This window comes from Muscardinus avellanarius (genome assembly GCF_963383645.1).
Source record: "Muscardinus avellanarius genome assembly, chromosome: 10".
Classification (NCBI taxonomy): Eukaryota; Metazoa; Chordata; class Mammalia; order Rodentia; family Gliridae; genus Muscardinus; species Muscardinus avellanarius.
Genome location: NC_137796.1, coordinates 790,084 through 858,566, shown reverse-complemented (window position 1 = coordinate 858,566; position 68,483 = coordinate 790,084). Strand labels below are relative to the sequence as shown.

At 60.8% G+C, this 68,483-nt stretch overlaps 3 protein-coding genes across 3 annotated transcripts; 2 read left to right on the top strand and 1 right to left on the bottom strand.

Moving 5' to 3' along the window:
- Positions 1–9,663: 9,663 nt before the first annotated feature.
- Positions 9,664–33,945, top strand: ACSF3 (acyl-CoA synthetase family member 3; the record flags this gene model as incomplete). The annotated part of the gene is made up of 13 exons (XM_080702856.1): positions 9,664–9,833; positions 9,999–10,084; positions 10,800–10,950; positions 11,624–11,780; positions 12,552–13,253; positions 14,305–14,460; positions 15,373–15,527; positions 17,581–17,726; positions 19,784–19,896; positions 26,338–26,464; positions 32,718–32,852; positions 33,163–33,274; positions 33,828–33,945. The coding sequence occupies 13 exons, from the start codon at positions 9,664–9,666 to the stop codon at positions 33,943–33,945; spliced, it is 2,328 nt and encodes a 775-aa protein (XP_080558982.1).
- Positions 33,946–43,560: 9,615 nt separating this feature from the next.
- On the top strand, positions 43,561–56,736 carry CDH15 (cadherin 15; the record flags this gene model as incomplete). Its single annotated transcript, XM_080702158.1, has 14 exons — positions 43,561–43,602; positions 49,596–49,748; positions 50,092–50,247; positions 51,202–51,346; positions 51,618–51,778; positions 51,856–51,984; positions 52,221–52,406; positions 53,031–53,284; positions 54,292–54,434; positions 54,561–54,800; positions 54,994–55,233; positions 55,543–55,679; positions 55,822–55,989; positions 56,536–56,736. 14 exons carry the CDS (start codon positions 43,561–43,563, stop codon positions 56,734–56,736), a joined length of 2,355 nt encoding a protein of 784 aa, XP_080558284.1.
- Positions 56,737–57,349: 613 nt separating this feature from the next.
- On the bottom strand, positions 57,350–61,502 carry SLC22A31 (solute carrier family 22 member 31; the record flags this gene model as incomplete). Its single annotated transcript, XM_080702855.1, has 9 exons — positions 57,350–57,698; positions 58,041–58,152; positions 58,758–58,972; positions 59,066–59,174; positions 59,265–59,410; positions 59,600–59,768; positions 59,887–60,041; positions 60,133–60,236; positions 61,128–61,502. The coding sequence occupies 9 exons, from the start codon at positions 61,500–61,502 to the stop codon at positions 57,350–57,352; spliced, it is 1,734 nt and encodes a 577-aa protein (XP_080558981.1).
- Positions 61,503–68,483: the final 6,981 nt, after the last annotated feature.

Below are 68,483 nucleotides of genomic sequence, written 5' to 3'. Positions count from 1 at the left end.
GGGTGCTGTTGCTTGGGATTGGCAGAGGCAACACCATGAGCTAGTAGTAACAGGGCACCAGGCACACACACACACACAGCCGTCACCCCATGGCCAGCTGTGTCTGTCACGGGCCTCTACCACGTGTGACCCCCAGGACCTGCACTGCCCAGCCCTTTCTTGGGGACACCAGGCCCTCCTGCCCCCTTGGCCATGGGCGTCCCGAGAGGGCCTGACCTGTGTTGGCCATCTCCCTCTCTTGCCCTCTTTCTGCCTGTTTCAACCTTCACCCTCCTCCCTCTCTGCGCATCTGTGGGGAGGAAGAAGGAGAGAATGAATAGCATGCTATTCCCAGAGCGCCACCCTCGGCCAGGCGGAGCCCAGAGCCTGGCTCCAGACAGCTGCCCCTGGACAGGCCATGCCCAGGGCCTCCTCGGTCCACCTGCAGGGATGGAGGGAGTTTTGAAGGCTGCAAAGAGTTCTTCAAAAGGCTTGACATCTGTGAGCATGTCACAAATGGAAAAGTGCCAGCCAATAGGCGCTGTGAAGGCCGCCTGGCCGGCACCGTGGCTCTTGGGACCCAATAGCCAGCAGCTCCCCATGCAAGTCCAGGTGCCCCTCCATTCACCGGGCTCGCTGGCCCCTAGGATGCTCTTCCTTGGGCTCCGTGGTGGCCCAAACTCCAGTCCCGGCCTCTGGATTCTTGGGGCTTCTGGGTCTCTCTGCAGCGGCGCTGGCTGGCCAAGGTCCTGGATGGTAAGACCGAGGCCAGAGAACCTGGGAACCAGGTGGCAAACAGGACTCAGCCACAGCACTCGCAGGCGGCAGCGCATTTACCCGGGCTTGGCAGGAGCGACAGGAAGATGCAGCGGCTCAGATGGTGCAGATGGTGCCTCCCGGCTGGCGCTGGGCACAGAGGGGGCCGGGACGCGGGGGCTGGGGCTGCTGGCAAAGGCAGAGGAAGGAGGGGCGGGGCAGGAGGAAGCACAGGCGGGAAGCGTATGGAAGACTTGGAATCGAGTCAAATTCCCAGTCAGCAGGAAGTACATCCCCCGCCACAGGTAGAGGAAGAAGGAGAGGGCAGCAGGGCAGGGCCGCCTCCCGCATCTGTGCAGAGCCGATACCAGGAGCCCGGCCCAGCGGCAGCCTGCAAGTCAGCTGCCGCGGCACACACGGCAGGCACTCGGTCCATCATGCCCTTCGCGGCTTCCTGTCCAGGCTCCTGGAGGAAGACAGGCCCGCACGGGGTGTGTTTTGCCCCATCCCTGCGCCTCCCCCTGGGCCCCCGGGGCCACCTCAGGGCCCTCCACAGCACCCTAGTTACACCTTTAGGACGGAGGCCAGCCAGGCATCGCCAAGGCCGTGTGGCCAGGCAGCAGCGTAAACGTTGCTAAGACCGTCTGGGTGCTTGGGACTTCGAAAGCCCGTCCAGAACTGAGCACCCAGACAGGACCCATGCTTCCTAGCCAAATGCCCCAATTCTCTTCCCTTGGCTTGGCCTGTGGGCAGTAGAGGAAGAAGTTGGAGCAGGAGGAAGCGGGAGGTGCTCAGGGAACCCGGTCACCTGCTCCTCGGCACTGAGAGCCGGCTGGCGCGGCGGGACCACAGGAGCCCGGCTTGTTCAGGGCCTGCGGAATCCCAGGTAACACTTCATGCTTATCTGTTCTGCATCTGCTTTTGGTGACTTGTCATAAGTGCGCGCGCACGCAGGCACGCGTGTGTGTGTGTGTGTGTGTGTGTGTGTGTGTGTGTGCGTGTGTGTGTGTGTTGATGGAGATTGAGCCCAGGGGTATTCTATCTTTGAGCTATACCTCCATCCCTTTTTATTTTTTATTTTATTTTATTTTATTTTATTTTATTTGCAGGTCTGGGGATGGAACCCAGGGGCATTTTACCTCTGAGCTACACCTCCAGCCTCCAGCCCTATTTTTTATTCTTTATTTTGAAACAGGGTCTCGCTGAGTTGCAGAGGCTGAGAACTGCAATCTTCCTGTCTCAGCTGCCCAAATGCTGGGATTACAAGCATGTGCCACCATGCCCGGCTTATATATTTTTTATTTAATTACTTATTTTTTATTTGATACTGAGGATTGAACCTGGAGGCATTATACCTCCAAGCTACACCCCAGCCCAATTTTATTTCTTTATTTGGAGCTTTCTGAGAGCCTTGCTAAGTTGCCGAGGCTGGCTTCGAACCTGTGATCCTCCTGTCTCAGCCTCCCAAGTACTGGGATTTTACAAGCATGCACCACCATGCCCGGCCTACTTGAAACAGGGTCTCATTAAGTTGCGGAGGGCCTGGTTAAGTAATTGAGACTGGCCTCAAGTCTGCAATCTTCCTGACTCAGCCTCCCGAGTACTAGGATTACAGATGTGCACCACCACGCTGAGCTGCCTCGTCGTCACTTAAAGGTGGCTATAGAAAGGCACCATCACAGAAAGACTGTGGACAGGAGGGTGGGCAGGAGTGGGCCTGGGCTTTGGTGGCCACAGGTGCTTCCTAGACCGGGGCCATGTGGCTGTGGGCAGAGGCTGTATGGGATAGTGCTGTGGCTGGCTTCGCACTGGGTCCCCGTGGCCCTCCTTGGGGCCAGTTAATTTGTTGGGGTGACTCATCGGACTCAGAGTGATGCAGCTGCTGGCTAAGTGCGTAAGAAGAGGATCGCAGTGAGGACCGGCAGGGTTCCAGCGCCTCGGCTCTGTCCCCGTGGCATTGGGGTAGGCTGCTCTCAGGTGCCCCCCCCGCCCCCCAAACCCTGCCCTTCTGGAGCTTCATTGCACAGGCATAGCTGAAGCATAGGCCACGTGTAGAAATGAGGCTGGACACAGAGGTACCAGCTGTGCTGCCAGCAGGTGGGGGCCCAGCAGGACCAGCCCGTCCAGGGTCAACATGGCCCCTGCAGGGCACGCACCAGGGCCCTCTGCAACCAGGAGCTCCTTGTGACCACCCTGGGACCTAGGTGAACCAGAGCATTTCTTTTATTTTTTGTGGTACTGAGGACCAAACCAAAGGGCATTTTACCTCTGAGCTACACCCCCAGTCCTATTTTATCTTATTTTGAAACAGGGTCTTGCTAAGTTACTGAGGGCTATCCTCAAGCCTGCAGTCCTCCTAGCTCAGCCTCCCAAGTCCTGGGATTACAGGCATGTGCCACCACGCTCCGTCTGGGCTTTAGGATCTCCTGATGGCCAGCTCCAAGACAGGAAGGCGGGAAGAGCGGGGTTTGTGGTCTGCCCCAGGGCAGGAGCATGAGCCGGGCCCCAGGAGAGAAGCCAAAGCACACACCTTGCACTTGCCGGTGGTGCAGGTGGGGTTTAGGAACCCCATAGAAACAAGACGTCCTCAGCTTTCTGTAGCGTGGCGGTGATACACGGCCTGTCGGGACTGGATGGCACATTTTGAACTTTGTTCTTTCCCGGGCTAGCAGCATGTTCCTCTTGGCAGCACTGGTGGCTGCCATCCCCAGGGCCACATCGCCCATTCAGCCGCCAGAGTCCTGGTCAGGAGGCAGGATGGTCCCGGGGCAGGTGGGTCACACGCATTGCTGACACACGGTATTTCCAACCAGAGCCCCATGATTTCTCCTCTCCTGGCACCAACCGGCCTCACCGACCTTGGCCTCCGCTGCACCAGGTCCTTGGTCAGAATTCCCGTCCAGCCTCTGGGGGACCTGGCAGCGCCCGTCCCCCTCGTTTCATGACATTGCATGAGCCCGAGTCCTGCTCTACCACCTGCAATGGTTCCCTGTTGCCTGGAGAAGTGTCCTCAGGGGATTCCACCGGCCACGGACACACAAGAAACAGAAGGACGCTGTGGTGCCGGCTGCAGAGGCGACAGCTGGGCTCTCACATCTGCCTCCACCTGCAGTGTACTGTGATGGGGCTTAGCTTGAGGTGGGTAAAGAAATCCCAGCCTCGTACAGGTGACCAGTGTGGAGGACAGCAGCACCCTTTCTCCCAAGAGAAGCGTTTCCCTGCCTTTCTGGATAAAGGCAGATTTCCTTTGGGCCACACCCGAAACCTGCTAGGTGAGCATCCATCTACCTATTTCCCTTCCTCCCTTCTTCTCTTTCTCTCTTTCCTGGAGATTAAAACCAGGGGCATTCTACCTCCTAGCTGCACCCCCAGCCCCTTTTTAAAAAAAATTTGAAACAGGGTCTCCCAAAGTTTGCTGAGGGTCCCGCTAAGTGGCTGAGGCTGGCCTCGAACCTGCGATCCCCTCTCTGTCCACTGCCGGCCCCTGCTGCTCACAACATTCCTCCTGACTCCCCAGGTGCCAGCCTTGCTGCCCCTTCAAGAGCAACGTGAGCATCTCTTTCCCCACGAGGCCTCCCTGCGCCACGACACAGGACGCGTCTCACTAGCCTCCAGAACGTCACTAGAGTGGCTGGGGAGGTCCATTTGCCAGCACCACCCCGCTCCTAAGCCACAGAGGCCGTGCCTGAGGCTGTCCTCTCTTGTGTTCAAATTACCCCAAAACTTAGGGGCTTAAGACAACACACCGATGGCTCACAGATTCTGGTCGTCAGGAGTCCAAAGCAGCTCTGTGGGCCCTGGCCAGGCGCCCCCGAGAGGGCGACAGGGGCCGCAGCCTCATCTGAAGGATGCTGGGGGCGGCTCCTCTGGCACCCAGGCAGGAGAACCTGGGCCTCGCCCTCCTGGCTGGCCCTTTGCCTGGACCCTGAGAAGCCCCCGGTGCAGACGTCCCTGAGGGCTTCCAGGGCCTTCCGCTCCCAAGGGCCCCTTCCCTGCAGGATGGCAGGTCCCGTTCCCCTGGCTGCGGCGCCTGCAGGGAAGGTTACGCATTCACAGTTTACGTAAGTCCCTTCTGTGAGCAAACTGCTGCCAGCCAATCTGTGTTTGCTTCCATCAAGCAAAAAGGTGAGACCCCAGACGCCTGCAGTTTGGGCCCATTAAGTTGAGGTGCGACCCATGGAGTGCGAGGAGGGGCTGTTTCCTCAACGGCTCCAGCTGGGAGGATTTCCCCGGGGAAGCGGGCGGAGTGTGTGGGGCGTCTGTCAGGGGGCTGTGGGATGTGTGGTATCCCTGAGATGTGCTAGGTGTGTAGGGTGTACCTGAGGTGTCTGGTATATGTAGTGTGGTTGAGTGACATGTCTGAGTGTTGGGGTGTACTGGGTGTATGGAGTGTATGGAGGGGTATCTGGATGTTGGGGTGTGTGAGTGGGATTTGGCATGTGTGGTATTTCAAGAATGACTGTGTTGGGGCGAGCCCTCAGCTCAGGGGCTCGGGATCTGCAGGGTCCTTGGCTAATGTGGCAGAAAAGAATTTCAGCACGTGCCAGTCAGAGACATAGAGGATTATTTGGGGAGGAAATACACATTCACGAGAGGATGCAGGCCCCTCGGGAGGAGGAAGGCCTAATGGGAGTGCAGGGCTCCCCTAGAGGGGACTTCTGTGAGGAGCGGGCTGGATGCGGGCCCCTCGGGAGGAGGAAGGCCTATGGGGGAGTACAGGGCTCCCCTAGAGGGGACTTCTGTGAGGAGCGGGCTGGATGCGGGCCCCTCGGGAGGAGGAAGGCCTATGGGGGGTGCAGGGCTCCCCTAGAGGGGACTTCTGTGAGGAGCGGGCTGGATGCGGGCCCCTCGGGAGGAGGAAGGCCTATGGGGGGTGCAGGGCTCCCCTAGAGGGGACTTCTGTGAGGAGCGGGCTGGATGCGGGCCCCTCGGGAGGAGGAAGGCCTATGGGGGGTGCAGGGCTCCCCTAGAGGGGACTTCTGTGAGGAGCGGGCTGGATGCGGGCCCCTCGGGAGGAGGAAGGCCTATGGGGGGGTGCAGGGCTCCCCTAGAGGGGACTTCTGTGAGGAGCGGGCTGGATGCGGGCCCCTCGGGAGGAGGAAGGCCTATGGGGGTGCAGGGCTCCCCTAGAGGGGACTTCTGTGAGGAGCGGGCTGGAGGAGGTGCGTGAGGGTGCTCCAAGCATGGTGGTCTGGAGCCTGGTCAGCGTCAGCGTGGATGACGTCAGTGCGATGATCCCGAGGCGCTTCCTGGTGGTCCGCCAACCTTAGGGTCCTCATTAGCTGACTGGCAGGTAAGCTGGAGTGTCCTAAATTGTAGGTTTCTCCAAATATCGTATCCGCCTTGTTATCAATGCACAGGGCGATTATAACTCCATTCAGTTAATTCTAGGATCTACGGGTTTCCCAGGAATTTGAGAGTCAGGTCTGGGAAAGAGAACTGGCTTGTGGACTGGAGGCCGAAGCGCTTCAGCTCCAGGCTCTTATGTTGTAAGCCATGTTTCACTTTCCCTTCCTGTCTCCTTTTTACCGACTTATTTCTTCTATCCTGCACCAGTTGGATATATGTGGTATGTGTTGGGTATCTGTGGAGCGTCTGGGAGTTGGGGGTTGTGGGGTGTATTTGGTATATGTGGTGTCCCTGGGATGTGTTAGGTATATGTGGTGTGTGTGTGCTGTACCTGAGGTGTCTGTGTTGGGGTGTGAGTGAGGTGTTTGGGTACTGGGGTGTACTTGGTGTGTGGGGTATGTGTGGGGTATACCTGGGGTGTCAGGGCGTTGGAGTGGCTGTAGGGTGTACTTGGCACGTGTGGTATCCCTGGGGAGTACTGGGTGTGTGATACGTGTGGGGTGGACCTGGGTGCATGAAGTGGGGGCCCTCAGGCCGCCTGAGCTTGCGGAGGGCGCAGAGGCTGCTCCCTGGGCTGCACCATATTCTCATTTTGAGGCCTCGGCCTCCTGAGGGGCAGGTGGGAAAGGTCCACCCTTGCAGAAGCTGCTGACACTGCTGCCTGGCTGCCGGAGGGATCCTCCCGTTTATTGGGCACCTGCCCTCGGTCGCTGTTTGGACGACTGGCGATACTGATGCAGTAGTGATAACAGTGAAAAGCAGTTACAAGCCGGACTGGTGGGCACGCTCGTAATCCCAGCATGCGGGAGGCTGAGACAGGAGGATCGCAGTTTGCGGTCAGCCTCAGCTACTCAGTGAGGGAGGCCCTTTGCAACTCAGTGAGACCCTGTTTCAAAATAAAGAATTTAAAAAAAAAAAAAGGGCTGGAGGTATAACTTGGGGGTAGAATGCCCCTGGGTTCCATCCCCAGTACTGCAAAAAAAATAAAAATAAAAAGCAAATAAAAAATAAATAAAAAATTACCCCGGGTGCTTACCCCGCAGAACTCCAGCTGCAAGCCCTTTCTCCCCATCTGGGGAAGCCCAAGAACTTGCACTCTGACCAGCCCCAGCCACTCCGATTTTGGGAAGCTGTGGCCCAGAGCTGTCCTGTCCATTCTGGTAGCCAGTGGCTGTCAAGCATTAACACTGGTTAAATCCAATAAAATGCAAGTGGTCACAGCAGGATGGATGGGCAGCGGGGTCTGGTAGCAACTGCTGGGCACCTGGGGGCAGCTCACTGTGATACTGAGCCAAGACCTGGACCCAGCCCGGGGTTCAAGTCCTGGGACAGACCGGAACACTCGTGCCCGGAACCCGCCGCCACGGCACCGCGCCTGGGGGACGCGCTAGGGCGTCGGACACGCTGCGCTGGGGGACCCTGTCGGGCGCCGGACTCAGTTCCGGCCTGACCGGACCTCGGCGGCGGGCGCAGAGGTGAGCGCCGGGCAGTCCGGGCGCGCGGGAGGGCGGCGGGCGGGTGTGGACCCCGGGTCGTGCTGGGCTTCCAAAGAGGGTTCCCGATTGCCGCAGAGGGAGGGAAGGGCTGAGCGCGCGGGAGGCGAGCTGGAGCCGTGTGTGCGGCGCGGGGTGTGGCTGTCCGACCTCGGACCGCGCGGGGCGGCGGGGCGGCACGACCCGGGCTCGGGAGGAGACGTCTAGGCTGCTCTCCAAGCCCCGAGGCCCAGCCGGACTGCCCTGCCCCACCCAGCTCTCTCCAGGAGAGCCTGCGCTGTGGGCTTGGGATGGCTGTAGCCAACCCTTCCAGGTAGCATTTTAAAATGATGCTTTGGGCGGCTGTGATGGCGCACCCCTGTAAGCCCAGTACTCGGGAGGCTGAGACAGAAGGGTCGCAGTTTAGAGGCCAGCCCAGCAACTTAGGCTCTCTGCAACTTAGTGAGGCCCTTCTTCAAAATAAATAGAGCAGGGCTGGCGGTGTTGCTCAGAGGTAGAATGCCCATGGGATCAATCCCCAGTACTGCACATCAATAAATAAAATGATGTTTTACTATCCAAAGTGGATATGGGTTTCATGCAGATTTCTCCCTTTTGGTTTTTCTTTTACTATTTGATTGTTCTGCCCATGAGTGCAGTGTGACTGTAATTATTTTGAAAACAACCTCCAAAGCACTAGCATCTTGTTGAGCAGAATACCTCGCACCCAGAAGAGCGATCCACTTCTGCCCCGCTGCCTCAAGGCCACCTGGATAGCGTGGAGGGTGGCGGGTCAGGATAGTGTTGAGTGACCAGGTGTTTTGTTGTAGTAGAAACCAGCCACCCTCGTTTGAATGCAAGAATCAGCCTTAGCGGGTGTTCCTGTGGGCAGACTCTGCGGTGGGGTGGGGTATTTGTCTTCAGCCCAGATTGTGTGGGGGCAGTCGCTTTCCGCAAGGCCTGGGGGCAGACCTGGGTGTCCCACCTCACAGACAGGAGTAAAGGGTTAGGCAAAAAGAAAACCAGGCGGAAGAGCAGCCTTCCAAGGCTGGTCTGTATTAACACTAAACTGCCCTTAACTGCACCTTCCGGACAGAAAAGGTTCGACCTTCATGGGGCTCAAAGTGCCCACCAGAGGGCCGTGTGGTCTGACCGGGAGTTTTGGTATTTAGAGCCTTCTGGAGCAGTTGGAGAGAGCTGTGCCTGTGACTCCGGGTCCTAAGGGCACCGCACCTTGTTCACACTTCATTCTTCACTTCTGACTAAGCGTGGTGACACCGTGGGGTTCTTGGTTTGTGTGGCAGAAGAGACAGAGGCTTATTTAGGAAAGTGAGGGATACCAGTTCAAAGGCAAGAGTCTTTGTGGCTTTTACAGTTCTTTTATAGAACCCCATGAGGGAGTGGGTAGGGTCGCAGAGCAGGTGTGGAGGTCTGGACTTGTCTTAATCTTCTGGTTTGGGGCATGGGTGATGTCTGCTCTTGTCCCTCCATTAGGATCCTGTTTACTAAGACTCTCAGGTGGGGCTAGGGACCTTTGTGATTAAGTGTGTGGGCTCGTGGGGGCTTCAGCCTAAAATTGAACATACCTTGTAGGGTGGAGTTAGAGATTATGAATTCTCCAGATTTTTTTGGGGGGGTGGTACTGGGGGTGGAACCCAGGGGCTTTTCTACCTCCAGGCTATACTCCCAGACCTATTTTATGTTTTATTTGGAAACAGGATCTCTCTAAGTTGCTGAGAGCCTCACTAAGTAGCTGAGGCTGGCTTCGACCCTGCACGATCCTCCTGTCTCAGCCTCCTAAGCGCGGGGATTACAAGCGTGCGCCACCGCGCCTGGCAGATTCTCCAGATTGTAAAACTGTATTTTTGGAGTCCTCTTTATTGGAATTTCTCCTATTTTTAATATAAACTATATGTGTTTTATAAATGTGCAATAAAGGGGTCTCTGTTGGAATTTCGACCCATTTTTAATATAAAACTGTATTTCCCTCCTTCCTAATTTGTCTCATTACTACCTGATATTTGGATTCCTCTGTCCTACCTCAACCCAGGCTGCCCTGAGTGCCGAGGGCAGGTGTGAGGAGGAGAAGTCAGGCGGGTCAGCAGGAATGTCGCCTCAAGCTGGGGCTGGGGCCGAAGGCGGGCGCCCCGGGAGGGAGCTGCTGTCCCAGGCCGAGGAGGTGCGCTGGCAGTGGACGTGGCCTGGCTTGTGCGGGGCGGGCTCTGACCCAGACGGCCTGAAGAGTGGAGCTCTGCACTGGTGCAACTTCTGGCTGCGGTGCAGGGCCAGGGCGCCAGGACTGGTTAGATGGGAGTGGCCTGTTTCCTGTGTGTTTGACTAGGAACAAATGACGCCTCTGGAGGACTCTGGCTGTGCTTATCAGAAGGAAGGCGCCCAGCCGGTGTGCGCTCCACGCCCCTTCCTGCTCCTGCTCACCTTCAGGCCCAGGATGGCCCTTCAGGACCCCTCCTGCCTGGGCGTCTCCTTATGGTGTCTCTGCCTGCTGGGCTCCTGGCACCTGTGTCCTGGTGGCTACCCTGCGTCTCAGCCCCGCCGATTCTGCCCTGGCTGGGCCAAGAGACCCCACGCTTGCTCTTCTGCTCCTGGTTAGCTGTGTTGGTGCCCAGCTGCCACAGGGGACAGAGCAAGAGGGGCCCTGGGGACACAGGGCAGGCGATGGGGACAGGGAGCTGGAGAGGGGGACGCAGGGACACCACCGTCCTGCTCCTTCTGAGGCTCACGGTGCCACCTGTGGAAGGCCGGCTGTTGTGCCCAGGGGAAGTGTTGCCCATGAAGAAACAGATCGTAGGGGAGTGTTGACTAATACCCATGAACTCCAGAGTGACTCGGCAAGGCACTTCACTTCTGTGCAGAAAGGTGCACACACCCCATGAATGGGGGCAGGCACATCGCGGGCAGTTGGGACTCCTTTTTATCCTCTTGACACGCCCCGCGGTGCCACCCCACTGGCTGGGTGAGACCCCACAGTCGAATCCAGGTGTCTAGTTTCCCACTGGGCAAGGTTTTTCTTTAGAACAAAAGAGAAATAGAAAACCTATGCTTCTGATAGTGGGGTGTACAGACACGTGCCAGAAAGTCACAGGATGGATTCCTAGGCTACCGTCAGTCAATTAATACTGGCCAGTTTCTATATGACCTTAGAACTGTACAGAAAAGGTCATATTTTTTTGCTTACACCCAAGCCGGCTGTGGCACAGGTGCCTGTTGCTGGCCTCTCCCCAGGGTCTGGTGTTCAGGGGTCCCGGCTTGGCCTGGCACCCGTGTGGGAGCAGGTAGGAAGCTTCCGGGCCACGTGGCGTCTAGGTCGGGTGGTTCCTTCCCTGCAGACGCAGGTGGTGTCTGTCTCCTCGCATGTGCTGGAGAAGATGCCTGGGTGGGAGCTCCCGTCAGACTGAGGAGCCCAGCAGCTTCGGACATGTGGGTGAAATAGGGCTATGCTTGGTTGCCATGCCCACTGAACCCCGTGATTGAAGGAGGAAAGACGAGACACTGTGATAGATTAAGCGCTATCATCACTATCGAAAAGTTACCAGGCAGCAGTCTCCCAGAAATAAACCCCACAGGGCCGCCATCACTCTTGCTCAGTCTCTGCTTCCAAGGAGGAAGCTTTGGAAGCGGGGATGGTGGAGCGCATGAGGCTCACTTAAGGCAGTGGGGCAGTGTAAAAGGGCAGGGTCGTGTTCATGCTCAAGAGAGATTCAGGAGCCCGGCGTGGTGGTGCACGTCCATAACCTCAGTACTTGGGAGGCTGAGATGGGGGTCACAGGTTCAAGGCCAGCCTCGGCAACTTAGTGAGACCCTGTTTTAAAATTTAAAATAAAGGTTCAATTCCCGGTACCAGAAAACAGTCCTCTAGGACCAACATGGCTGGGGGCGCTGCTCTGACCATGAGCCACCATGATTGCCAGGTGGGGGACAGCAGAGCCAGGGAGCTCCCCAGGAGGGAGAGGGCAGAGTAGCCTCCTGCAGAGGCCAGGAGGAAGGAGCTGCAGAGGAGGGTGCAGAGCGGGGGAGGGGCGCCAGCATTGAGGAGCCTTTGCTTTCAGGTCGTGGGGTGGGGCCCCTCCTCTGTCGTGGGCCGTGCTCCTGCAGAAGCAGGGTGGACCTGTGCTGCCCTCCCATGCCTGCCCTGGAGGGCACAGCTGTGCCGTGGGGCCGCCCTGCCCAGGAGCCTCCTTTGCTGGCGATGTTGCTCATCATCTGGTGACCATGACTGAGGAGAGGGGAGTGTGATCTTCAACCCAGGAAACGCGGGCCCCAGCCAGCCACGTAGGCCTGCCCCACCCAAGCCTGCCGGTCAATGTTCCAAACGCTGGGACGCTGGGCATTCAGAGTCCAGGGATGACGGCGTGGTGGCGCACAGGTTGGAGGGAGGCCCTGGTGTGCACCGCGTGCTGGTCTCCGATGCAGCTCACCGGTGGCAAGGGCGCCTCCTACCCAGCAGTTTTCCAGGCTTGGATTTCCAAAACCCATTTTTCAGGATTTACCTTAAATGAGTTAAACTTTATGAGCTTCTCTTTGGTTTTACCTAGTTTATTTCATGGTTTTAGAATCCTGTATGGTTTTGAAACCCTTGAATCAAGGAGGTTAAATGACAAGCTGAGATATGAGACATTTAATGTCCAAAGATGACTGGCTGTAGCGGTGCACACCTGTGATCCCAGTACTCGGGAGGCTGAGACTGGGATCACAGGTTGGAGGCCAGCCTTAGCAACTTGGCAAGACTGTGTGTGTAGTGTTAGGATTGAACCAAGGGTATTCTACCTTTGAGATATGTCCAGCCTTATTGTACTTTATTGTTTTGAAACAGTCTCAATTGCTGAGGGCCTCGCTAGGCTGCTGAGGCCAGCCTCCAACCTGCAGTCCTCCTGTCCCAGCTTTGCGGGTGCTAGCCACTGGCCCTTTTAAAATTTGAGGTGGCCACGCTGGAGTAGACGTGACCATCACTGACCTGCGTGCACACCCCCTCTTCAGCACAGCCGTGGCTCCGGGAAGATGTCTGTCAGCATCCTGCTGCCTCGCGCGCACCTGCCCTCCCGGCACCTGGTCTGTGCCTGGGCCTCCTGGCGGCTGGCTCCCAGGAGAGGCAGAGGAAGCCACCTCCTGCACACGGCCCCCAGGAGCCCCACAGACAGGACAGCCCCTGTGTTCACCCGAGCCCTGGCCTTTGGAGACAGAACTGCCCTTGTGGACCAGCACGGCCACCACACCTACAGGGACCTTTATCACCACAGCCTCCGCCTGGCCCAGGAGCTCTGGCAGCTCCGTGGCTGCATGGACAGGGACCTCCGTGAGGAGAGGGTGGCCTTCCTGTGCGCCAATGACGTCTCCTACGTGGTGGCCCAGTGGGCTGCGTGGATGAGCGGCGGCATCGCCGTCCCTCTCTACAGGAAGCACCCAGCGGCCCAGCTGGAGTACTTCATCCGGGACTCCCGGAGCTCCGTGGTGCTGGCTGGCCCCGAGTACGTGGAGCTGGTGAGCCCGGTGGTCAGGAGGCTGGGGCTGCCCCTGCTGCCCCTCACGCCTGCCGTCTACCATGGGGCAGCTGAGGAGCCGGCAGAGGGCCAGGTGCCGGAGCGGGAGTGGCGAGACCGGGGCGCCATGATCTTCTACACCAGTGGGACCACAGGCAGCCCCAAGGGCGTGCTGAGCACCCACCGCAACCTCGCAGCCGTGGTGAGTGGCGTGTCCTGTGGCGCGTCCCTCCCCCCCGTCAGTTGCAGCCAGTCTGGGCCAGGTCCTGGGACTTCCCAGGGCTAGCCTGTCCCTTTCCCTGTCTGGAGGGTCGTTCACAGCTGTTACCGCCCTGCAGACTGCATGAAAAACTCACCAGGACGGAGGTGTGGAGCCTGTGGCCTTGGCCTCGCTTGCCAGAGCAGCACAGCAAGCACTGGGTGTGGGGGCTTGGGGCCCGAGGGAAGCCTGCCAGGGCTGTGGAGGACAGCGGGCGCACTGGGTGGTGAGGAGGTGTTTTCAGAGGCCAGCCACACAGCGAGGACATGATTGGGTCTAAGATGGGTTTATTTGCCACCTGCGAGCCGGGACTGCCTCTGTTGCCGCCCAGGGCATCGCTGTGTGTAGCGTGCCCTGCGCCACGGTGGAGCTCCTCCTCCAGGGCCTCCTCCTTGACTCATCCATGTGCACATGGAGTCGCTCAGCAGGAGGAGCAATAAAGCCAGAGCGGGGCTGGGGGGGCAGAGTCGGCCTGTGCCCTCCCCACCACGTGTGCCTCGCGGAGAGCTTCCCTTGGCCGCCAGCCGGGGCGCCAGGGTGAGCACCCTGCTCCGGGAGGGGCGTGTCCTTGCTGTGGCGGGATGGGGCTCCAGGGCCTGCGGCCTCTTGCTTAGAGCTTTGGACACACCCCGAAGCCTGACCTTGCTCCCATAGCCGCGAGCGGAGCGGTGGTGACAGGCGACCCTGCTGAGCTTGGCGGGTGGCGATGCTGGCCTGACCTCTGCCGGGACCTGCACCCCTAGGCATCAGCTGGCTGTGTGCCGACACCACAATACCCACTGGATGTCCGCAAGCCCTCCGCACTAGGCAGCATCGCTGAGCCCCAACTGGCGTCATCCCAGTCACCCGCAGCCTCTGTCACTTCTCCCTCGTAGGAGCTGCTAGCAGGAGGGACGACAGACAGCTGGCCGCCGCCACCTCAGGCACTCTGGGCTCGTCTGCTGGCGCCACGTCCCCAGCCCGCAGCGTTCTCAGGCCCCGCTCTCCTCTGCAGGTGACGGGGCTGGTGCGCACCTGGGCGTGGACAAAGGACGATGTGATCCTCCACGTCCTCCCGCTGCACCACGTCCACGGTGTGGTCAACAAGCTGCTGTGTCCGCTCTGGGTGGGGGCCACCTGCGTGATGCTGCCCGAGTTCAGCGCTCAGCAGGTGAGTCGAGGCAGGCAGGCTCGCAGACCCTGAGCGCCTGAGGCCACGGGCCAGCTGCGCGCCGTGTGTCGGGGGAACCCAAGCCGAGGGGCGCAGGGATCCTGGAGGCTCGGGCTGTCCCCTGCTGCACCTCGTCACCTGGGCTCCCTCACCTGGTGCCGCGCCTGCTTTGTTTTACTTATTTTGTGGTATTGGGGATGAACCCAGGGGGTGGATCTAACTTTGAGCTCTACTCCCAAACTTTTTTTTTTTTTTTTTTTTTGCAGTATTAGGAATGGAACCCAGCCCTATTTTTTGTTCTTTATTTTAAAACAGGGTCTCACTAAATTGCAGAGGGCTTCACTAAGTGGCTAAGGCGGGTGTGAACCTGTGATCCTCCTGTCTCAGCCTCCAAGGACTGGGATTACAAGTGTGTCATGAAGCTATTATACAGTAGAAAGCGAAGTCACAGGAGGCTTTTGGTGAAGCCGAAGACTGACCGTGTGTCGGCGCTGGGCACCGTGCTGACCTCAGGCGCCGGTGGCCCCGCTGCCCAGTCCCCGCCCAGTGCACACTGCCCTTCCTTGGCAGTGGCCGGGAGAGCGCAGCCTGATGCCCCTCTTACTGGCTGTCCCCTCCTGGCCAGGCTCCCGTGAGGCGGCAGCCCCGGGGCCTGCGGCCTGGCTGCCAGGAAGGCTCCGGGAAGGGCTGTGCTCCGGCATGTGCCCAGGAGCTCCCTGCTGAAGGGCCGTGCTCCGGCATGTGCCAGGGAGCTCCCTGCTGAAGGGCTGTGCTCCGGCATGTGCCAGGGAGCTCCCTGCTGAAGGGCCGTGCTCCGGCATGTGCCCAGGGAGCTCCCTGCTGAAGGGCCGTGCTCCGGCATGTGCCAGGGAGCTCCCTGCTTTTACCGTGTGCTTTCTTTTCTCTCTTTAGGTTTGGGAAAAGTTCTTGAGTTCCGAAATTCCGCGGATTAATGTCTTCATGGCAGTTCCTACAATATACACCAAATTGATAGATTACTACAACAAACACTTCACTCAACCCCACGTCCAGGATTTCGTGCATGCAGTTTGTGAAGAGAAGATTAGGTAAGCGTAGAGAGCCCACTCTCATCCAGGAAGGCCTGGCGGCCCAGGGTCCTCACTCCTGAGGCCACCCGTGCACCGCAGAGAGCACGCGCGCCTTAACCCGTGGTCGCACACTGCCCTGCTGGCTTCTGCACTGCCTCTGTCCCTCTGTTCCTCACCCCTCTGCCTGTCCCGTCTCCACCATTGGAGCCCCTGTCCCTTCTCTGCGTCTGCCTCTCCATCACTCTCTCTCTCCATCTTTCTGCCTCTCCATCTCTCTCTCTCTCCATCCCTCCTCTCCCTCTCTCTCTGCCCGTCTTCTCTGTCTCTCATCTGTCTCTGTCTGTCTGTCTGTCTGTCTGTGTATCTGTCTCCCCGCCTGTCCACCTTCTCTCAGCGTGTCTCCCATCTCTCTGGCTCATATCTTTCTCCCCATGTCTCGGCCGTGCGTGGTGGTGGAGGAAGTGGGCGAGGACAGTGAGCGGGCCCCGGGCTCTGTCCGGCTGCACCTGCCGCCTGCTCCCTGTGGGTGGCTCTCCTCCGTGCAGAGCTGAGTCCTGTGAGGTTTGCTGCGTTGTCCTGCAGGCTCGTGGCTGTGTTTATTTCCCAACACTGCTGAGGTATGAGTCCCTAATGAGAAAGCATATGTATACGTGTGTAGCAGGGATATGGTGGGATTTTCTGCGAGACAGACAAGGTGGATACCTTTCCTGTTTGCAGAGGGAGAGGTGACAGGCACATACACATAGAAGTGGACCAAGAGAACAACTTGAATGTAAAACTCCAAGAATTGGGGCTGGGTGTGCAGCTCAGCGGTACAGACCTGTTCAGCCCGTGGGAAGCCCTGGGTTTAATCCTCAAGACCAAAAGAATGAAATAAAATTCCAAGCATACAATTGGGCGTGGTGGTGCACGCTTATAATCCCAGCATTGGGAAGGCTGAGACAGGAGGATCATGGTTTGTAGACAGCCTCAGCTACTTAGTGAGGCCGTTTGCAACTCAGTGAGACCCTGTTTCAAAATGAATAAAAATTAGGGCAGGGGGTGTAGCTTGGAGGTCAAATGTTCCTGGGTTCCATTCCTAGACCTGCAAAAAAAAAAAAAAAGAATAAAAAACTCAGGCTGGGCCGGGTGTGGTGGCGCACGCTTGTAATCCCCGTGCTTGTGAGGCGGAGACAGGATCACGCAGGTTTGAAGTCAGCCTCACTGGCTTAAGAGACCCTGTTTCCAAATAAAAATAATATAAAAAATAGGTCTGGACCAGGCATGGTGGTGCACGCTTGTAATCCCCACACTTGGGAGGTAGAGATAGGATCGTGCAGGTTTGAAGCCAGCCGCGCTGGCTTAAGAGACCCTGTTTCCAAATATAAAAAAGTATAAAATAGGTCTGGGAGTGTAGCCCAGAGGTAAAAGGGTTTCCAGGAACCCCAGTACCACCAAAAAAAAAAAAATTCAGGCTGGAGGTGTAGCTGGGAGGTAGATGCCCCTGGGTTCAGTCCCCAGTACTGAAAAAAAAAAAATCCAGTCATAGCCCGTGTGCATTCCCCCCCCCCCGCACTCCAGGCGGAGTGCAGAGGGACCCCTGCCCTCCTGGGGGGACGTGGAACAGCTGAGGCAACTGTCAGCACATTCTCGCCTCGCCCCCACTCCTTGGCTCCTTTCCTGTGAAGATGCTCTGACCAAACCAGAACCTGTGTCTGATTGTCTGGTGGCCTGGCCCCTGGCCTCTGAAGCGACTATCAGAGCGCTCAGCCCCTGAGCAGGACAGGGTCGGGAGGGCTCAGCACGCAGAGAACGAGGGCGAGGGCAAGATGGTGGGAGGCCGGCGGGTGTTTTCCTGGCCGCTGCCACAGGCCCTCACCAGCTCCGGCTGCAATGCTGTCTCTGTCTCTCGCTCACTCACGCGTACTCTGTCTCTCACACACTCTCTGTGCAAGCGTGCGCGCGCGCGTGTGTGTGTGTGTGTGTGTAGAGAGCAGGTAGGTTCTGAAGGAAAACGCTTGTGCCTGTGCTGCTGTGCGTGGGAAGCGAGGCTTTGCGGCGCCTTTGAAGCTGAGCCGGTTCCGTCATCCAGGCTGATGGTGTCGGGCTCGGCGGCCCTGCCCGTCCCCGTGCTGGAGAAGTGGAGAAGTGCCACGGGCCACACACTGCTGGAGCGCTACGGCATGACTGAGATCGGCATGGCCCTGTCCAACCCCGTGACTGGCGCCCGCGTGCCAGGTATGGGCAGCCCCACGGCTGCTTTCCTCCCCTCCTGGCCCCACCGGGACGAGGGAGGCAGGCATTCCGCGTGGGCGTGGCTGTTTCTCTCCTGCACACCTCGCATGGGCTCGCTGGGTCCTGGGAAACTCCTGCTTCCCAGGGTGGCCGCACTGCCCCAGCCCCATCCTCCAGCACCCGGGTCGCTCCGTGGGGTGTGGGTCCCGTGTGAGTGGCTCCTCGGGGCGGTGGTGTCCCGGCACGCCCTGTCCCTCAGGGCCATCTCTGTGGCTCCGGCTGGATCTTGAAGCCAGCTGGTCCTCAGCTCACCTTTCACAGTGTGTTGACTCTGGTAGTTCCTTTAACTTTCTGATGGCCCCAGGCCCAGGGCGGGGGCCGCCGGGGGACTGCAGGGCCCAGGCATGGCACTGTGGAAGGGGCCCTGGAGCCAGTGGGCAGCAGGGCTGGGAAGCCACTGTTTGCTGCGTGCCGGAGGTCACTGTTTGGTGGACCGAGCAGAAGGACACAGCTCATCGCTGTGAGACCCCAGCCACCATGAGAGAGCTGTATGACCATAGAGAGAGGAGGCGGCCTCGGGCTGGAATACCACCCGCACGGGCTGCCCCAGCACAGCCAGTTTGGCCGCGTGTCACCGCTGCGCCTGGCGGCACATGGCGCCAGCTCCTCCACTGCACTGCTGCCATCTGGCGGGGTGAAGTGGGCCTGAAACCAGACCGAGGCTCCTGCATCCCCTGGTCTGTCCCCATGGGGGGGTGAGGCCCCTCCAGAACACACCCTCTGGCTGGTCCCACAGCACGGGAGCAGAATCCCAAGCCAACTGCAGACCAGAGCTGCAGGTAAGAGCACCTCACCCACAGGAGAGCGAGGCGGCAGGGCCAGCCCAGACCTACCCTGCAGCGCTGGCTGTGGCGGTGCCCTGCTCTAGGAGCGCCCTCAGGTCAGCCCCTCCGCTCCAAGACACAGGAGACCAAGCCCAGGCATTGCACAGCTGTACCCGTCACACTGCACCCAAGTGTCAGAGCAGACTCAGACTCCCATGCAAGGGGGAGTGCAGTGGCGGCCAGAGCCCAAGCGCAGAGGAGGAGAGGCCAGGGGCAGGCTGCCCAACCTTGGTGCGGAGGCAGGGGCAGGACCAGGAGGCGCAGTGGAGGGTGCTCCAGTGCAGGGCAGTAGACCCAGAGGCCTCCCTCCTGACCCAGGGTCACAGGGCGCAGGAGAGGGTCCCCAGCTGGCTGCCGCGCCTTTCAAGGACCGCACACTGACGCGGCCTAAGGACCGGAGACATGGGCCTCGCCTGGCGTGTGGACCAGGACTCTGGGTGGACTGTGAGAAGTCTGCCGATTAGCTGTTCTGGGACCTCGGCCCATGACAGATCACACAGACTTTGGCAGAAATATAAGCCCTGGAGCCATCCAGTGGACTCTCGAGCCTGGACCCCGTGCTGGACCACCTCTGTCCACGTGCTGGCTGTGACATGGCCCAGGGTCACCCTGAGACCGGCCCCGCTGGCACAGTGGCACTGCCTCGGTGCCCTCCAGCGCTGGGCAGGGTGCGCCGTGCTTGCAGCCCTGGAGACATTCTTGCTCCCTGGGTGCCAGCTCCCTTTGCAGGTGTCAGGTGTGGTCTTAGCTGCACAGCGGTACTGAACAAACCACTGGTGCCTAATACATGCACTGCAGACCCTGCTTCAGCCTGGGTCCAGCGCACATCTGCCCCCGCATCCTGACAGCCCTGGCCTGTCCCACTGAGGGGCCAGGACGCCATGGCCAGGCAGGCATGAAGCGTCTGCCTCAGTGGCCGGGCAGCCTCCTGCGGCCACTTGGACAGCCTGGCGGGAAGCACCCCAGCCTGCCTGGCCCACAGGAAGCCCCTGTTCATTTGCCACTGCTGCCGGGCAGCCTCACGGGCACGGCCGGGCTCAAGCACACGCCCTCCGCTCCCGACCTTCCCAGGGCCCCTGCGCGTCCTGTGCACAGGACGCCCACTGGCCCCGGGGTGCAGCCCTCTCGGAGCCTTCTAACGCCTGCCTTCTTTGCCTGTGTTTCTCCCCTCTGCAGGCTCTGTGGGGACCCCGCTGCCTGGAGTTGAGGTGCGCATTGTCTCAGAAAGCCTGCAGAAAGAGGGCCACCCCTACGCCATCCACGCAGAGGGAGACGAAAGGGGCACGAAGGTAGTGCCACCATGTGGGCACGGGCAGCTGCTGGGGCGATGGGCTGTGCCCACGGGTCTCTGCTGGGTCCTGTCCGGGCTTGGGACGGCCCCTGCATGGGACTCAGAGGCGTCCCTGTGGCCTTGCTGAGGAGATGCCTGGGGAAGCACACGGCAGCCCTGGGGAGGGGTCTACTGGGAATCAGCTGGCGGGCGCCCACCAGCCAGAGCGCTCGCGTGCCCCTCTGCTGACATCAGGGTGGCTCGCTGCGGCTGCGTACCTCACTCTGAAACCCTCGCGGGTGCATGTGTGGAGGGACGTTGTCTACGCAGTGAGGACTTGAAAGGCTAAAACCTGCTGCTCTAAGAGACCTTAAGTTAAGAAAGGCTGGGCCCCGGGACGCTGACTGCTGACCGGGAGGAAAGCCTCCTCCAGCCTCTGTGGCACGTGTAACCGTGAGCAGGCTTCAGGTAGGAGGGCTGGGAGTGCCCCCGCGGGCTGCCCCCACCACACCGCACCCCATGTACCAGGGCTCCAGTTCCCCGCAGACCCCGTGCCCGCAGAGGCGCCACGCAGGTGTCCGTGCCCCTCTCTCGGCCTTGGCCGCCCCTGACACCTGAGGTTGCTAGAGGGCGGCCCGTCCGGCCCGTGGGCGAGGTGGTGCCTGAACGTGTGTGGGCTCCCCGACCACCCTCGGCCTGGGACTGCCAGCCAGGGCCATTGGTCACACTCTGAACCTCGCATGTCTCGAGGTGCTGGCTGCTGGGCTGTGAGAAGAGGCAGTGCCCTCCTCTCCACACTGCTCGCCCCAGGGCACTGCCTACCAGGCAGTGCTGGGCCAGGGACACAGCCCTCCTGAAGGACCAAGGGGGCCTTCTAGCCAGGCCCAGCCCGCACAGCGCCCCCTCCCGGGTGTCCGCAGCCGGTGGCTGGGCCCCAGGGACACCTGTTCTGCAGGAGTAGCGGAAACATTGCCAGAGAGAGGGTGTGTGGGGCAGGGAGTATTTGTCGTAAATTAAAATGACCTGTCGTTGCTTTGCACCTGCTGCGGCAGCGAACTGCCGGCTCCATGTAATCACACTGTGCGTCTCCGATCGCGTCTGTCTGTGGAGCGCCTTCCTGAGACACACTTCAGACAGGAAGACGCGCAGCCCCACCCCGGGCGGGCGCCTCGGCAGGGAGGGGGCACCACAGGAGGGGCTGATACCTAGAGGCGGCATGTTCTGGAACATTCCAGTGCCGTTGGGGCCAGGGCACCTCTGCAGGGGGAGCTCAGCCTGGATGGCCGTTCCCCCCACAGGTCCTCCGGCAGGACCTCCGGCCAACAGGAGGTCGAGTGGCTCTGGGTTCCCGCCTCAGCTGTGCAGCGGGTATAGGTGGCGCTGCCGGGCTGTGGGGAGCCGCTCTCTCCTGCGCAGGTTAGAGGCACACAGTGAAACTGGCTCTTCGGGTCTATGGTTTTATGAGTTTTAGCACATCTTTCGACTCCTGCCTCCCACCACAGTCAGGATCTGAGGAGACTGCCACCTGAGACCGTCGTGTGCCCCGCTGAGGACCACGCCTCCAGGACTCCCCCGCGCTGCGAGCCCCGGAGCGCGCTCCTCCCCGCAGCCGAGCACCTCCAGCCAGGCCGGAGCCCGTTTGGGCTGTGAACATTCTGGCCCAAATTGTGTTGAAAGGAGCGTGTTCCGTTGTGCACACGTCAGGACTGGTGCTGGCCGGCGCTGAGCAGGCCTCCCGGGTCCTTACTGCTCGTTCTGCTCCAAGTCAGGAGTCTGAATTCTCACACTGGCTTTTTTTTTTTTTTTTTTTTGTGGTACTGGGGATGGAACCCAGGGGCATTCTACCTACGAGCTACACCCCCAGCCCTATTTTTTATTCTTTATTTTAAAACAGGGCCTCAATAGCCGGGCGTGGTGGCACACGCTTGTAATCTCTGCGCTTGGGAGGCTGAGACAGGAGGATTGCACAGGTTCGAAGCCAGCCTCAGCTACTTAGTGAGGCTCTCAGGAACTTAGTGAGACCCTGTTTCTAATAAAATATAAAATAGGTCTGGGAGTATAGCCCGGAGTAAGCCTCTGGGTTCCACCCCCAGTACCACCACCAAAATAAATAAATAAATTAATTAATTAATAAAACAGGGCCTCATTAAGTGGCAGAGACTGACCACCAACTGCTATCCTCCTCTTGGCCTCCAAGTACTGGGATTACAAGTGTGCTCCACCACGCCCGACTTGTGGTTTCTTTTTGCTTTCAGCTTTTTCCTTCTGTACTCCGAAGGTCTTGATTGATATGTGCCCACGTAGCACTGTTATATCTTCTGGGTGGCTCGGCCCTTTACTAACGTGCAGTGCCTCTGGCAGCCGCCCTGTTGTCAGGTTTATTTTTGTGGCTTAAGTGCAGCCAGTCCCACTTCTGGTTGGTGTGTGTGCCCTCGCCTGCCCTGCTTGCATGTGAAGTCGCTTCTTGGAGCCGGCATCGCTGGGCCGTGGGCCTCCTTAGTCCACTGTCCGCTGTCTTTTAGCTGGCTCTTAGACCACTTAGTTTAGTGGACTCGGCGAGGCGCGGGCCCGTGCCGACCGTCGTGTCTCCTGCTTGCCGCTGGCCTTGGTTTCCACCCTCAGCTTCTCCTTTACTCTTCCTTTGGGATGGGTGTTCTGTTCTTCAGTCACTCGCTACTGAGTTTTGTTGTTTTCTTTACCATGTGCCTTTGTCGCTTGTCTGGTAGTTGTTCCAAGCACTACAGCCTACACACTTGGTTTTCCCACCTGCTTAGGACCAGCTTGTTGGCCCCTCAGAGGACAGTGGAGCCTCCCCCACGTGGCCAGGTCACCTCCATGTGTGAGCGCGTGGCAGCTCCCTGTGTGAACTCCAGGAGACAGTACTGCGACCTTGCCATCAGTACATTCTGGAGAACTCAGGGGGAGGACGAGTCCACGGTGCCAACCCCTGGTCTCCTGCTGGTCATCTCTGGAGGTCAGGCCTGCTCACAGCACTTTGTCTTGTTTTCTGTATCTAAAAATGTCCTTATTTTATCTTTATTCCTGCAAGATGGTTTCACTGGACTTGAAATTCTGGGTTGATAATTATTTTCTTTCAATACTTTAAAAATATTACTACAGTCAGGCGTGGCTTGTATGGCTTGTAATCCCAGGACTTTGTAGGCTGAGATAGGAGGATTGTGGTTCTCAGACAGCCTCAGCTACTTAGTGAGGCCCTCTACAACTTAAATAAAGAATAAAAATAGGGCTGAGATTATAGCACGGAGATAGAATGCCCCTGGATTTTATCACCAGTTCTGCAAAATATATTAAAGCCAGGAGTGACAGCACATGCCATAATCCCAGAAAGTCAGGAGGCTGAGGCCGGAGTATCACAGGTTCGAGACCAGCCTAAACAACTTAGCAAGATCTGTCTCAAAAGAAAAATATGGAGCCGGGCGTGGTGGCGCACACTTGTAATCCCAGCACTCGGGAGGCTGAGACAGGAGGATTGCGCAGGTTCAAAGCCAGCCTCAGCTACTTAGTGGAACCCCATTTCCAAATAAAATATAAAATAGGTCTGGGATTTAGCCGGTGAATAGAAATCCCCTGGGTTCTATCCCCAGCACCACAAAAACAAGTATGTATGTATGTATGTATATGTGTGTGTGTATATATATGTGTGTGTGTACACACACACACACACACACACATGGCTGCAGGTGCTGAGCATGGTGGCGCATGCCTGTAACTCACCACTTGGGAGGCTGAGCCAGAAGGGTCACAGGTTTGAAGCCAGCCACAAAAACTCTTTCTTTTTTTTTTTTTTCTTTCTTTCTTATTTATTTATTTATTTATTTATTTATTTATTTATTTATATTTGTGGTACTGGGGTTCCTGGAAGCCCTTCTACCTCCGGGCTACACTCCCAGACCTATTTTATACTTTTTATTTGGAAACAGGGTCTCTTAAGCCAGCGCGGCTGGCTTCGAACCTACGCAGTCCTCCTGTCTCCGCCTCCCAAGCGTGGGGATTACAAGTGTGCGCCATCACACCAGGCGCTACAACAACTCTTTCAAAATTTAAGAAAAAAAAAAGGATGGGGGGTACAGCTCAGTAGTAAAGCACCCCTGGGTTCAGTCCTGAGTACAAAAAAAAAATTTTTTTTTTGGTGGTACTAGGGTTCCTGGAAACCCTTCTACCTCCGGGCTACACTCCCAGACCTATTTTCTATATTTTTATTTGGAAACAGAGTCTCTTAAGACAGTGAGGCTGGCTTCGAACCTGCGCGATCCTCCTGTCTCCGCCTCCCAAGTGCAGACATTATAAGCGTGTGCCACCATGCCCAGCTAAAAAAAAAAAAAATTATTGTGCTGGGAATTGAACCCAGGAGCATTCTACCTTCCCCAGCCCTGTTTTATTTTTTTATTTTGAACAGGGTCTCATGTTGCAGAGGACCTCACTAAGTAGCTGAGGCTGGCCATGAACCTGAGATCCTTAAGTCTCAGCCTCCCAAGTACTGCGATTACAAGCGTGTGCCACCACGCCCAGCTTTTTACCTATACTTATTTTGATTTGTCCTGTCTGGGGCTCTAAGAGATTCTTGAGTCCAGGAGTTTCTGTTTTCACGAGATTTTATCTAACATCTCCCTGCAGCTAACTCTCTGCCCTTTAGTCCAGGTTGGCCTGTGGGTGCTGGCCCCCCGTGGTCTCTGCTGGCCAGGCGGTTCCTGCTGCTCTGGCTTCCGGCTTGGTCTCTTTTCTTTGTGATGCTTATCCTGCTGTTGAGCCAGCATGACTTCGTCTTATTTCCAACATTGTATTTTTCAGGTATAAAATTCCCAGCTGGTTCTGCTTTATATCTTCTATTTCTTTGCTAAGACTTACTAGTTTTTAATTTATTTCCAGAGTTCTTGTCCTTAATTTTTGAAGCCTCTGAGTAATGTGTGCTTTAAAGTCTTTGCCAGGTGAAGCCGGGCGCGGTGGCACACGCTTGTAATCCCTGCGCTTGGGAGGCTGAGACAGGAGAATCGCACAGGTTCGAAGCCAGCCTCAGCTACTTATGAGGCTCTCAGCAACTTAGTGAGACCCTGTTTCCAAATAAAGTATAAAATAGGTTTGGGAGTATAACCCAGAGGTAGAAAAGCCCCTGGGTTCCACCTCTAGTACCACCAAAAATAATAATAATAATAATAATAATAATAATAATAATAACAATAATAATAATAGTAAAGAATAAAAATAGGGCTGGGGCAAGCTCAGAGGTAGAATGCCTCGGGGTTCCATCCCCAGTACCCCCACACACACACAAAAGAGTCTTTGCCGGGTGAGCCCAACAAAGTGCCATCTCCACCCGCCCTTTTCCATGGGCGCGGTGTTCCTGGTTCTCTGGGCGCTGAGTGAGTTCACATTGTCTCCCAGACATTCTGAATGTCACAGGTGCTGCGCCTGGCTTGCAGCCTTGACCGTGGCCGGTTCCTGCTGGCTCAGGTGTGCCCTCATGCCTGCCTCCCCAGGAGCCTCACTGTTGGCTTCTCGAGTCCAGCATGCTGTGCCGCTTGCCACAGGCAGACCCCCCAGCGGCCAGTCTGCCCGGATGGTGGATAGGCAGAGGCCCCAGTGGAGATCAGGGAGCTCCATGTTTATTTAGCGAACGTGGTTTAGCTTGAGGAAAAGGCAAGAGGGCTCAGGGCCGTGTCATTCCCAGCATCTGATCAGTGAGTTATACATTTTTGCAGCCTATTTCAAAAGGTGCCTGATTTTTTTAAGAAGGGAGGGGTAATGATTCTTCCCTTAAGAAACGTCCACCAAGCCGGGTGTATTGGCACACACTTGTAATCCCAGCGCTCGGGAGGCTGAAACAGGAGGATGGCACAGAGCCTCGCAAGAGGGCCTCTCCGCCCAAGGCCTCTGCATCTTCTTGGGGGTGTCCGCTCCTGGGATTGCAGGAAGCCCCCCCAGCCTCCCGCCTGCCCCTCTTTATGGTCACAGTAGGAAACGCTGAAATTCAGTCCTTGCAAGTTCCTGGGTACAGAACAAATCTGGAGGTTCTGGAACGTTCTCGGTGCCTCGTGTCTATCTTGGAGTCTCCCTCCTTTAGTGGTCACTAAGCAGCCATCAGGCCCTGAAGGACCTCCCTGGGAGCTGCAGCATGGAGCCGCTCCAGAGCCCTGGCAGGAGGAGCCCTGGGATGGGACCGGGCACAGCCCCTGGACTAGACACGTGGCTGTGTGAGCTGCGCTCTGAGCTCAGAGGCCAGCCTTCCTGTCTCCAGATCTGCGGGCCGGCAGCCTAGGTGAAGGGCGGGCGTGGGCTGGCAGCGGCGCGGCAGAGCTGTCCTTGGAAGGCTGCGCTGGTCAGAGACCCGTGACGGGGTGTGCAGCGTCCAGGAGGGCTGGCCGCAGAATGGCCGCGGGAGCCTTCGAGGCCCGTCCGGAGACGAGCGCGGCCATTCTGACCCGCATGGCTCTCCCACCTGCAGGTGACCCCAGGGTTCGAGGAGAAAGAAGGGGAGCTGCTAGTCCGGGGACCCTCTGTCTTCCGAGAGTACTGGGACAAACCAGAAGAAACAAAAAACGCATTCACCCCCGACGGCTGGTTTAAGACAGGTAAGGAGCGGGGCTGAGGGGCCGTGGCGGAGGCGGGTGGGGCTGCCACGTTGGTTCCAATCCGGGCGCCGCTGCCTGGGAGTCCAGAACCTTCCTCAAAGGCAGAGGTGGGGCAGGGGCTGCTTTCCTGGAGCCCCTGGTGTGCCCCGGCCCTAGGAGGCCTCAGACCCACAGCCCTAGAGGAGCCGGAGCTGGACAGACATGGCCCAGGCCAGGCCCCCCAGCTCGCCGCCGGGCCCCACCCCTGCCCAGCTGCACCTCCCCACGAAGCCCGCCCCGGGCCCGCGGGCCCTCCTGCCCAGGCCTTTGGCTCCCCATTGGCTCACTCCACAAGTCGGTCTGCTCTGCCGCTGGAGAGCTCGGCAGCGTGGTGTGCCGCGTCCCCACCTGGACACCCCTTGCCCTGAGAGGCTGAGCCCGCCCAGAGCAGCTGCCCTCCCCTCCGGCCGCCTCTGGAGGCGCTGGCCTGCCCCGCCTGTGGCCGCCAGACTGGAAGAGGTGTGCGGTGGTGCTGTTTGCCATCAGGAGCTCCGGCCTGGGGCAGGGGTTCAGTGGCTTTCTCTGCCTGTCTCTCCATCCTCCTGAGGCTGTGTGGGGAGTACTTTGTTTTACCGCCCCTGAGGCCAGGTCTCCAAAAGGAGGGGCCTGTGTGCTGCCCTGTGATGGAGGCAGCGTATCCCATGGGCAGACGGATGGCACACCAGAGGGGATGGGGTTCACGGGGATGGCCATGGTCCCAGACGCAGACCTGGTACCCCCGGTGTCATCTTCTTCAGCTTGGCCAGTGCAGGGTATGGGCCCAGGAGGAGCCCCGCAGCCTAGGGGCCTGGGGCTGGCGGGCAGGGTGCGGGAAGGTGGAGGCCCCCTGTGGCCTCAAGCCCTCTCTCTCATTGCCCCTCTCCTCCCAGGGCTCAGTCTCCAGGCCCCTGGGCAGGAGGGCAGCCAGCACAGACGGGCAGGCAGTTGCTACACTCCAGGCAGAGGGGTCAGGGCGCTGGCTGGGCAGGTGCATGGGGCGCTCGGAGCTTGGCAGAATGAATCCTGAGGACCCCAGAACAGGCCAGTGCCCCTGAACACAACCCACGGGCTTGGCATGCACCACCCAGCCAGGATGTCAGAGGGGCCGGGAGGGCCAGGAGTCCAGGTGACATGCCTGCACCCCCACGTTGGCAACAGGACATGGTTGGTGTGCTAATGTGCCCTGGTAGCACGCACCTCCCTCCCTGCCCCTCCAGTGCACTTGGGGGTCTTGTCCAGAGCCGCTGGCAGCCCTCGGAGCAGTCCTTGGGGAAGCCTGACCTGCTCTGTGTCACCTTTTTTATTTTAAATTTTAGATAAAAGCAGCAGGTTTTTTGTTTTGTTTTCATTCTCTAAAAGCACAGTAACTGACCCACATGGGTTTTGCTGATGTCTTGCCCAGGAGCCGCTGGGTGGCGGTGGGTGCCATGTGGGACGGGGCTCCTGATGGATATTCAGTTGAAAGGGGGGCATGAATTAATTACTGCAAAGAGCCGTCTTCAGGAGAAGATGATTTTAAATTCGGTTTAATTTCATTGTAATGTGCTGCAAACAGGAGAGGAGAGTGTGCTTAATTGGTTCTCGGGGGTGAGGCCTGGAGCCGGCAAGCCTTTGTCACAGGCCATTAGCAACACAGACTGCTGATGAGCAATCAGCTCCAGCTGCCGCCCCTGGGGGAGAGCATGATATTAAGTAGGAATCAGGAGAGTTAAACTTAACCCTTCCCCGGCCGGCCGGCCGCGGGACCCGGCATAAGCTAGAGTCATCGTCCTGAGTGCTGGGAAGGGCACAGTGGGTCAGCTTCTCCTCAGCGCCCCTTGGTCCACTGGATGCCCGTCACCTGTGCCCTGCAGAGACCCTGCAGGGAACTCCTCGCGGGCCCAGGTCGGGGGCGTGCAGGGCGGGAGCGAACTTCCCTGAACAACTTCCACACTCACACCCAAGCTTGTTCAGAGCACACCAGGCACCTATGCCTCCCAAACAGGCAGGCAGGCAGGCGATCCTAGGAGCCTGGGCCCAGGCAGGTGGCAGGCAGGCAGGTGATCGCGGTTGCTGGGCACCCTGGAGTCCTCAGTGGAGCCTCTACCCGGCAGCCTCCTTGCTGGCCTCTGTAGGAGCCCTACACGGGCAGCCTCAGTGCTGAGCCTTGCTCTTAGGCTCACACTGCACTGGCCAGGCCTGCCCTGGCTCCCGTCCTCCAGGAGACCCCTCTCTCTCCAGCCCACAGAGCATCACTGGTGTCCGGGTCCAGATGCAGAGCCCCTGCGTCATGGGCCTTCGGCACCCGCCGTCCTGCTGAGAGGCTCCCAGGATCACCTGTCTATCTGCCTGGGCTCCAGGCGCTCCCTCAGGGCCCGCCTCCCTGCCTCTTCCTGCCCGCGTGGGCACCTTTGGTCCGGGTTCCTGGGCGTTTACCCTTCTGTGGCAGAGGCCTGCTGTTGCTTCTCTCGCGGGAGCCTGGTGTGAGTCTGCTCTGCTCTGTCCTGGGAGGTCTCAGATGAGGTGTTCGTCCTGCACATCATATCTCTTCTACTTTGTGTCCTTCTCTTACCACCCTTGGCCTGTAGCCCCTGGGAGTGGGTCCCCAAGGTGTCCCACGTGGCACAGAGACATTTGGCTTCTTTCTTACCATTTGGACCCCTTTTCTGGAGTCTGTAAGACATGCGGGGGAGGTGACCTCTTGAGCCGCCTAGAGAAGACCCTAGGATTCCTGGGGCTGGGGTCCCAGTGCTTCCCAGCCAGCTCAGGACAGGGCCCAGGGAGGCTGTGGGGCTGGGCAGGCGTGCAGAGCCTCCATGAGCAGGGGTCCTGGGCCTCCCGAGCTGCAAGAACCAGGAGCCCAAGCATGAGCCGCATCCGGAGGCGCTCAGCCAGAGGTGTGCAGGGTCCGGACCTTCCCCCGCCTGGTGCATCCTGACCACAGGCCGGCCCCCAGGGAAGGCCGCTGCCTGTCCTACCCACACATCCAGAAGGTTGGAGTTGTGCAGTTAGAGAGATTTATCTTACAGTTTAAGGCAGAGACACAAAATAGCAGTGGGTTTTAAAGCAGTGTATAAGTCCTTGTAATATGATTTTATTGATTGCTACATTGTATCTGTCAAAACAAACCGCCCTTTTGTAATAACGTATTTATCAAGACACACTGATTCTGATTCTGAGGCTCCTGCCAGCTTCTCTACAAATGCTGCCAAGATGCTGGCCCTGTGGGCAAGCGAGTGCCCCCAGCGGTGGCGCAGGGGCGCCCACACTCCCCACCACGCGGGGAGCAGGCGAGAATCTTTTCACGCCTCACTGTGGCCAACATGGAGGCTGCCCATCACCTGCACTCCCCACGCCCACGGCCAGACACACTCCAGTCTACTAAGCAGGGCAGAGGGTGGCCAGGATGGGCGCCTGGCTTTATGGTATGAAGCAAGGCCATCCCGGAAGTGAGGCTGGCACCAGGCGGGTCGCAGGGAAGGACAGGGTGGGTGGCCTCGTCAGAGCCCCGGGCACACAAGGCCAGTGAGAGAGGTGGTGCCGTGGGGGCCCCTGGGACTGCACAACTGGGTGTTCCCAGCTGCTCCTCTTTTTGACCCCAGTACTGAGGAGTGCCAGGGCCTTCTCCCTGAGACACACCCGGGGACTGACCAGGGCCTTCTCCCTCTAGACACCCCGCCCAGCCTTTTTTATTTTGAAACAGGGTATTACCAAGTTACATTCACTGCCTTCAAACCTACAACCTGCTGCCTCGGCTCTTGAGCACTGGATTACCGGTGTGCACCACTGTACCTGGCTCACTGTTTCACTCAGAGACAAGGCCTTGCTAGGTTGCTGAGGCTGGCCTTGACTTGTGGTCACGTCAGATCCCTGGCTCAGCCTCCCAACTATGGAGATTACAGGTTTGCCACTGCGCCAACCCACCGGCCCTGGCCTCATAAGCACCAGCCTGTCCCGTGCGGACCGCTTGTGCCGCAGGCATCAGGCGGAGGCGGTGCCTACTGCCGGGGCCCCTGTGCCCCACACGCATCCTATCACCAGAGGCCCACACGATGCAGCCTTGCCCTGTCCTAGCCGGGGCCCCAGACTGTCCGGCAAGAGGCACTGACAGTGTGGGTGTGGGGCCGTGGGGTGGCCTCTGTGCACAGGGTAGGACAGGCAGGGTTGAGAGCAGCTCCGGGAGGGCAGGCGGGACGCAGGTGTCCTGTGCACCGTGAACTGATACATGCCTGGCCTCCAGCCCGTGTGGCGGCCTCTCGTGCACAGCTGAGCCCACCTTGGCACCACCTCTCTCACTGGCCTTGTGTGCCCAGGGCTCTGATGAGGCCACCCACCCTGTCCTTCCCTGCGACCCGCCTGGTGTCAACCTCACTTCCGGGATGGCCTTGCTTCATACCATAAAGCCAGGCGCCCATCCTGGCCACCCTCTGCCCTGCTTAGTAGACTGGAGTGTGTCTGGCCGTGGGCGTGGGGAGTGCAGGTGATGGGCAGCCTCCATGTTGGCCACAGTGAGGCGTGAAAAGATTCTCGCCTGCTCCCCGTGTGGTGGGGAGTGTGGGCGCCCCTGCGCCACCGCTGGGGGCACTCGCTTGTCCACAGGGCCACAGCAGTGCACATACCCCGGGGCGAGAGCCTCAGTGGTGCAGCCTGGCCACAGCTGACCCCCGTGCTGGCTCTCCTGACCCCCATGCTGGCCATGTTCCTGTCAAGCGCCAGTTTCTGCAGGGCCTGGCTCCGCCGTGGCAGAGGTAGGCGGCACCGCTGCAGCAGGGAAGCGTGGGTGGCTGTTGGGATGGGGGTGTTGTGCGGGGTGGTAGAAGGACGCAGTGGGGGCTTAGGAACCCCTTATCAGGAAAGGGCCGGCAGTGGCTCTGCCCCCGCGAGAAGTGGCCTGTCCACCACACTGGTTTACAGTGCCGCAGGCCAGGATGAGGTGGGCCTGCCCAGGGCTGGGCCGCGCTCCTGCTTCCTGGTATGGCCCGAGCTGAATCGAGCCTTCAAGCATCTTGCTGGCTACGATGTTCTCATGGTGGCGCACACTTGTAATCCCAGCACTGGGAGGCTGAAATAGGGGGATCCGGGTTCGTGGACAGCCTCAGCTACTTAGGCCCTTTGCAATTCAGTGAACCCTGAGAATAAAGAATAAATAAAGAATGACAAATAGGGCTGGAAGTGTAGCTTGGAAGTAGAATGCCTCGGTTCCATCCCCAGTACCGCAAATAATAATAATAATAACAATATAAAAAATAAAAACACTACACTCAGCTGGGCGTGGTGGCGCACGCTTGTAATCCCCGCGCTTGGGAGGCGGAGACAGGAGGATCGCACTGGTTCGGAGCCAGCCTCACTGACTTAAGAGACCCTGTTTCCAAATTATAAAATAGGTCTGGGAGTGTAGCCAAGTGGTAGAAGGGCTTCCAGGAACCTCAGTACCACAAAAAAAAAAAAAAAAAAAAAAAAAAGCTACACTCCAGTCAGGCATTGTGGCGCAGGCCTGTAATCCTGGTGCTTGGGAGACTGAGACAGGAAGATGCAGGCCAGCAAAGACCTGCAGTAACTTAGTGGGAAAAACACCAGTCAGTGCCGGGCTGGTGGCACACGCCTGTAATCCCAGCATTTGGGAGGCTGAGACAGGAGGATCATGGTTCGCAGACAGCCTCAGCTACTTAGTGAGGCTCTTTGCAACTCAGTGAGACCCTGTTTCAAAATAAAGATTAAAAAATAGGGCCGGGCGTGGTGGCGCACGCTTGTAATCCCGCGCTTGGGAGGCGGAGACAGGAGGATCGCGCAGGTTCGAAGCCAGCCGCACTGGCGTAAGAGACCCTGTTTCAAAAATATAAAATAGGTCTGGGAGTGTAGCCCGGAGGAAGGAGGGCTTCCAGGAACCCCAGTACCACCAAAAAAAAAAAAAAAAATAGGGCTGGGGGTGTAGCTTGGAGGTAGAATGGGCCTGGTTCCATCCCCAGTACCAAAAAAAAACCCCGCCACCTGCTTCCCGATGTCCAGGAAGGCCTGCCCCACTCAGGAATTCAGAGTGTTTGTGGAGCTCAGCCCAGCTCATGGCGTGTCAGGAACTCTGGAGCCCCTGTATACGGGGCCCTGTGGGGGTACAGGGCTGGGGAGGGGGATCCCGGTGGGCCCGCACACGTACACAGAGACCCCAGCCTTTCTCAGGGATGCTAGGAGCCCAGGCTTGCCTTCTGGGGACAAGACGCTCCCGGGTCACCCCAGGGAGTTACAGGGCCTGCTTCCTCAGGGGACACGGCCGTGTTCAAGGACAACAGGTACTGGATCCGAGGCCGGACCTCCGTGGACATCATCAAGACCGGAGGCTACAAAGTCAGCGCCCTGGAGGTGGAGCGGCACCTGCTGGCCCACCCCAGCATAAGGGGTGAGTGGACGCAGGCCTGCCTCTGGCACGGGCACGCTACCCTCGGGGTGCTTCCTCTGTCCACCTATGTTGGTCTCCTGGCCCTGTCCACCTGGGGGAGCCCGGGAGCATGCTTCTCCTCCCCGCTTGCCACCGGATTACAGACTGAAGGAGACCCTGAAACACTGGGGCCACGCGCAGGGCCTCCCCAGACTTGCTCGGGAGCCCAGGACTTGGCTGCCCTGCGGCCTCCCCTGAACCTGGCCAGTACTCTGGGACTTCTGTGGTCACTAGGTCTTTCCAAGTACCTGACCTGTTGTTCTGCCCTCAGATGTGGCTGTGATTGGAGTTCCAGATGTGACGTGGGGCCAGCGGGTCACCGCTGTGGTGACCCTTCAAGAGGGACACTCACTGTCCCACAAGGACCTCAAGGAGTGGGCCAGGTAGGGCCAGGGCACAGGTCGGGCCTTCCTGGGGACAGGGTGGGCTGTCTGGGGGTCCAAGGGCACAGGGTGGGCCTTCCTGGGGACAGGGCGGGCTGTCTGGGGGTCCAAGGGCACAGGGTGGGCCTTCTTGGGCACAGGGCGGGCTGTCTGGGGGTCCAAGGGCACAGGGTGGGCCTTCTTGGGCACAGGGCGGGCCATCTTGGGGCTTTGTCACTCAGAGGTGGAGATGGGGGGTTTTGAGGCCCTGGGTGACAGGGTCTCCACCCCACAAAGTGCAGGTCTGAAGTGGGGAGGGCCTCCTGCCTCAGACTTGATTGAGAAGCGATGCTCTGACGATGCATACATGCATGTTCCTGGGACTGAGCATATAAGCCGTCTCCGTTTTAGAATAAACCCTGAAACGGCGTCAGGCTGGGCGCCACCAGGCAAGTGCTCTGGCCAACCAGCGCAGGGCGCAGATGCTGGGCAGGGCACCCAGCCTCCCCTCCTGCTCTGAGGCCCCGGGCTGGCACTGCCAGGGCACAGTCCTAGCCTGCCCTTGTCCCTGCAGAAGCTCCCTGGCCCCCTACGCCCTGCCCTCGGAGCTCCTGCTGGTGGAGGAGATCCCACGGAACCAGATGGGCAAGGTGAACAAGAAGGACCTGCTCCGGCGGCTCTACCCCTCGTGATGGCCGCCCAGGCTCCGAGCAGCCATGAGCTCCGAGCCAGCCCCAAGACCAGCTTGCCCAGAAAGAGAACTGCCTCAGCCGCTCGGCCTCAGAACCCCTGGAGCAGCATGGACGCCGGGTCCAGCTCACAGCCGGTCCCCAGTGCCCCGGCTGCCGGGCTTTCCAGGGCAGGTCCCAGGAGGGCCCCGGAGGTGTCACTAAAGAGCCCACATCAGGCAAGGAGCTGCGTTGTGTGGCGTTCCTGCAGTGTGTGCCGCCCAGCCATGCAGGGCCCCGTGCCCCAGCCGGCCTCCGCGGAAGCCTCTCCGCATCTCTGGGACGTCATCTCCGGCAGGCGAGGTGGTGCCGCCCCTCTGGTGCTTGTTTCTACCATGTGTTTCGTATAGACTCCCTGACGGCACGAGGCCATCCCCAGGCGGCCCAGCCCAGCTCTGCTGGACGCCAGTGCTGGCCTCTTCTCTGTCATCCTCGCCCACTCTCCACTTACCCCAGTCCCCATCACAGCGCCCGGCCCACAGGGTGAGTGTGGGCGATGTGATGTGTGCAGAAATCCCAGCGGGCTACAGCATCGGGCCCGCCAGGCCCACGGGTGGTCACCAACAGTGGCCGCCAGCCCTGTAGGCTCTGGGGCCTCGTTCCTGCGGCCTGCCGCCCCTCCAGGAGCTGCTCCCTTCTAGAGAACATCACTCTGAGCCGGCTGGGCCTGGTTAGTAGCCAAGGGAGTACTTTCTACTGAAAAAAAATCAAATACAAGGGCACAGATGAGTACCTTACCACTGGACTCACACTCCTGTCTAAGCCTGCAGCTCTGGTTTCTCAAAACACCCCTAAGTGCCTTACGCCATAGCACGCATCAACCCGTGCAAACAGGGATGGTACCTTTCCCTTACCGAGGATGGCGGTCGGTCGCTGAAGGATTGTCACCCGTGCGTGTGCAGCATCTGGTCTCTGGGGACGCAGGCCCATTTGCTAAGTCAACGACAGTGCCATGCGGCTCCCAGAAAGCCTGCATGCGTGCAAACGCCGGGCCATGCCAGCCGTGCCCACTGAGCTCCGCGGAGGCAGGAGCAGGGCAGACGCAGGCTGGCTCTGACGTCCCGAGCTGAGATGGCTGCCCGTCCCACAGCAGCACACTGGCCACTCCGTGGCTCTCCAGTGGGGAATGAGTCCACAGCCCAAGGGCCCTGGAACAGGATCAGGCCCACGAGTCTCAGGAGGGCGTGTGGGGCAGCTCCTGGCCTCCCCAATGCCCAGCAGCAGCTCCTAGATACTGCTGCTCCCCGCGTGCAGGCCCAAGGCCTGGCCCTGCCTTTGCATGGGGACGTGCAGCTCCTCGTGGCCAGAGGCTCGCCCACACCCAGAGCTGGGAATGGCCAGTGCTCAGGTCAGATCTTTCTGGGACCAGACAGCCGGCCCAGCCCTCTCCATCCCCCTCCTGGACTGGGCCGTGGATGAGATTCCACACCGGGGGTTGCGCAGGGAAAGGGGGCCAGCCACACATACCCTCCAAGGGGACGGCTAACTCAGAGGTGCAGCCACTCAGCTTGAGAAGACAGGCCTGGAGAGCTGCATGCTGGGCATCCTGGGCTGTGACAATCCGGACGTGGCGTGTGGCCCAGGCACTGCGGATGCCACAGGATGGCCACACAGGACGGCCAACAGAACCTGCACGCGGGTGTGTCTCGCGCACTGTGTACCCACTGGCCCCTCTTTCTCAGCTGCTCTCAGCCTGGGGTCCACCCACCCCGAGGCAGCTGCAGGTTGACCCTGTCTTCTTCCTGGGTCCCCCTCATTGCCCCAGCCTTGGCAACACTAAGTGAGACCTATTTCAAAATAAAAGGGGCCTAGGGTATGACTTTGGGGAGAGAGTGCCCCAGGGTTTAGTTCCCAGTGACAGCCAGGCGTGGAGGCCCAGGCCTGCAATCAAGTACTTGAGAGTCTGAGACAGGAGGATTGTGGTTTCAAGGCCAGCCTCAGCAACTTAGTGAGACCTGTTTCAAAGTAAAACAGGCTGGCTGTGTAGCTCAGACGTAGAATGCTTCTGGGTTCAATCCCCAGTACCACAGCAACAACAACAAAAAGACCTAAAGCCGGGCGTGGTGTCACACGCTTGTAATCCCAGCATTCGGGAGGCTGAGACCAGAGGATCATGGTTTGAGGACAGCCTCAGCTACTTAGTGAGGCCCTCCGCAACTTAGATTGTTTCAAAATAAAGAAAAAATAGGGCAGGGGGTATAGCTTGGAGGTCAAATGCCTCTAGGGGGTATAGCTTGGAGGTCAAATGCCTCTGGGTTCCATCTCCAGACCTGCAAAAAAAAAAAAGACCTAATTTCAAGGGTCTGTCCCTGCTCAGCAGCCTCGGGCCTCCTGTTGCTGGCTCTCTGCAGCACGTGCTTACAGCCTCCCCTCAACTAACTGCACTCCTACGCATCCCCCAAAGCCCAGGTGGCAGACCCCTGCCATAGCGGCCCAGAAGTCTGAGAGTTCCTTGTCCCCGAGTCTCTGGTTGCCAATCAAGTGGGAGTCCTTGTCGATTCTGGGGCCTCCCGAAGGCTGCGCGTCTGCTCTGGACAGGGTGGGTGTCCCTTTCACCCGTGTCCCCTGGGCTACAACCTAATGAGACTGTTTCAAAATAAAAAGGGCTAGGAGGTGCCAGCCATGGTGACACACGCTTGTAATCCCAGCTTTTGGGAGGCTGAGAAAAGATCAAGGTTCAAAGCCAGCCTCAGATACTTAGTGAGACCCTTTGCAACTCAGTGAGACCCTGTTTCAAAATAAAGAATAAAAAAATAGGACTGGGGCTGTTGCTCGGAGGTAGAGTGCCCCTGGGTTCCATCCCCAGTACTGCAAAAAAAAAAAAAAAAAAAGGGAAGGGGCTGGGGTGTAGCTCAGGTAGAAAGCCCCTGGGTTCCTCCAAGTACCACAAATTTTTTTCCCCAGTAGCTGAGGCTGCCTGCGAACCGCGATCCTCCTGTCTCAGCCTCCAAAGTACTGGGATTACAAGCGTGCACCACCATGCCCGGCTTTTATTTTTTATTTTGAGGTAAGTTCTTACTAAGTTTTGGAGTGCCTCGTTAAGTAGCTGAGGCTGGCCAGGAACCTGCGGTCCTCCTGTCTTAGCCTCCTGAGTACTGGGGTTACAAGCGTGCGCCCCCAGGCCTGGCTCCCACACACACAAGCCCCAGTAACAGTAACAGCAGGAGTGATGGCTGAGAGCCACGGAGACGGCGGCCACCTGGAGAGCTGGCCGGCCTGTGAGGTCCCGCGCAGCCGCACAGCCGGAACCAAATGGATACCTTTACCCTGAGGGTGCGAGCAGCCCGGCTCTGAGGACTGGAGTCCTGGCAGTCCTCTGGGCGGGGCGGGGCGGGCCTCCTGGCCTGTGAGCTTAAGTCAGGTGGGCGTGCTTGCTCCACCTCGGCAGGGTCCTGGGGCACCCGCCCAGTCCACCAGCGGCCGTGCTGAGCCCAGGGCACACGGAGGCAGCACTGGGGGGAGCGCCGGCACGCCACCGAGCAGCCTGCACGGCTGCAGGCGGGCTGCCCACCCTGACTCTGGGAGCAGGACTCTTGTTTTTGTTTTGTTTTTGTTTTGTTTTCTTTTGTGGTGCTGGGGGGGGGGTGCTTTCTACCTCCAAGCCACACCCCCAGCCCGATTGTATTTATTTGGAAACAGGATCTCACTGGGTTGCTGGGAACCTCACTAAATGCTGAGGCTGGCTTTGAACCAGTGATCCTCCTGTCTCAGCCTCCCAAGTACTGGGATTACAAGCATGTTGCCACTATGCCCAGCTCTATCATTTATTTATTTATTTATTTTTAAACAGAGTCTTGCTAGTTTGATGGGAGTCTTACTACTTGCTTAGGCTGCCCTCAAACCTGTGATCCTCCTGTCTCAGCCTCCCAAGTACTGGGATTACAGGCGTGTACCACCCCGCCTAGCTGACGGTTGTATATTTTGGTGTTCTGTATCTGGCCTCTCCATTCCTCTTCACAGGCTTCCTTGGACATCACGTCCCCCTACGCCGGGTTGGCATCTGGTCCTGCACACCCTTCCACCTCTGCCTCCCGGCGGCCTCTGTCAGGTGTGCAGCCATGTGACTGGCTGTCTGTGAGACCAAGACAGACCCACTCGTCACGCCTGCACTGGCTGGAGACAGACTTCCACAGCCTCGGCTGCGTAACCCACCAGCGCAGGGCTCTCGGGCCGCCTTTCCTTTAGTTTATTAATAGCATTCTCTACATTTCTTCTCTTTGCTTATTTGGAAATAATAAATTAAATTCCTAGCTGGGTGTGGTGGCACACACTTATAATCCCAGCATTTGGGAGGCTGACACAGGAGGATCACGTTTGGGACAGCCTCGACTACCTAATTAGTGAGGTCCTCTGCAACTCAGTGAGACCATGAATAAAAAATAGGACTGAGGTGTCGCTTGGAGGTAGAATGCCCCCATTTCTATCCCCAGTACTGCAAAAAAAAAAGGATTCCTCTTTTTTTAGAGAGTACTCTTGTGGGGGTGGGGACAGAATCCAGGGGCATTCTACCTCTGAGCTACACCCCCAGTGCTATTTTATTTTATTATTGTGTGTGTGTGTGTGTGTGTGTGTGTGTGTGTGTGTGTGTGGTGGTGGTGGTACTGGGGTTCCTGAAAACCCTTCTACCTCTGGGCTACACTCCAAGACCTATTTTATATTTTTTTATTTGGAAACAGGGTCTCTTAAGCCAGCATGGCTGGCTTCAAACCTGCGCGATCCTCCTGTGTCCGCCTCCCAAGCATGGGGATTACAAGCTTGCGCCACCACACCCAGCTCTATTTTATTTTGAAGCAGCATCTCACTAGGTTGCTGAGAGCCTCGCAGCTAAAGTTGCTGAGACTGGCCACATACCACGATCCTCCCGTCTCGGCCTCCCAAGTGCCGGGGTGACGCGCGCCATGGCATCTGGCTCTCAGTGATGCGCACACCAGGAAGCTTGTGCTGGCTGGCCCAGCCTGCGAAGCTCCCACAGCCGTGGCAGTGCCGGCCTCTGTCCCTGGACACGCCTGTGCACCTCCATGTTTTCTAGAAGGTCCGTTTAGTTTTGTTTACTTTTATTTTTGTCACAAAAACAAACACTTCAAGCCGGGCGTGTGACGCACACTTGTAATCCCAGCATTTGGGAGGCTGAGACAGGAGGATCGCGGTTTGTGGACAGCCTCAACTACTTAGTGTGGGCCTTTGCAACTCAGTGAGACCCTGTTTCAAAATAAAGAATTAAAAAGATAGGGCTGGGGATGTCGCTTGTAAGTAGAATGTTCCTGGGTTCCATCCCTAGTACCACAAAAAAAAAAAAAAAAAAAAAAACCACTTCAAAGCTGGGCGTGGTGGCGCACACATTTGGGAGGCTGAGACTGGAGGATTGCAGTTTGTGGACAGCCTCAACTACTTAGCAAGGTCCTTTTCAACTCAGACCCTGTTTCAAAAATAAAGAGACTAAAAAATAGGGCTGGGGGTGTAGCTCGGAGGTTCCATCCCCAGTACTGCGCAAAACAAAACCCACGAATAGACTTTGTTTTCAAGTCAGGGGTTAACTAGCCATCTCAGGGCTCCAGGCCCCTCTCCATGAACAAGGCGTGGTGCTTCCCCCACGGGCCAAGCAGCGCCGGTCTGAGGTCTTTGTCCTCACTCTGAGCTAGCGCTAGCCTGTGTGACCACCCGGAGGAGACAGGCCGCATGGCCCCCAGCGCTCAGCAGAGGGGCTGGCCGCAGCCACTGCTCCTGAGCCTGGCTCTCAGCTGGAGCCCAGCGTCTCAGGACAGCCTGGCCAGGCAGTCACCGAGGTCAGGGCAGGCCGGGCATGGTGTGGAGGACCTTCCTGCCCAGGAAGGCCGCTGGAGCCGGCACCTGGCCAGCAGTTCTGCTCAGCTTGGAATCCTGGACCCCGCGGGAGACATGTGCTGTCTGCAGATGGCTCCGTCGCCTTGGGATTCGGGCCCCTTTCTGGGCTTTCACTGGCCGGGTTCACTGGAGAAGACGCCAGGGACTGGAAGCCCGTTGCCCCGTGCTCCCCAAGTGCACAGAGCCTTGGCCCTGGGCTCTGAGGCCCGAGAAGGATGCGGCGGGTCCTGTCCTCACAAGGTCCTCCCACGGGGGAGGCTGGAGGGCAAGACGTGGCAGATAATTGATTTCGTTATGCGGCTGAGCTAATCCAAACAGCCACTAATGGGATTTGTTGGCTTCAGGGAGGCTTTGCTTGCAGGTCTGCCCGCGTCCACTTGGTGTTGACTGAAGACAGTGCCCGTGTGTGCCCAGAGCACAGAAGTGGGGGCCACCCAGGGCCCGGGCTCCTGCTGCTGGCACTGAAGCGGTGCCAGCCCCTGGCCCTGGAGGGCCTGCTGCCGGAGGCCTCTGCAGACGGGGCCCACCCTCCTCCCAGCCTGGGTGCACACTGGTCTCCCCAGGTGGGGGGCAGAAGCAGGTGCTCCTGCAGCCGCCGCGAGGGCCACACATCCAGCACCCAGAGCCAGGGACTGCCAGCGTCCACAGCAGCTTCGGACAGAGCCCGTGTCCACCTGGCCACCACCAGCTCCTGCACAGCGAGGCCCCAGCCCCACAGAGCGCCAACACCAGGCCACGGGCCCAGCCTGCAGCACCCCACTTCTCCCCACCCTGCCCCCACCCTCCTTGACAGGCTGCATGGCTCTGAATGAACAGGAGGATGAGGGCCCCATGCACCCCAGCCCCTCAGCACCAGGAGGGAGGGAGGGCAGCCTTGTGCACCCCAGCTCCTTCAGCTTGGGGAGGGAGGGTGGCCCAGTGCACCCACCCCTCGGCATGAGGAACAGGCACGGGCTACTCTGAAGGGGGGTGCCCCGGTGAGGAGGGACACACAGAGCCCTTCACCCCTGCTGGGATTGTCCCACCCGCCTCTGCAGCCATGCCTGGAGCAACACTGCCCCCTGCTGCTGCCTGCAGGTGTAGCAGGAGCCACTAGCCGACCTCCAGGCCTCACTGGCTGAGCCCCGGCCCAGGCGCCACCTCCACTGGCCTTGCCGGGGGCGATTATGGGGAGTGGGGGACTCAGCCCGCTGCGCTCAGCCCATGTGCACAGGACCCCAGGTGGGCTCTCAGGGCTGGGCCTGGGCACTGCCTGGTCCAATTCCCCTAGACGCTCTGTCCCCATGAGGAGGATGGGTAAGGTAAGGCCAGGGGTCAGGGGCAGCACTGGAAGGAGTGAGGGTAGCCACCCCAGGACCCCATCGGCCCCATGCTCTGCAGAACCTGGCTGCCAGGCTCCAGGACCATGCCGACCTGGCCCTCCAGCCACAGCGCCTGTGGAGGCAGCCAGCACCCCACCCGGCAGCTTCTCGGGTCCATCTGTCCATGCAATTTGAATGTACAAGGCTCTTTCAACAGACTTGGCCAGTGTGTTTGTGGGCACTGCTCTGGGACCACCTGCCCTGTGCACTGTGGCCCCTGGGACAGTGCCACCCACAGCAGGGGCCGTGCCCAAGGCCTGGGCAGTGATGTGGGTGGGGGCTGGATGCACAGGCAGGGCTTGGGGCACACGAGGGCGGGACCGAGGCCAGCATCCTACCACTGAGGGACAGAGCTCGACCTGCAGGCACCACCGACACCCCACGGGATCAGCCATGAAGGCCAGGCTGCCCGGTGTGGGGGCAGAGCAGTCGCCTGGCCCTGGTCCTTGGAAAGAGGACTCTGAGGTGCCGGCCCCCTGGCCTGATGTGGAGCCGGGACAGGACCTTGGCTCCTGCCACCCAACACCTCCCTCCCTTCCCTTCCTGCCTCAGGGCAGGATGTCCACCCAAGGCCCCGGCTGGGCCTGCAGCCCAAGGCTTCCTCAAGGGGCATCTGCCTCCTGGGCTGCATCCAACCGGGGACCCCTACTCCAGGCCTTCCTGGCCCTTAGCATCCTGGATGGGTGGGAGGCAGACTGAGGTGTGGAGGATGGTGGGAAATGGGGAGGGGGTCTCAGGATGTCTCCCTGATCCTCCTCTGGCATGCCCCACCCCTACTCTAATACCTCAAGGCAGAAACCCAAAGCAGCTGGACAGTTTTGTCCCCGCCTGGCTCTCCACCCAGCCGAGCCCTGCTTCCCTCCCGGTGTTGAGGAGGGACGGGCCGCTAGCCACCCCCAGGCAGCTGCCCCAGCAGGGCTGGACACGAAGGGGACCTGCACAGCCTCGTCCACAGGAACAAGACGCCGCGGCCCCAGGAGGGCGCTCAGGCCCGGCTGGGCACCAGCCCCGCTCGCTGCGGTCGCTCAGGAAAGTCGGTCCTGCGTGCAGGCCTCCCGTGGGGTGTGGACGGGCAAGCAGGAGTTCTGTGGGCAGCGGCCAGAGCAAGAGCGCTGGAGCCAGCTTGGGGAGGTGGGTGGAGGTGGGCAGGGGGCGGAGCGATGGGCCTTCACTGGGCAGCCGGGGCCGCCGGCACGGCTGTGGGCTGAGTGGCCGGGCGGTCAGGGGCGCAGAGACCTGAGAGTCCCCAGCTCACCAGAGGCACTTCAAGCTGTGGGACTGAGGGTCTCAGGGCAGGGCCCGAGGAAGTGCCCGGGAGTGGGCTGGCATCCAGGGCCGCTTCGAGGGAAAGCAGAGGTGGGGGCCCTCAGCTGGCCGCCGCCCGCAGCCCCTCTGCTGCCCACGGGTCGAACCCCCGGGATACCTGCACGAGCGCCCAAGCCCCGACACCTACTCTCAAAGGCCACCTCCCGCCGGCCCTTCCTCGCCAGAGGCGAGGCTGTGGCTGGACCCAACCCGAAGGCCAGGAGGCCCGCGGAAGCCCTCCAGGCAGAGGCGCGCAGGAGCCCCGGTGAGTGCCAGCCCCTGCCTTCTCCCTCCGCGCGACCTCTGCTAGCCGGGCCCTCAGGACCGCGCCAGAGCCCCGGCCTGACCACGCAAGCTGGCCCCGGGCCCGCCCCGCCCCGCCCTTGGCCCCGCCCACACACGTGCTGTTGCTGGAGCGGCCTTTCCTGCCCGGCCCCGCCCACAGCTGTCATTTAGCCTCTGGCCCTACCCCACCATGCACGTGCTGACGCTGGGGCCCAGCCCCGCCCCTTCTCGCTAGCTCCGCCTTGCCGCGCACGTGCAGTCACTTGGCCCTTCCTCCTTCCCTCCCGGCTCCGCCCAACACACACACGTGCTGTCCTTTTCCCGCCTGGCTGGTCCAGCTGCACACTGCTGTCACTCAGGCCCCACCACGCACGTGCTGTCCCAAAGCTGGCCCCGCCTCACCCTGCCTGGCTCCGCCCACCGCGCTTGAGCTGCCCTAAGCCCCGCCCCTGGTTCCGCCTGCCACGCTTGTGCTGTCCTAGGCCACGCCCCGACCGCCTGGCTCCGCCCCATTCGTGCTGCCCTAGGCCTCGCTCCCTCCCCTGGCTCCGCCCCGCTAGTGCTGCCCTTGGCCCCGCCCCTACCCTGGCCCCGCCCACCATGCTTGTGCTGCCCTCGGCCCCGCCCCCTGGCCCCGCCCCGCCGCACTTGTGCTGTCCCTCGCAGGCAGCCCGCGCACTTGTGCTGTCACTCAGCCCGGAGGCCTCAGAGCCGGCCGGAGGCGCTGCCCCGCTGCGGCCTCAGAGGCAGACACTCTTGTCCCCGCAGCCCCCTGCTGCTGGCAAGGATGGACGCCGCGCTCCTCCTCGCCCTGGGGCTGCTGTCCCAGGTAAGACACCCGCAGGTCCGGTTTGCCTCCGGAGCCCCGAGGACGGCTGCTGTCCAGGCCCACTGGCCAGGTGGTCTTTCCCAGCCTGAGAGTGGAGGGTGGAGCCAGGGGTGAGCCACCAGGCTTGCGGGGCTTCGGGAGAGCTGAGCAGAGGCTGGGGCTGCGGGCCACCCCAAAACCCCGACAGGAGTTGGGCAGAATGGGAGAGGACTGGGGAGCCAGGCGGGCAGGCTCCAGCAGGCATCCCTGCCTCCTGGGGTGCATGCAGACCCTGCACCTCGCCAGGGTCTGGAGTGGACAGTCCTGTGGCAGGGCAGCAGGAGACCTGCGCGGGGCCTGAGCGCTCCTGCAGCGGCTGCGCTGGCACCCCCTCCTTAGGCGTGGTGATGCCCTGCCCCTCCCGTGACCCTGGGCAGCTGCGGGCCCTGCCCTCTAGGGTCTTGCGTTCTGGACATGACCTCTCCCTGGGGAATGCCAGGCCAACCCTCCACACACCCCTCCACGCTGGCGGCCCCACCCGGGACAGCTGCTGGGCCTTCTGTCCCCCTGGAGACGCTGGCAGCTGCTGGGGCTGATCAGGCTGGGGGCTGCATGTGTCTGTCCACCCTCACCCCGTGGTCCTTCCAGCAGGAGCACAGGCCTGCTGGTGACCAGGCCACTGAACCCTCACCCCACTGTGGCCACTCTCTGGCCGCAGCCACGTCTCTCGTGCCCTGGGCTGCTGCTGGCCTGGGCTGCATCTGGGCGTGGAGGATGTGGCCTCTGTGGCCCCCTGCCAAGGTCCAGGGCCAAGCAGCGGTTGGGACGTGGTCGTGGTCAGTGCTGCCTCCCGGATGCAGCAGGCTGTGTGCATGAAGGACAGGCATGTGACCAGCTGGCCCTGGTGTGGCTCTAGGGTGGTCTGCAGTGCTGGACCACAGGGTTTCCTGGGTCCATCGGTTCCCACAGACTTCCCAGTCTGGTGGCCGGCAGCTCCGGTTTCTGCCCTAGCAGCCAACCAGGCGCCTAGCCAGCCAGACCCTTGAGCAGCTGTCCTGCAGGGCACAGCCCTGGGATCCTGCCCAGCCTGGCCACTGGGTCCTGTTCTCCACCGTGTGGACACAGCCCAGCTCGGCCTGCGCCCTGGCAGTGTCCACCCAGGACATGGCACTGGCTTCCTGCAGGCTTGGTACCCCACACCCTGGGCCCCACTGGCTTCCCAGCCCCAATGCCCAGTGTCCACCTGCTACAGGGACAGCATCTCTCCGCCAGCACCCAAGGCTGGCGCTTGCTCAGACACTCCTTACAGGCTTTGCCCTTTGGGGTTTGGGCTCTGCTGCCGGGCAGGAGCCCTATTTCCTCCCCAGGCCTCCCTCTCCCCTTCCCAAGGCAGCTGGAGGCCCCGAGTCAGGTGGGTGGACAGCGGACCCCGAGGGCCGAGCAGAGGCCCTCCTGTGCGCTACAGCATTTCAGCCTGCCGGTGACCAAGGCCCAGAGGGAGGCGCTGGCAGCTCTGACCCGTGGATGGGAGAGAACAGCTGCTGTCCTCTCTACCGCCCCCTCCCCTCCCCTGGAGCCACAGCAGCTGGAGGGGCCCACAGGGGAGACGCCGGGGCCACCCTGGCCTGCCCGACAGCTGGGCCATTCCTGGCGCGCTGGCCATCCAGGAACAGGGCAGTGCTGAATTCCAGCCTCTGGGGGGGTACTCAGGCAAGGTCCCCTGTCCCCTCCGGAGCACACCCCGCCCACTCCCAAGTCGACACGCTCCCTCCACACAGTTGGGATGAGGGACGTGCCTTCCCTTTAACCAGGCTGCACCCTGCCGTGGAGCTGACCAGCACGGGCCTGCCCCCCACTGGCATCCGGACAGTGGCTAGTAGGGGCCCCAGCTCTGTCGCCTCGAGGCAGTGGGCACCTGGCTGTCAACAGGGGACCTTGGTCTCGTCACTCGGCCCGCCTCTGAGGTGACCTACAGCTCTGCCGGGCTCAGTGCTGGGCTGGGGCTGGACGGTGTCCTCCTGAGGCCACCTGGGTGGCGGATGGCACCCCGTCTCTCGGCAGTGGGGGTGAGGTGCTTGCCTAGCCGGGACATGGGCTTGGTACGTGGTGGGGGCTCTTGGGGTTGTGTGCCAGAGGCAGACCCCGGTGGGGCTGTTGGCCCAGCAGCGTGGGTCTGGGGCAGTGGCCCTGGTGTCTCCAAGCTATCCCCAGGGCCCTTGGCCAAGGGCAGGGTCTCAGGGCCTATTGGTCTGGTTTGGCATGAGGACAGAGCGGAGTGGATGGGAGCCCGACAACACATGTCCCAGAGCGTGCCTCCCCGGCACTCCGGTCCCCTGTCCTGGACATGGGGTCTCTGTGGGCTTCAGCACTAATGGAGCTTCCTAAGGCAGCTCCCTGGCCTCGCCTCCGGCCGGTCTGGACCTCCGGGAAGGGGTGAGGGACAAAGAACGGGCTGCCCAGGCGCCCCGAGTGGGAGCTGGCTGTGCCTGCCCACGGCACTGCCCCTGCCCACGTCTCCGCTCTGGCCAGGCCTGCTGCGCTTGGTGGTGCCGAGCGGTGCCCCTGGGCGTCTGGCGGAGGTGAGGTTGATGCAGGGCAGCAGGCTGGCCACGCGGGTGCACAGAGCCCGGAAGTTCCAGGCTAGCCAGGCGCTTTGCCAGCGTTCCCACAGAGCACGATTTCTGAGCTGCTTGGTCAAAGTGCCTTCAGGCTCAGCCGCAGCGGTGCCAGCTCCGCCATGCGGCCACGGGCCAATGACATGGCCCTCTGAACCTCACTCTGGGAGTCCTGAGGTGAGGTGCTCAGCCCGGGTTCCGGGGGGCTGTGAGGACCGAGGGGGAGGACGCACTGCAGAGGCCTGGACAGCGCTGGCCCAGGAGGTTCTGGAAACAGCCAGGCCCCCCAAGGCTGGGCCAGGGCCCCCGTGCCAGGCCGGCAGGTTTGCGCTTGGCAGGAACATGCCCTGCCCTGGAATTGGCTTGCGCTTGGCTGGCTTTGGCCAGGTCAGGGCAGTAAGCCATCTGTCCACTAGCAGAGAGCCTTCCTGGGCGGGAGCTCCGGCCTGTCCCCCAACACCCACTGCCCTCTGGACTCAACGGAGCAGGTGGGGGCGCTGCCCGGCAAGCAGGCTGCTGAAGAGACCCGGGGTCCTGCCAGCTGGGGCCGAGAGCCCCAGGGTGGGGGCTGCTTCAGCCTGGGGTTACTGCCACCTGTCACCCTAACAAAGGACATCAAGACCCATGGGTGCCGGCAGGGGGTGGGGTGCCCAGAGCAACACCAAGCTCTGATCCCTGGGCAGGGCAGAGCTCTGGAGGGCCAGCTCTACACCGCCAGCCGACAGGCCTCCTGGTGGGGCGGCCTTGCCCCCCTGGCCTTGGCCCAAAGCTCCTGAGCCCCCAGCCCTGCCCAGGAGGAGCGAGGCTTGGCAGACGCCGGGGTGAGGGCCAGACGCCCCCTGGTAGCTCCAGAGGACAGGCTGTCCCTGGCCCTGTGGTTAGAAGGGAGCACTGGAGTCAAGCGTGGGGCACACGCTTGTACTTGGGAGGCTGAGACAGGAGGATCGTGGTTCACAGACAGCCTCAGCTACTTATTGAGGCCCTCCACAACTCAGTGAGACCCTGTTTCAAAATAAAGAATAAAAAATTGGGCAGGAGGTGTAGCTTGGAGGTCAAAGGCCTCTGGGTTCCATCATCCCCAGACCCTCAAAAAAAGAAAGAATATGAAATAGGGCTGAGGTGTAGCTCAGAGGTAGAATGCCCCTGGGTTCCATCCCCAGTACCACAAAAGAAGGAGGAAGGGGAGAGGAGGAGGAGAAGGAGGAGGAGGAGGAGGAGGAGGAGGAGGAGGAGGAGGAGGAGGAGGAAGAGGAGCCGCCCTGGGGCCTTGGCCAGCCCAGGTCGCCCCAATCCCGTGTGCTCCGTTCAGGTGAGCGGGGCCGTGTCCTCTCGTGGAGGGCAGGGCAGGGTCACCTGTGCGTCCTGACCAGGGCACCACCCAGCCAGGGCTGCCTGATGTCCTCGCAGCAGGTAGATCCACCAGGCGGCCTGCAGCCAGTAGGGTCTTGACAGAAAGTCCGAGTCTCTGCCCTCCCGTAAGAAGTGTTGGGGACCAGGCTCCCCTCCTGCAGAGACCATGATGGGGGGCTCTGTCTGGAAGGGGCTGTTGGAGGAAGGGCGGGCGCACAAAGCACTGTGCTCTGGGCGCCCTTGTCCAGGGCCGGCTCTATGGGACGTCCAGCCCCGCTCCCTCAGGGCCTCCAGCATGCCCTCCTGCCCCGCCTGGGCAGCCCACCAGCCCAGGATCCTGTCGGGGTCAGGCCTGGCCCCTGCCCAGGGTGCAGGGGGACTAAGTTCCCACACAGCGCTCCTGGGTTCATGGCCTGAGGGGCCGAGGCAGGGGCAGGCCAGGCACGGCAGTTGCCCCAGGTGCCCAGCCAGCACTGCCCCACACTGAGGTGAGAACGTGGGGTCCAGGGGGCTTCAGCTCCAGAAGCTTGTAGCTCTGTGGGACCGTAGACCTGGAGTGTCCAACACCAGGAAGGTGCTGCTGGATGGGGCAAGGCCCTGGGGAGGAAGGCCCACCACGAGAAGGCCCGGACCAGGCCTGGCAGCCTCGTCCTGTCGGGCCGCACCAGTCTGCTGGCGGTCCCCAGGGCTGGGGCCGTGAGGGCGTCTGGGGCTCTGTGCCTGGCCGGCAGGGCCAGCTCACAGCCCACGCCACCTGGAGAGCTGGCTCCTGGGCTTCATGGTCAGGCATGGCGGCGTCCAGAAGTCCTCAGCTGACTCCTCTCAGCTTGTCTCCCAGTCGAGGGGTGCGTGGTGGTGCATGCCGGGGGGACGGGCTACCCAGGGCCAAGGTCAGTCTAGGAGCTAGGTATGGAGGCCCAGAATTTGAAGTCTCCAAAAACCTGGGGTGCTTTTTTTTTTTTTTTTTTTTTTTTTTTGCGGCACCAGGAATGGAACCCAGGAGCATTCTACTTCCAAGCTACACCCCCAGCCCTATTTTTTATTCTTTATTTTAAAACAGGGTCTCACTGAGTTGCCAAGGGCCTCACTAAGTAGTAGCTGAGGCTGTCTGTGAACCGAGATCCTCCTGTCTCAGCCTCCCAATGGAGTATGTTTTGAAATGGACCACTGCCAGCTCTGCCGGGCAGTGTCTTTTCTGGGCTCAGTCTCCCCTCTGCGGGGCAGGGCCTTCCATGATCACACTTGTTGCTGATGGGGCTTTGGGGCGAGGGCTCAGCAGTGCCCTTCACACTATCACTGGCCCGAGGCTCCCCACCTCGGGGTGGGGGTCACGGCTCCCTCTTCCCTCCCAGCCCTGTGCTCTGCCCAGGCATCCGGGCTTCTTGGGGCCATTTCCAGGGCACGCCCCCGCCTGAGTGCAGGCAAGAGCAGGGTGTGTCCAGATCCCGGCTCCAGGACCTACAGTCTGGGTTGGAGAGTCACAGCAGGTAGCTCCACTCCTGGGAGGAAAGACCCGGCTGGGAGGGGGCCGCCTGGGCTGTGTGGCAGCCAGTCCACCCTGCCTGCCCCAGCCCTGCCCCCCAAATCAAGTGTGAGGAGACCAGGGGCGGCCGTTTGTTACCCTGGCTCCGCCCTCTGACAGCCGGGCAGAGACCCCCGCCACACACACCAGCTGTGCACACATGCCTCATCCACAGGGTGCTGTGTTCCAGAAACTGGGTCCCCAGCCCACCCGTCTCCTCCCAGCCCCACGCTCCCGGGGAGACGGCTGCCCTCTGGTCCACTGAGGCCCCTCCTGGGCACTCACGGACGGGTGCCCAGCATCTCACAGGTGTCGGGGTTCGGAGCCTCACATCCCCTCCCCAGGGGCCCTGGGGTGGGCGAGGCACGTGGGCATCTGTGCTGCGGGTTGTGGCCCCAGGGCCGTGCAGCCTCACCCCAGGGATGTAGCCAGGTGATGTAGAAGCTGGCCTGGCACCCGGGGAGGGTATAGCCCCCACCTCCGTGGGAGCCCCCACGCCCCGTGACCGCGGCCTGTCTTCCGTGCAGAGCCTTGGCCTGTCATGGGGGGGCCCCAGGCTGCAGCCCAGCACCCTGCATCTCTGGCGCCGGGCGCCTCTGAGCCGTGTCCGCAGGGCCTGGGTCATCCCACCCATCAGTGTGTCGGAGAACCACAAGCGCCTCCCCTACCCCCTGGTGCAGGTAAGGAAGGGCCAGGTGGCCTGGGGGTCCCTGAAGGCTTATGCACGGGGCGCCCCTATCCCTGAGAGGGCTGCTGGGAGCTAGGGAGCCCCCACCCTGCTGACAGAGCCCAGCCGGGCGATGGGGGGGGGCAGAAGGAGCGAGGCTGCTCCTGGGCCTCCCCTGGCACAGCGCCTGAGCTGGTCGCCCCTGCCCACCCGGGGGGCTGGGATCCAGGTCGACGGCGCTCCCCGAAGCACCAGCCTGTGGCACAGTCGCCTGTGTCCTAGAGACGGCCGAGCTGCAGGGAGGCGGCGGGGGGTGGGGCCAGCCCTGCCAGCCTGGCCTGCCCCTCCCGCCGCAGATCAAGTCGGACAAGCAGCCGCTGGGCAGTATCATCTACAGCATCCAGGGCCCGGGCGTGGACGAGGAGCCCCGCGGCCTGTTCTCCATCGACAAGTTCACCGGGAGGGTGTTTCTCAACGCCACGCTGGACCGCGAGGAGAACGACCACTTCAGGGTGGGGCCTGCGTCCCCCGCCCCTTCCCAGGCACCTCTGCCCAACCTCGCCCCCGCCTGGGCCCGAGACTGTGCCTCTGCTGTGATCCGGCACCCTTGGGGGGCCCCGGGCCTGCACCCGAGGGCACAGGGCTGGGGCTTCTGTTCCTGCGTAACTGGGGCTTGCCCGGCGTGGTGCTCAGGAGGGAGGAACGGCTCCAGTCCTCCTTGCCCACCGCCACGTCTCCCTGGTCCTCGTTGTTGGGGAGCAGATGTCATCAAGAGCCCCGTATGTCCACTCTTAGGGGTGGACTGGCCGGGAGGGGCCCAGAGAGCCCAGGACGGCCGGCCTCTGCACAGCTATCTCCTGCAGCACCCCGCAGTATGCGTGCTGTGCCTCTGCCAGCTCAGGGAGCGCTTCCCTTTTATAAGCCCGGCTCCCTCCACACTCCTGGGGTCCGCCAAGGCTTTCCGCACAGAAAGTGCCCGCAGTAGTCTTATTTTTTTCTTTTCTGAGAGGATTGTCACAGTGTTTGCTAAGCTGGCCTCAGATCCTGGGCTCAAGCAGCCCTCCCGACTCAGCTTCCCAAGAGCGGGGCCGCAGGCATGCTTGCTGTGCCGGCACAGAAAATTCTTTACCTGGAAATTAAATTATGCCGTTCTCTAAAAGCATACAAAGTAATTTAAAATGTCACGTGCATCAGGGATTAAAATTTACTTCAAGAGCAGCCAAACCACACAGAAAAAGGTAGAGCGGGCAGAAGTCTAGTGGGGATGGTGTGCCAGTCATGTATGAACTGCAGCCGTGAGCTTCCTGGCAGCCAAAGGCGAGGAGGAGCCTGGAGTCTGCTTGGAGAACGCTCACCCCCTGCAGCAAAGCCCTGGCCTGTGCCCTCTAGCTTCAAGGAGGCCAGGATGGCCATCCCTTCTCAAGACCTGAGTGTCCCTGAGCCAGCTCTGCCCTCTGCTTGGACAGCTGCGGGCTTTTGCGCTGGACCTGGGAGGCTCCGCCCTGGAGGACCCCACGGACCTGGAGATCGTGGTCGTGGACCAGAATGACAACAGGCCGGCCTTCCTCCAGGAGGTGTTCACGGGCCGCGTGCTCGAGGGCGCCGCCCCAGGTGAGACTGGGCCAGGCGAAGGCGGGGTTCCCTCTGGAGCCAGACTTGGGGCTCGGCAGCGGGACGGTCCAGGGTTCGGGAGGCCCGGCTCCCGAAGCTCCCAGCTGGCTCACGCGCTGACCTGCCCACGTCGGGGGAAGACTGTGTCAGCTCTGAGAGTCAGGTCTGAAGCTCTGGCGAGGGCTTCTCACAAGCCAGCCTCCAGGCCACAGTGACCTGTGGGCACCCTCCCCCCGTGCCGCCCCGGTCACCAGCCCCTCCCGTCCCCCAGGCACCTACGTGACCAGGGCAGAGGCCACAGACGCCGACGACCCCAACACAGACAACGCCGCGCTCCGGTACTCCATCCTGGAGCAGGCCGGGCCCCAGCAGTTCAGCATTGACCAGCACACAGGAGAAATCCGCACGGTGCAAGTGGGGCTGGACCGCGAGGTGAGAGGCTGCGTGGCCTGGCCAGGCGAGAGGCACGCAGCCGGCTCCGCGCCTTCTGAGCCCGCGCTGTGTCCTAGGTGGTCGCCGTGTACAACCTGACCTTGCAGGTGGCGGACATGTCGGGGGACGGCCTCACCGCCACGGCCTCGGCCATCATCTCCCTGGATGACATCAACGACAACGCCCCCGAGTTCACCAGGGGCGAGGTGCCGGCCCAGCCTGCCAGGCTGCTCCCCTGCGCGGGCTCCTGGGCAGGAGCGGGCGGGTGGGCTCTGGCCTCCTGGAGCCCAGGGGGTCCCCGCTGGAGGGCGCCTGTGAGCAGGAGAGCCGGGCCTTGCCCCGTGGGGCCTGTGACCGCCGGTCACCCAGCAGGGCAGTGCGGAGGGAGGCAGGTGCCCTGAGGGCACCCGCCCGTGCTCACGAGGACCGTCCCGTCCTCCAGTTCTCAGTGGAGGCTGCCGAGGCCGTCAGCGGAGTGGACGTGGGGCGGCTCGAGGTGGAGGACAGGGACCTGCCCGGCTCACCCAACTGGGTGGCCAGGTTCGCCATCATGGAAGGTGACCCCGATGGACATTTCGCGATCCGCACAGACCCCAGGACCAACGAGGGCGTGCTGTCCGTGGTGAAGGTGAGTGTGCTCGCCCCAGTGGGGTCTGGCCCGGCCCCCAGCACGGTGCACACTGAGCTCCCGGGCTCCTTCCACCAGGGCAGTGTCTGGTGCCTTCGCGGGGCCTCTGGCGGGTCCTGGGAGGAGGGCTTGGGAGGGGCCGGGACACGCAGACACAGGCCGGAGGGGCTGCGACGCAGCTCGGTTAACGTGTTGGCCCTCTTCCTGCACATAACACACGCCCAAAGAGACCACACACCTGTGTGGGTCCCAGCTCTGCCTCACAAGCAGGAGCCACACGCAAACAAACATGTGTGCCCTGCGCACAGAGAAGCCACACCTGAGTGCCACACCGAGGCAGCTGCCCACGTCCACACGGACCCCTGGGGGCATCTGCTTCACTTCTGAGGGCCAGGACCCGGCCCTGAGGCACTGGCCACACATCCCAGCACGGCCATTCTGAATGACCAGTGTTCCTTTTATTCTTTTATATCACTCTTTGAGCCTCTTAGTCCCACGTACTGCGTACTTGTCAAGGTCAAAGGGGGAGGAGGAGGACCTGGCTCTCAGGAAGACCCAGCTGTAGGAGCTGTGCTGGGTGCCTGGGTCTGGTTGCAGAGCAGGCGGCCCTGCCTCCTCCCACAGCCCCTGGACTACGAGGGCCAAGTGCGCTATGAGCTCACGGTGTCGGTGCAGAACGAGGCCCCGCTGCAGACAGCCGCTCCCCGGGCCCAGCGGGGCCAGGCCAGGGTCAGCGTGCGCGTGCAGGATGTCAACGAGGCCCCGGTGTTCCCAGAGAACCCCCTGCGGACCAGCCTGGCCGAGGGGGCCCCCCCAGGAACCCCTGTGGCCACCTTCTCTGCCCGAGACCCTGATGCAGAGCATCTCCAAAGAGTCAGGTGGGCCCGGGCCCTGGGGCGAGGCTGCCGCCCATCACTGGGGGTGCCTGGCCCGGGCCCTGGGGTCGGAGGTGGGGCCTGGGCTCCCGTGCACTCCCTGCACGCGTCCCTGGCAGGACCGGGCTCCGGGCGGTGCACACTGACAGCCCGGCTGTTGCCGGTGGCCTCTGTGTGGCCAGCATATCTGTCCTGGATGCCCGCTTCCCCGGGGAGTCCATTAACATCACCACCTCTGGTGGCCTGGCCTGTCTCCATGGTGCCCTACTTGTGCTGGGCATGGGCTGAGCCCAGGCTGTGGCCTGCCCAGAGCCACAGCCCACTTGTCCTGGAGGGGAATGCCCAGCCCAGGCTGTGGGGGCCTCCCTCGAGGTCAGGGTGGGGGCCGTCCTGGCAGACCCACACAGGGTGCATGGAGGTGTGTGCATATGTGTTGCATGTGGGTGGAGTGTTTAAGGATGGGGTATATTGCACGTGTGTGACGTATGTACATGTATGGGCTGTGCTTGTATATGGGCTTGTGTTGCACACGTGTGTATGTGTTTATATTGTGTTATATATGTGTACATGTGGAGTATATGTGTGTATAGTGCTATGGGGTGTGTGTTGAACATGTGTGGTGTGTAAGTGTATGTATGGGGTATATGTGGATAGTGTGTACTGGTATATGTTACTCACATGTAGTGCATATAGATACGGGGTGAGTATGCATTGCACATGTGTGGTATGTATGTGTATGTATGGGGTATATATGTGTATTGCATATTGTGGGTATAGGCACAGGGTAAGGCTGTGGGTGTGTGTTGCACATGTGCAGTGTGTATTTGTATGTATACATATGGGGTATATATGTGTACCAGGTATAGCGCATGCAGTGGGGTGTGTGTGTGTGTGTGTAAACATGGGGTATATGTTGCCACCCGGTGTGCACACGTGTGTCTGTGTGGGGCCTCACTTCAGGGAGTCTTGGGGGCTCAGAAACCCCAACCCCTCGCCCCTCTCCACCACAGCTACACCAAGGACTACGACCCTGAGGACTGGCTGCAAGTGGACAGAGCCACGGGCCACGTCCAGACCCAGCGGGTGCTGAGCCCCGCCTCCCCCTTCCTCAAGGACGGCTGGTACCGGGCCATCATCCTGGCCATGGACGATGGTGAGCCTGGCCCCGCTCTCTGCCCGGCCTGCTCTAGCCTGGCCTCACTGCCCAGCAGCCCCTGGGTGGACTGACAGGGTTGGGGGGCCGGGTAGGCACGGAGTCCACTGCCCTCCCTGCCTGCAGCCCCACAGCCCAGCACAGCCACAGGCACCCTGTCCATCGAGATCCTGGAGGTCAACGACCACGCGCCCGTGCTGGCCCCTCCGCCGTCCAGCAGCCTGTGCAGTGTGCCGGACCAGGGCCCCGGCCTCCTCTTGGGTGCCACCGACGAGGACCTGCCCCCCCACGGGGCCCCCTTCCACTTCCAGCTGAGCCCCAGGGTCCCAGAGCTCGGCCGCAACTGGAGCCTCAGCCAGGTTAACGGTGCGCGGGCTCCCTGCGGTGGCAGCGGGGCTGGGCCGGAGGGCGGGCGGGGCGCCTGGCAGCTCGCGGCTTCCTGGGAGGGCGGTTGCTTCCCATGCCAGTGGGTGGAGGGAGGCCAAGGCCCGGGCCTCGGGGCGTTGTCGGGCGCTGGGGCCGGCGCCCGCGTCCCTGCTCACGGTGGCGCCCTCTGCAGTGAGCCACGCGCGCCTGCGCCCGCGGCACCGCGTCCCCGAGGGCCCGCACCGGCTCAGCCTGCTGCTCTGGGACTCGGGGCAGCCGCCCCAGCGGCGCGAGCAGCAGCTCAACGTGACCGTGTGTCGCTGCACGCCCGACGGCGTCTGCCTGCCCGGGGCCAGCGCGCTGCGGGCGGGGGGCGCGGGCGTCAGCCTGGGCGCGCTGGTCATCGTGCTGGCCAGCGTGGTTCTGCTGCTCCGTGAGTGCCTGGCCTGGCCCGCCCTCCCCGGGCCCCGCCCACCCTCTCCTCGGCCCCGCCCTCCACCTCTCGGGCCCCGCCCTCCCTCTCGGCCCCACCCTCCACCTCTCGGCCCCGCCCTCCCTCTCCTCGGCCCCGCCCTCCCCTCTCGGGCCCGCCCTCCACCTCTCGGGCCCCGCCCTCCCTCTCGGCCCCGCCCTCCACCTCTCGGCCCCGCCCTCCCCTCTCGGCCCCGCCCTCCCCTCGGGCCCGCCCACTCCGCGTGCAGTCTCGCCCCGCCCCCGCTCACCAGCCCCGCCCTCGCCCCAGTGCTGGTCCTGCTCGCCGCGCTCCGAGCGCGGTTCCGGCGGCGTTCGCGGGACAAGAGCCTGTTGTACGGGCTGCAAGATGACCTTCGGGACAACATCCTTAACTACGACGAGCAGGGAGGCGGGGAGGAGGACCAGGTGAGGGCCCGGCGAGCGGGGGCACAGGGCAGGCTTTCTCCGGGAAGCCCAGGCGGGCGGGGCCGCGCCTCCATCCCGCAGTTGGGAGGCTGAGACCGGATGGCGCTGGACCGCCCGGCCACCCCGCTGACTGCGCTCGCAGGACGCCTACGACATGAGCCAGCTGCGCCACCCTGCCGAGCTGTCGGCCCTGAGCCTGCCTCTGGTGCGGCCGCCCCTGCGCCGCGATGCCCCCTTTGGCCACGTGCCCCCCCAGCCACACCGCCTGCTGCCCACCAGCCCCGCGGACATCGCCAACTTCATCCGTGATGTAGGTGCCCCTGGGGGGATGGGGGTCGGAGACCCACGTAGGTGCTCAAGCGCGTGCCCGCACCCCAAACCTTTCCAGAGCCTCCAGGCGCGCGTGTGCGTGTGTGCGCGCGTGCGTGTGTTCGCGCTCGCGTGTGCGCACGTGCGGCGCTGGGGATGGAACCCAGGGGCTTTCCACCTCGGGCTACACTTCCTAGACCTAGGCTGGCCTCGAGCCCTTGTGACCCTCCTGTCTCAGCCTCCCAAGTACTGGGATTACAGGCTTTGGGTCAGGCTGGAACCCCGGCGCAGGCTGTCAGGGGAGGGCGGTCACCAGTGGGGCCCCTGGCCACACTCCAGGGAAGCCCCTGAGGAGCAGGCCGGCCAGGGGGCAGCAGGTTCTGCAGAGGGAGGTTGAGGCCTGAGCCTGAGGGGGTGGGGCTCAGTGGAAGGTCAGAGGCCAGGAGGCCCGCTTGGCTTGGGGGTGGGTGGGAGGGGGGGTACTTGCCTCCCACGCTCCCCCCGCGGCCTCTGGGCGGGTCCTTAGCTCTACGGGGCCTCTCTGCAGGGCTTGGCGGCTGCAGACAGTGACCCCAGTGTGCCACCCTACGACACCGCTCTCATATATGACTACGAGGGGGACGGCTCCGTGGCGGGGACGCTGAGCTCCATCCTGTCCAGCCTCGGTGATGAGGACCAGGAGTACGACTACCTCAGGGACTGGGGCCCTCGCTTCGCCCGGCTGGCAGACATGTATGGGCATCCGTGATGGCCAGAGCCGGGAGCCAGAAGCGGGCATGCTGTCTGCACAGGCCCATGGATGGGCGGGACTTCCTCCCAGGACACCCGCCTCCTCTGCAGAGGCCAACCTGAGACCTGAGGCCCTGCTTGGACACTGGCTCTGGCTGTGTGGCAGAGGTGCCCTTGCCAGGCCTGGCCTCTGCCAGAGGTGGTGCAGTGTGGAGTGAGCAGCCAGGGGAGGTGCCACCCTGCAGGGGCCGACCACACTGCAGTCACCCATTTCTGCCATCCATTGGTGGCTTTTACCTCTGTAGGAAAGAGCCTCGTGGGTAAATCTGAATTAAAATCATGCTAGTTTATCTGATGCACTGTGGGTGCCCAGCAACCATAAGGGATGCCACGAACCCTGCCCAGAGCCCCGTGCACTTCCCGAGAGGCGGAGACGCATCCTCCTCCCTGCCCCAGGAGCAGCCAAGGAAAGCCAGGGGTCAAGTTCCATGGCCACCTTTATCCTCACACTGGCTGGCCATGGCCAGAGGAAGCGCAGGCCCAAGAGTGAGGGCCAGGTGTGCCAGGGCCTCCTGCCTGCACTGGCCACGGCCTGAGGGCGAGGCGCCCTGGATGGACGGGCTCCAGGGTGCTCAGTGGTGGCCCTCATTCCGGCTCGCGGGCGCCACCAGGCGGCAGTGCTGCTGGGGAGCGGGGCCTGCCCAGCCTGGGCAGGAGGGCGGCAGCAGGGGCAGGTGGTCCTGGGGCAGCCGGCTGCGCAGGAGCGGGGAGCGGCGCAGGCGGTCGGCCTCCTCCAGGGACTGGGGCAGCGCCCGGCCGCGGCTCTCAGGCAGCAGCAGAATGCAGAGGAGGAGGAGGATGGCCAGGGAGGTGAAGACCAGGTGTTGCAGGAAGAAGCCCCGCCGGCCCTGCATGTCGGTGAGCGGGGCAGCTGCCCGACCCAGGAGCCCGGCGCCCAGCACCAGGCCCAGCCCGGCGCCCCTGCAGGAGAAGTGCCATGTGGGGAGCAGCCAGGGGCGGGGCACGCGGTGATGCAGGGTCACCACCGCTGGCGGGGCAGGGCCTGAGGAGAACAGACCTGAAAGCTGTTCTGGAAGCCTCCCTCCCCGCTCCAGAACCACTTCCCTTCCTTGGGGAGCTGGGCAATGGTTGCCCCCGAGCCCCGGGCTTTCTCCCCCCCTCCGTCGCAGCCCCTTCCATGCCTGTGCGCCCAGGTCCTCCTGTGGGCGAGCCCAGCCTCTCAGGAGGGCAGAGCGTCCTGCCCAGCAGGCACGGGCCTACCTACCGCACACCCCGCCTGAGCCGGGCACCTCTGGAGCTCACCTGGTCACAGTGGGCAAAACCTCAGCTGCAAAGAGGCTGCTGAGTATCGACACGGCCTGGGAGGCTAGGAGCCCCAGGACAGAGAGGAACAGTGTGGTCCAACCCGGCAGGTCTGGGGACAAAGGGCAGGGTTCCCAGCTTTCGCCCCAAGGCCCCTCGGGGCCCTGCCCTCCCAGTCCTGAGCCCCTCCCGTGAGCATCCCACAGGCCTCTGCGGCCTAACGCCAGCCCATCCCGGGCCCCAGCATAGCCCGGGTGATGGTGCCACTATCCACCTGGAGCCTCTCACTCCTGGCACTGCTGCCCCAAACTCTGGGTACCTCTGAACAAACGCCTGCACCTCCCTTCTGTGCCAGGCCCCGCTCACCTGAGCTGCCCCTCCAACCCGAGCCAGCCCTGGCCAGGAAGACAATGGGCAGAGCCATACCAGCCTGGCCCACAACCTTCCACCCTGCACTGCGCCCTGCGCCTGGAAGCAGGTGATCCAGTTCTGGGCAGGATGCTCATGTTTAGCCTGTCGTGGGGGCCCTCTTGGCCCTTAAGCCACTGGCCTCACTCTCCCCAGTGCCCATAGGGACAGAGGAGGAAGGACAGCAGGCTGGTCTCCATGCCCTGTGCCTCCCTGTTGGCATGACAGTCCCGGGAGGTACTAGCCCCAGGACAGACCCCCAGCTTAAACCCAGGGACCCAGCAAGGGCTGCCCGGGCCCCAAACTCACACTGAGCCCCGGCGAGGAGCAGCAGGGACCCCAGGCCTGTGGCCATGGTGCCCAGCAGCAGGACAGGGCGACGGCCCCAGCGGTCAGCCATCAGGAGCAAGAGGATGACGGCTGCTGCCTCCAAGCCAGCCTTCAGGAAGTAGGGTGGGTAGAAGGCCGTCTCACTTGGGGCCAGGCTGCGGAGGAAGCTGGCCCTGATGCCCCCACCAACCAGCCTGCAAGGGAGGCAGAGGTGTGGGCCAGGGCTCAGGACAGGGCCCACCCCCGGGCAGCTGCAAACCCGGCCCGCCCTGCCCGTCCCTCCTCACGAACTGAAGCCCAGGATGAGCCCGTTCCGCCAGGCAACATGGGTGCGCAGGAAGGCCAGGATGGAGGGGTGCTGGGGCTGGGGGCTGCCCTCGGCCAGCAGGGCCAGCTCTGTGGTCCCAGGGACATAGGGAGCAGTGTGAGGCCTGGGCCGGGCCTGCCTCCTCCAGCCCCAGCCCCAGCCCCCCACTGATGCCTTACCTGCAGCCAGGGAGTTCTCCTCGGAGCAGCTGTCCTCGGGGTTCATCCCACTGGCCTCTGCAAAGTGCCACAGGATCCTCCTGGCTTGAGCCACCTGCCCCGTGGCCAGAAGCCAGCGGGGAGACTCGGGGAACAGGGCTGGGAACCTGCAGGGTTGGCAAGGATGCCCTCTGCTCCCTCCAGCTGCTCCTTGGAGGATGGGCAGGGACCAGCACCCTCCCTGGGCCCCGTGGCTCTGGGCCCTGTCTCCTGACCACATGCCAGGATGGAACAGAGGATCAGAGAAGAGGCACACGCCCTTGTGGCAGCTGCCAGCCAGGCTCTCCAACACTCACCCCCAAAAGAGCAGCAAGAGTCCCGTGCCCAGGGCACCAAGGCCCTGAAGAAGGCGCCAGTCCTGAACTAGCACGGCCAACCCGGGCAACAGCAGCGTGCCCACCACCGAGAAGAGGCCGGCCCCCACGGAGAAGACCAGACGGTGTGGGGGGTCACACAACTCCAGGCCTGGGGCAGACAGACGCCTGAGGCCACAGCCACTCCCAGTGCTGCGGTCAGCCACTGCCCGGAACTGGGCTGGGGCGGACAGCAGCTGGCCCTAGTCCCCACTGCTCAGGGTACTCACGGGCCACATAGAGGGCGAGGCAGGCCCCTGCCAGGGCACTCCCATGGAGGGACCGCAGGACCAGCAGGGCAGAGAAGCTGGCAGCCAGCGCTTCGCTGGCCCCGAGGACTGTGGACAGCACCAGAGCAGCCACAAAAACAGCCCGGCGGCCGAACCTGGCGGGCGGGGCATGCGTGGATGTGGGTCAGCGTGCCACAGGCTGCTGCCACCCACAGGGCCAGCCAGCGGGCGGGGGAGGCGCCTCACCGGTCACAGGCTGCGCCCAGGACCACGCTGCCCAGCAGCCAGCCCAGGAGGCGGCTCGCCTGCGCCAGCGGGACCTTCCAGCCGTCTTCGCACACCAGGTTCCACTGTGGGGTGACAGTGAGCTGGGGGCCAGCCCAGGACCCTCTCCCCCCCAGGGGCGGTGAGATGCAGGGGCCCCAGGACCCCGGCTGGAGGCAAGGAGGGTGGTCAGGCCAGAGGGCAGCTTCTGGCTCTGCTGGTCTGCACGGGGCAGGAGCAAGCTGAGCCCCGCGGAGGCGATGGCCTGGGGCGCCCCCCGCGCACCTCTCCTGTCCAGCCGGTCTCCACCTGCGGTGCTGAGGGCCGCAGGGCTTCAGCCCTGCGCACAACAGCACCTCCTGCCCCCCATCTGCCCTTTCAAGAGCGACTCCGGGAAGCAGGTGGAGAGGTGTGCTCAAGGGCTTCTCCTGAGGGGTCAAGGGCCCTCGACGGTGTGGCGCCTCCGGCCGCTTCCCTCCAGACTTAAAGTACTGGCTTGGGCTGTGCTATTTGGGGGTTTGAATTAAGGTCCAATTGTCTGTGGAAACCGTAGGGCACGAGTCCATGGGTCCGCCATGCAGGACGGCAGGTGTGGGTGCCACACGGGGGAGGGCCGTCCAGCAGGTTTCAGGGCCCCCGGCCCTGCGGAGATGTGGCAACTGTTCAGAAAGGGGCAGCGCTGTGGGGTGAAGGTGAAGGTGCCACCGCGGAGGCGGGTGGGGCGGGAAGAGGAGGCCCGTGTCCTTCCCTGGGGCCACGCACTCCTTCCCGGCACCCCGCCTCCAGCCCCCGGGCCGCACCTGCAGACGCCGCCGCGGCCCCCTCAGCTGACCACAGCGCCCCCCGCCGGAGGTCGCCCGCGTGGGAACCAGCCAGGAGTCTACCTGGCCAAGCCGGCGTGGCCTTCGGGTCAGTTCCCCGCCCGCATCCCCCCGAGCGCCCGCCCGGCCTCCCGGCCCGCCCACCCGCGGGCGCACCTGCGTGACCGGGCTGCGCCGCAGGCCGGCGGCGGGCAGCGCGTAGTGCCAGCCGCGCGTGCAGGGCCGGGTCCCGTTGGGCGCGGGCGCGGCGGGCGGCGCGGGGTAGCGCAGCAGCAGGCAGGGGCTGGGCGCGCGCGCGGGGCCCAGGGGCACGCTGGCGCGGAGGAGCGCGGGGCCGCGCAGCGCGCGCAGCGCGGGCGGCAGCAGCGCGGGGTCCGGCCGGCAGTGGTGCGCGGGCCGCGCGGTGAGCAGCGGCTCCGAGCTCAGCGCCAGCCCCAGCACCACGCACGGCAGCCAGGAGGCGGCGGCCAGCAGGCGCCGGGCCCGGCCGAAGCCGCCCGCAGCGCGCAGCGCCCCGACCTCCGCTTCCATCCGCCTCCAGCGCCGGCGGCCGCTCTGGCTCTGGCGCTCGGGGCCCGGGGCGGCGCCAGCCGGGAGCCGGCGAACCGAGCGGGGCGGGCGGGCGGGCGGGCCGGGGCGGCGCCGAGCCCGAGAGAGGCGGGGAGCGGGCGGCCCGCGAGTGGGAAGGAGCCGGAGCGGGAACGAGATGGGGCGGGGCCTGAGGGCCTGGGCGGGGCCAGGGGGGACTTGGGGCGGGCGGGGCCTGGGTGGGCGGTGAGATGGGGAGGGGCCTGAGGGTCGGGGCGGGGCCAGGAGGGACTTAAGTCGGGGCGGGGCCTGGTTGGGCGGTGGGCTGGGGCGGGGCCTGAGGGTCGGGGCGGGGCCTGGGTGGACGGCGGGCTGGGGCGGGGCCTGAGGGTCGGGGCGGGGCCTGGTTGGACGGCGGGCTGGGGCGGGGCCTGAGGGGCGGGGCGGGGCCTGGTTGGACGGCGGGCTGGGGCGGGGCCTGAGGGCCTGGGCGGGGCCAGGAGGGACTTGGGTGGGGCTGGGCCTGGGTGGGCGGGTTGGGGCGGGGCCTGAGGGCCTGGGCGGGGCCAGGAGGGACTTGGGTGGGGCTGGGCCTGGGTGGGCGGGTTGGGGCGGGACCTGAGGGCCTGGGCGGGGCCAGGAGGGACTTGGGTGGGGCTGGGCCTGGGTGGGCGGCTTGGGGCGGGGCCTGAGGGCCTGGGCGGGGCCAGGAGGGACTTGGGTGGGGCTGGGCCTGGGTGGGCGGGTTGGGGCGGGACCTGAGGGCCTGGGCGGGGCCAGGAGGGACTTGGGTGGGGCTGGGCCTGGGTGGGCGGGTTGGGGCGGGGCCTGAGGGCCTGGGCGGGGCCAGGAGGGACTTGGGTCGGGCCGGGGCCGGGGCGGAGCCCGCGGGGGCGTGGCGTGAGTGGCGCCTTGGGAGGAGGCGGAGTGGACCGGCCTGAGGGCGGGGTGGGCGCGGCAGCGGGTGTGGCCGGGCGCAGGTGCGGGCGCAGGTGCGGGCTCAGGTGCGCCGGCGGCGTGCGGCATGCGTGGGGAGCCGGGCGGCGCGCTCCGCGCTGCGGTCCGAGCCAGGTAGGGCGCCTTTACCCCGGGGTAGGGTTCGTGGGCAGCTGCGTTGCGAGGAAGACAGACGCCTTACATTCCTCCTGAATTTTCTTTGCGAATTTGTTTTCTTTCGCTTTGTGATTGGGATCTGTATCTTCATAAAAATTTATAGTTGGTAACTTTCTGTGGTTGCTGAACTGGGGATTGGACCCGTGGGTATTCTACCTCTGAGCTACACCCCTGGCCCTCTTTTTATTTGTCAAAACAGGGTCTCAACAGGAGGATCGCAGATTCAAGGACAGACAGCCTCAGCAGTGAGGCTCTCAGCAGCCTAGCAGGACGCTGTTTCAAAGTAAGAATCTAAAAACGAATTTATGCCCGGGTTGTAGAGCTCGAAGGTAGAATGGCCCGGGGTTCAACCCGCAGGACCGCAGCACACGCACACGCACACGCACACGCACACGTGGAGGACAGGGTCTCCAGCTGGGCATTGAGGTTAGGCGCTGAGACGGGAGGCCCAGCCCCAGCACCTCCTGAGGCGCTCTCTCCTGTGACCTTTACCCATCCCTGTTGAGGGACACCAGGTTTGCTTGCTGTGGCTGAGGCCACCATGATTGTTTGCTGTGGGTTCTTCTGGGCACACACCCGCCTGACAGTCGGCACTGCTGGGCCCATTGAAGTCTTTGTGGGGCCCTTTATTTTGTTTTTTAGAGTAGTGTGTGTGTGTGTGTGTGTGTGTGTGTGTGTGTGTGTGTGTGTGTGGCGCGGGGGTGCTGAGGGTTGTACCCAGAGGCATTCTACCTCTGAGCTACACCCCCAGCCCTATTTTTTTTTTGGTGGCACTGGGGGGTGGAACCCAGGGGCTTTTCTACCTGCAGGCTATACTCCCACTTATTTTATACTTTATTTGGAAACAGGGTCTCACTAAATTGCTGAGAGCCTCACTCAGTAGCTGAGGTTGGCTGCAAACCTGTGAGCTCCTCCTGTCTCAGCCTCCCAAGTGCCACCACGCCCAGCCCCAGCCCTGTTTATTTATTTATTTATGTATTTATTTATGTATTTATTTATTTTGGTGGTACTGGGGTTCCTGGAAGCCCTTCTAACTCTGGGCTACACTCCCAGACCTATTTTATACTTTTTTATATTTGGAAACAGGGTCTCTTAAGCCAGCGCGGCTGGCTTCGAACCTGCGCCATCCTCCTGTCTCTGTTTCCCAAGCGCAGGGAATACAAGCATGCGCCACCACGCCCAGCCCTGTTTTTTATTTTGAATCGGGGTCTCACTAAGTTGCAGAGGGCATTACCAAGTAGTTGAGGCTGGCTGTGAGCTGGGATCTGCCTGTTTCAGCCTGGGATTGTAATTATGTGTCACCACACCCAGTTTAGAATAGTTTAATTAACTGATGTCAAAATATACATAGCACAAAAGTTACCATTTTAGCGTAAATTTTTTTCTTGCAGTACTGGGATTGAACCCAGGATCTCACACATGCTGGGCAGGTGCTATATTCTGAGCTCCGTCTCCAGCTCTTTTTAGTTTTTACTTGGGAGCAGGGTCTCACCAGTTTGCGCAGCTGTTCTCAAACTTGCAGTCCTCCCACCTGTCTCCTGAGCAGCTGGGATGGTAGCACAAGCCGCCACACCCAGCCACGGCTCCTTTTATTAACTGGTCTACAGCTGGGTGTGGCGGCATAGGCCTGTGATCCCAGTACTTAGGAGGAGGATTTCAGGTTTGAGGACAGTCTCAGCAAGCAGCGAGACACTCATCAACCTAGAAAGACCCTGTTTCAGAATTTAAAAAAATAGGGCTGGGGGCACAGCTCAGAGGTAGCATGCCCCTGGGATCACACACACACAGAAGCTGGTTTGCTTGCATTTTGTTGTTAAATTTATAAGAGTTCTTTATGTATTTTGGATACTAGACTGCTTTTTTTTTGTGTGTGTGTGGTATTGGGGATTGAACCCAGGACATTCTAATGGCTTCTTGTGGGTTTTTGTATACTGAATAATCTTCTATTGTGTCCTGGACTATAGGACCCTGGGTCTTATTAAGAATGTGATTATTAGCCGGGAGTGGTAGCACACGCCTGTAACCCCAGCATTTGGGAGGCTGAGACCGGAGGATCGTGGTTTAAGGACAGCCTCAGTTACTAAGTGAGGCCCTTTGCAACTTAGTGAGACCCTGTTTCAAAATAAAGAATAAAAAATAGGGCTGGGGATGTAGCTTGGAGGTCGAATGCCCCTGGGTTCCATCCTCAGAACCGCAAAAGAAAAAAAAAAAAAGAACGTGAATACGACTACGTTGTCAAGCCTGGCCAGATGAGGTTGTGGTTTCTGCTGTGATCCCAAGAGCAGCTGTGCCTGTGAAGTCCGCACCGTCCAGCCGAGCGCTGCCCGCACAGCTGGGCCCAGCGGCTCGGTCTGTGTGGGTGTCGTGTGCGTGTGGGCGGGCTGCTGGGCGGGGGCTGGCCTGGGCTCCCTGCTCGGCCATGACTGTCGCCGCCCGCCCCCTAGCGGTGGGACGGAGAACAGACGCAGGTGGAGTCTGCAAAAGACGTCCCCGGGCAAGGTCCCTGCAGCTCCTTTTCCACCTGCTGGTTATTTAGGAGTGTGGGACTTCATCTTCATGTTTTTTCCCTTTTTTTGTGGTACTAGGAATGGAACCCAGAGGCTTTTCTACCTCTGGGCTACACTCCCAGACCTATTTTATATTTTATTTGGAAACAGGGTCTAAGTTGCTGAGAGCCTTGAACCTGCGCGATCCTCCTGTCTCCACCTCCCAAGCGCGGGGATTACAGGCGTGCGCCACCACGCCCGGCACTCAGACGCCTTGGTCATTCTGAATCCCCTCCCGTATTAATTCCTGATGTCATCTCAGCCAATGTGGATAGAGAAACATTTACTGGGCTTGACTTTGTGCCTAACAGGGGTCTCTCGAGGAGAATAAACACTGCGCCCTTGGGAAGAATGGCTGTTCTGCCACTGCTGGGTGGACGGCCCCAGAGACCCCCCTGGGCCTAGCTGGGCAAGGGTCACCATGACTTCCATGTCCTTGTTGCTTTCTGCCCAGTTTGACCCATCATGGAAAGTAAGGCCACGGACATCTCCAAATATTCTTGTTGGATTATTCAGTTCCCTTCTAATCCAATCTGACGACCTCGCTGCCTTTGCTCTGAAAGCTAAAGCTACTTAAAGTCATTATAGTGAAAGATGAATGCCGTGTAGACTAGTGTGTGTGGTACTGGGTATTGAACGCAGGGGTATTCTACCTCTGAGCTATACCCCCAGCCCTATTTCTTAAATTTTTATTTTGAAACAGGGTCTAAGTTGATGAGAGTCTCACTACTTGCGGAGGCTGTCCTCAGACCTGTGATCCTCCTGCCGAGGCTGGTCTTGAAACTGCAATCCTTCTGCCTCAGTTTCCCCAGTCCTGGTATTACAGCATGTCAATGTTTTGCTTTTGAATGTTGTGTCTGCCTATCTGGTTCTTTCTTTCTTTCTTTCTTTCTTTCTTTCTTTCTTTCTTTCTTTCTTTTTGTGGTGCTGGCAATTGAACCCAGGGGCATTCTACCTCCAAGCTACACCCTCAGCCTGGTTTTTTATTCTTTAAAAAACAGGGTCTTACTAAGTAGCTGAGGCTGGCCCTGAACCCGGGTCCTTCTGTCTCAGCCTCCCACGTACTGGGATTACAAGTGTTTGCCACCACGCCTGGTTTCTTGACTTTTCCATATCTTTTTGTTTTCTTTTGTGGTAAAACCCAGGGTGCTCTGCCAGGTGTGGTGGCGCACGCTTGTAATCCCCGCGCTTGGGAGGCGGAGACAGGAGGATCGCGCAGGTTCGAAGCCAGCCCGCGCGCTGGCTTAGGAGACCCTGTTTCCAAATAAAAATATAAAATAGGTCTGGGAGTGTAGCCCGGAGGTAGAAGGGCTTCCAGGAACCCCAGTACCACCAAAAAACAAAACAAAACACACACACACACACAAAAAAACAAACAAACAAACAAACAAACAAAAAACCAGGGTGCTTTACTACACCCCAGCTCCTACTTTCCTTGTAATACTGGGGATTGAATTCAAGGGCATTCTAACCCTGAACTACATCCACAGCCTAATTTTTTATTTGAAATAGGTCTCTTGCTGAGGTTGGTCTTGAGGTTGGGGTCCTCCTGTGTCACGCATGTGTTGCCATGCCCAGCTGTTTTCTTTTTGCTTTGAGCTTGTGGTCCTCCTGTCTCAGCCTCCCAAGTACTGAGATTACAGTTGTGCACCACCAAGCCCAGCTTTATGTCTGCCTTCCAGATTTTTCTAATATTTCACTTAAATCCCCTTGTTTCATTTACTGTATTTTGAGCTATTATTTTTTTAAAGGTTGTTATTGGGACTTTTTTATTAAGTTTTTATGGTACTGGGGATTCAACTCACAGGCATTCTACTTCCGTGCTACACCACAGCGCCTTTTATTTTTGTTTTGAAATGGTCTCACTGGGTTGCTGAAAGTTGAGGTTGTCCTCAAACCTGTGGTCCTCCTATCTCAGCCTCCCAAGTACCGGGACTGCAGCTATGTGCCACCATGCCTGAGGTCTGCTGTTGGGATTTCAATGAATGTTTTAACTAAAAGGGTCTGGTGCCCACAATAAATAAATAATAAAATAAAGGGTCTGGTTTGGTGAGTAGTGATGAATCTCACATGTGCACAGCTTTTCATGGGGTGTGCTGTTTTGGCCTGGGCCACAGTTCACATCTGTGTGCTGTAAGCCATCCACTGACATTTTTGTAATTATTGCTTTACACATCAGATGAGTTAAAAACATTTTAATTCTGCTGAGCGTGGTGGCGCACCCTTGTAATCCCAGCATTTGGGAGGCTGAGACAGGAAGATTGCAGTTTGTTGAGTCTCATTTACTTATGCCCTCTGCAACTTAGACCCTGTTTCAAAATAAAGAATAAAAAGCTGGGCGTGGTGGCGCACGCTTGTAATCCCAGCGCTTGGGAGGCTGAAACAGGAGGATCGCACAGGTTCGAAGCCAGCCTCAGCTACTTAGTGAGGTTCTCGGCAACTTAGTGAGACCCTGTTTCCAAATAAAGTATAAAATAGGTCTGGGAGTGTAGCCCGGAGGTAGAAAACCGCTGGGTTCCACCCCTAGTATCATCAAAACAAAAAAAACAAAAAAAAATCCTAGGGTTGGGGGTTCACTCGGAGATAGAATGCCCCAGGAGTCCATCCCCAGTACTAAAAAAAAATTTCTTTTTAAAATTTTACTCCATTTTTTAATTTTTGCTTTGTGCATGCTGGGCAAGTGCTCTCTACCACAGAGCCAGCCTTTCTGAGACAAGGCATCCTTGCTAAGTTACTGACTTACTCAGTAACTTAGACTTGCGCCCTCTGCCTCCCGGGCAGCTGAGCAAAGGCAGGCACCGCACCTGGTCACTGCGTCTGCTGTACTTACCGAGTTGCCACTTTTACACGTTCCCATTCTTTACCTGGACTTGTGGATAGTGTCTTTCAGTTTTGCCAGAAAGACCCTGTCAGTACTTTCCCTCCCATCTAAGGGCAGATCTGCTAGCAAAATAGAAAAAAAGTCTATATATATATGTATGTATAATTAGCCTTTGCTTATCTGGAAAGGCACGGTTTCCCCTTCCTCCCCAGGCCGGTGGTCCGGTCCCGGCGCCTTGGCTGACAGCCGGTCCAGCGCTCTGGGGAGCCGTGGCCTCTGCCTCCTGTGGCTGTGCCGCTCTCCACACCTCTCCTGTCGGGTTAAAACGGGCTAAGTGGGGATCTCTTAGTGTGCCGCACTGAATGTTTCATCAAACGTGGGCGACTTTTGACCATAATTCTTCAGATAACCTTGCTGGGCTCCAACCTCGGCCCTCCTGCCTCAACCTCCCAAGCATCTGGGAAGACAGGTGCATACCACCACAGCACATTCCTTTGCTCTTCT